This window comes from Oncorhynchus nerka, linkage group LG18, assembly GCF_034236695.1.
Source record: "Oncorhynchus nerka isolate Pitt River linkage group LG18, Oner_Uvic_2.0, whole genome shotgun sequence".
Lineage (NCBI taxonomy): Eukaryota > Metazoa > Chordata > Actinopteri > Salmoniformes > Salmonidae > Oncorhynchus > Oncorhynchus nerka.
Genome location: NC_088413.1, coordinates 31,930,180 through 31,987,903, shown reverse-complemented (window position 1 = coordinate 31,987,903; position 57,724 = coordinate 31,930,180). Strand labels below are relative to the sequence as shown.

The following is a 57,724-nucleotide window of genomic DNA, read 5'->3' as shown; positions in this document are numbered from 1 at the left end:
TCTTGAAACCTGACTGATTTGGATCAAGAAGGTCATTCTGAGAGAGATAGCGGGAGAGCTGGCCAAGGACGGCACGTTCAAGAGTTTTGGAGAGAAAAGAAAGAAGGGATACTGGTCTGTAGTTGTTGACATCGGAGGGATCGAGTGTAGGTTTTTTCAGAAGGGTGCAACTCTCGCTCTCTTGAAGACGGAAGGGACGTAGCCAGCGGTCAGGGATGAGTTGATGAGCGAGGTGAGGTAAGGGAGAAGGTCTCCGGAAATGGTCTGGAGAAGAGAGGAGGGGATAGGGTCAAGCGGGCAGGTTGTTGGGCGGCCGGCCGTCACAAGACGCGAGATTTCATCTAGAGAGAGGGGAGAAAGAGGTCAGAGCACAGGGTAGGGCAGTGTGAGCAGAACCAGCGGTGTCGTTTGACTTAGCAAACGAGGATCGGATGTCGTCGACCTTCTTTTCAAAATGGTTGACGAAGTCATCTGCAGAGAGGGGGAGGAGGGGGGGACGGATTCAGGAGGGAGGAGAAGGTGGCAAAGAGCTTCCTAGGGTTAGAGGCAGATGCTTGGAATTTAGAGTGGAAGAAAGTGGCTTTAGCAGCAGAGACAGAAGAGGAAAATGTAGAGAGGAGGGAGTGAAAGGATGCCAGGTCCGCAGGGAGGCGAGTTTTCCTCCATTTCCGCTCGGCTGCCCGGAGCCTTGTTCTGTGAGCTCGCAATGAGTCGTCGAGCCACGGAGCGGGAGGGGAGGACCGAGCCGGCCTGGAGGATAGGGGACATAGAGAGTCAAAGGATGCAGAAAGGGAGGAGAGGAGGGTTGAGGAGGCAGAATCAGGAGATAGGTTGGAGAAGGTTTGAGCAGAGGGAAGAGATGATAGGATGGAAGAGGAGAGAGTAGCGGGGGAGAGAGAGCGAAGGTTGGGACGGCGCGATACCATCCGAGTAGGGGCAGTGTGGGAAGTGTTGGATGAGAGCGAGAGGGAAAAGGATACAAGGTAGTGGTCGGAGACTTGGAGGGGAGTTGCAATGAGGTTAGTGGAAGAACAGCATCTAGTAAAGATGAGGTCGAGCGTATTGCCTGCCTTGTGAGTAGGGGGGGAAGGTGAGAGGGTGAGGTCAAAAGAGGAGAGGAGTGGAAAGAAGGAGGCAGAGAGGAATGAGTCAAAGGTAGGCATGGGGAGGTTAAAGTCGCCCAGAACTGTGAGAGGTGAGCCGTCCTCAGGAAAGGAGCTTATCAAGGCATCAAGCTCATTTATGAACTCTCCGAGGGAACCTGGAGGGCGATAAATGATAAGGATGTTAAGCTTGAAAGGGCTGGTAACTGTGACAGCATGGAATTCAAAGGAGGCGATAGACAGATGGGTAAGGGGAGAAAGAGAGAATGACCACTTGGGAGAGATGAGGATCCCGGTGCCACCACCCCGCTGACCAGAAGCTCTCGGGGTGTGCGAGAACACGTGGGCGGACGAAGAGAGAGCAGTAGGAGTAGCAGTGTTATCTGTGGTGATCCATGTTTCCGCCAGTGCCAAGAAGTCGAGGGACTGGAGGGAGGCATAGGCTGAGATGAACTCTGCCTTGTTGGCCGCAGATCGGCAGTTCCAGAGGCTACCGGAGACCTGGAACTCCACGTGGGTCGTGCGCTGGGACCATCAGATTAGGGTGGCGCGGCCACGCGGTGTGGAGCGTTTGTATGGTCTGTGCAGAGAGGAGAGAACAGGGATAGACAGACACATAGTTGACAGGCTACAGAAGAGGCTACGCTAATGCAAAGGAGATTGGAATGACAAGTGGACTACACGTCTCGAATGTTCAGAAAGTTAAGCTTACGTAGCAAGAATCTTATTGACTAAAATGATTAAAATGATACAGAACTGCTGAAGTAGGCTAGCTGGCAGTGGCTGCGTTGTTGACTTTGTAGGCTAGCTGGCAGTGGCTGCGTTGTTGACACTACACTAATCAAGTCGTTCCGTTGAGTGTGATAGTTTCTACAGTGCTGCTATTCGGGGGCTAGCTGGCTAGCTAGCAGTGTTGATTACGTTACGTTGCATTAAAAGAACGACAATAGCTGGCTAGCTAACCTAGGAAATCGCTCTAGACTACACAATTATCTTTGATACAAAGACGGCTATGTAGCTAGCTATGTAGTTAGCTACGATCAAACAAATCAAACCGTTGTACTGTAATGAAATTAAATGAAAATGTGATACTACCTGTGGAGCGAAGCGGAATGCGACCGGGTTGTTGAGTGAGGAAGTTCTATTCGGTAGACGTTGGCTAGCTGTTGGCTAGCTAGCAGTGTCTCCTACGTTAAGGACGACAGATAGCTGGCTAGCTAACCTCGGTAAATTAAGATAATCACTCTAAGACTACACACTCTAAACTACACAATTATCTTGGATACGAAGACAGCAAAGACAACTATGTAGCTAGCTAACACTACACTAATCAAGTCGTTCAGTTGAGTGTAATAGTTTTTACAGTGCTGCTATTCGGTAGACGGTGGACGTTAGCTAGCTGGCTAGCTGCTGGGCAGATAGCAGTGTAGACTACGTTAGGACGACGAAATACGATAATTACGCAATTATCTTTGATACAAAGACGGCTATGTAGCTAGCTAAGAAGAAATTGCTAAGATTAGACAAATCAAACCGTTGTGCTATAGTGAAATGTAATGAAATGTAATGAAAAGTTGTACTACCTGCGGGCCGAAGTGCGAATGCGACCGCTCGCTCCAACCCGGAAGTACTCTCGGTCCATGTCTGTTGTCCAGGCCCTGTCAGCCCCTGGCTGTAGGGACCTTCCGGTCCCAGCCTTGGTGTTCTTGCTAGCCCCTCCTGACCGAGGTGTTCAGTGTCCTGTCGTAGGAAACACCTCACCCTCTGTCCTACTTGGTCCTCAGTCTATAGCCCCAGTAGGTCCAGAGCATCATAGCCCTCAGTTCCCATATCACCTAGTGGCTTCACAGTTTCCTGCTATGCTAGGTCCCCAGTCTCCTATCCCAGTAGGCCCACGGCTCTCGGTCCCAATAGGTCTAACTCCCCCTAGGTCACAGTCTGTAGCCCGGTCAGGCCCAAGTTTCAAGTTCGGTCAGGCCCAAAGTCACTAGCTCTGGGCACTCAGTTTCTTCACGACCCAGGGTCTAGCTCTCTTCCATCTTTGAGTATTTAGCAGGTAGCCTAGTGGTTAGAGTGGTGGGCCAGTAACCGGAAGGTTGCTGGATCAAATCCCTGAGCTTACAAGGTAATAATCTGTTGTTCTGCCCCTGAGCAAGGCAGTTAACCCACTGTTCCCCAGGAGCCAAAGACATGGATGTCAGTTAAGGCAGCCCCCCGCACCTCTCTGATTCAGAGGGGTTGGGTTAAATGCGGAGGACACATTTCAGTTGAATACATTCAGTTGGACAACTGACTAGGTATCCCCTTTATCTCCCTCTCTTTCAGGTGTGCAGCTGTCTCTGGTCATGTGATCTCGAGCCGTCGCTGCTGTGGAGATCAAGCCTTCCTCAGCTCCTGTCCTGGGGGCCTCTCCTGTCGCTGATGGGGCGGCGTCGCAGTCTTCAGTCCGGCCCAACCACATTATCTGTGGCCTTCGTCTGCTCTTCCTGCTGCGGCCTGGCCCCCACCTGTCCCTTTCCCTGGGTCCGGCAGTCACCGCCTGTTGCTGCTTCGTGGCTCCAGCCACCTAAGTATCCAGCCAGCTAAGTATCCAGCCGCAGAGTTATTGTCAAGCTCTGCAGCTGCAGCCCTGCGGTCTCTAGTCCTAAGACCCTTGTCCAGCTCTGCCACTGCGACCTCCAGTCCTGGTGTCCTCAGCTGACACCATGCCGGGGGTGAAGATAACTCCTGCTCCTCACCTGGGGACCTCACTGCCGAGATCCTCCTGTTGCCTGTTTCTGGGCAGAGGGGGCGGCCGCCACCGGATCTATCGCCGCATCCTGATGGCTCCCCTCTTCCAGAACCGTCTCACAGCCTGCACTGACCCCCACCATGTCACACCCTGGTCTGGGGACCTCAGGCACCTTTGGGACAGGGCGGCCAGGTACACCAAGAGACAGGACATCTGTTGGACCAGCTGTCCATCTGGTCTACATCTCTGCCTCGCTGGATGACCACAAGTCTTCAAGTCATCTCTCTCAGTGAATGTCTGTCTACCCTTGCTGCCCTTTGTTGTTCATTTAAAATTTGTACAACACATTTGGTGGTGACTGTTAAAAATGGCCAGCTTTCTAGCACTCCCTTCTGGTTAGTTTAGTCAGGCATCTTAGTTTCCTTTTCTACAGCTTAACCCTGTTTTTCACTATTTGTAACAATATATTTCCATATTGAAGACATGCAAATGACCTGTTCAACGTCTCTAAAGAAAATAATAAAACAATGTATTTAGCAAAGATAGGATTGGCCTACATTTTGTTATTTTGTTTCTGAAGGCTTTTTAACAAACTAGATTATAAGGGACTAATGGCGCGTTCACTTCATGTCGGAAGCTCTGAAATTTCAGACTTGCTTACTCGCTGTAGAAAGATGATACCGGAGTTTTCCAAGAATCAATGGGCACATACTATTAATATATAAGTCCAAAAATGTATAAAGTAACTGCAAATTTTCTCTTTAAAGGGGCAATCTGCAGATTCTACATGCATTTTGTTCTCATAAATGAATATGTACCCATTGATTCTTGAATAATATAACTTAGAATTGCCTCATGAGCTTAGTTCAACTGTCTAACCCCATCAGAACCCAAAATATACAATTGTTTTACTCCAATATTTGTAGACAAAGTAAATGTAAACAAGAACGATATAGCCTCAACATGGTTAAAACTAGAATTTTGATATCATTGATTTTCATTTTATTTTAAATACGTCTCTTAAGAACAAATTCTTACAATGACCCCGGCCAAACCCAGACGACGCTGGGCCAATTATGCGCTGCCCTATGGGACTCCCAATCACGACCGGATGTGATACAGCCTGGATTCGAACAAGGAATTGTAGTGATGCCTCTTGCCCTGAGATGTAATGCTTTAGACCGTTGCGCCCGAGTGGCTGGTCAGCCCTTGCATCCTTAGCTTTGTCTATGAATTTGAGAGCGGCTACATTTTTCCAACCCTATCCCTAAGCTTTTTACAGAAACAGAAGATGAGACTTCCCTTATTGTTTCAAACACTGATTGGCGCTTTAATGTGTAACGTAATAAGCAGTACCTTGTTTGGATTTCAAACAGCTCGCATACGTTTTTCATTTCACCACGCCCTTTGAGCAATGACGCGAACCAATAAGATCCTTTCTCTTATGTGTAAACGGAAGTGAACATTGACCAAGAACAACTCCCACGTTAGTGTTTTATTTTTGTTACTTAGACGTTTATTAACAAACGGGAACAAAACATATTAATCTTTTAACTGAAAGCAGTTTAATTCGTGTTGGAGACAGGACTTTCTTGATAGATGTTTCCTAAGTAACGCTAGCTAGCTGCTAACATCAGCTAACAATGCCAATGGATAACTTTAACGGTTTGGGCATTCACACTCAAATAGCCTCCATTATGGAGATGCTAGCGAATGCAGCCGTTGCAGAGATATGTACACTCGTAGACAACGACTATGCAGTGTTTCGTTTGGAAATAACTCAAAGCCAGAAAGAAAACAGGGCATTGCGGAGGAAACTACAGCTACTGGACCTGAAGGTGGCACGGGAACGCGCAGAGAGGACCATTCGAGAGCGCACCCTCGCCAGTCGTACCAGTAGTGTCGCCAGTCGTACCAGTAGTGTCAAGATCCTTGATCGGTACAGAGGAATGGCAAGAGGTACATTTTGCAGAAGGCGGGGGCTGTCGCCCCGTTCTTGTCTTCATATAACTCAAGTGCCTGTTGCCCGGTTCTCCTCTGCACATGTGTTCAGATGTGTTAACCAGAATTTGGTCTTGGGTCAGTTTTTGGACAGTATGCAATAATTCCCCAGATTACTACACTACATGACCAAAAGTATGTGGACTCCTGCTTGTTGAACATCTTATTCCAAAATCATGGGCATTAATATTAGAGGTCGACCGATTGTGATTTTTCAACGCCAATACCGATTATTGGAGGCCCAAAAAAGCCGATACCGATTAATCTGCCAATTTATTTTATTTGTAATAATGACAATTACAACAATACTGAATGAACACTTATTTTAACTTAATATAATACATCAATAAAATCAATTTAGCCTCAAATAAATAATGAAACATGTCCAATTTGGTTTAAATAATGCAAAAACAAAGTGTTGGAGAAAGTAAAAGTGCAATATATGCCATGTAAGAAAACTAACGTTTAAGTTCCTTGCTCAGAACTTGAGAACATATGAAAGCTGGTGGTTCCTTTTAACACGAGTCTTCAATATTCCCAGGTAAGAAGTTTTAGGTTGTAGTAATTATAGGACTATTTCTCTCTATACCATTTGTATTTCATTAACCTTTGACTATTGGATGAACTTATAGGCACTTTAGTATTGCCAGTGTAACAGTATAGCTTCCTTCCCTCTCCTCGCTCCTCCCTGGGCTCGAACCAGGAACACATCGACAACAGCCACCCTCGAAGCAGCACCGTTACCCATGCAGAGCAAGGGAAACAACCACTCCAAGGCTCAGAGCGAGCGAGTGACATTTGAAACGCTATTAGCGTGCGCTAACTAGCCAGCCATTTCACTTCGGTTACACCAGCCTCATCTCGGGAGTTGATATGCTTGAAGTCATAAACAGCGCAATGCTTGACGCACAACGAAGAGCTGCTGGCAAAACGCACGAAAGTCCTGTTTGAATTAATGTTTGTGCGCCTGCTTCTGCCTACCACCGCTCAGTCAGATACTTAATGCTTGTATGCTCAGTCAGATTATACGCAACGCGTGACACGCTAGATAATATCTAGTAATATCATCAACCATGTGTAGTTAACTCGTGATTATGATTGATTGATTGTTTTTTATAATTTAAGTTTAACTTTTTATGGCTGCAGGGGCAGTATCGAGTAGCTTGGATGAAAAGGTGCCCATTGTAAATGGCCAGCTCCTCAGTCCCAGTTGCTAATATATGCATATTATTAGTAGTATTGGATAGAAAACACTCTGAAGTTTATAAAACTGTTTGAATTATGTCTGTGAGTATAACAGAACCTGAGAAATTCCACTTCCTGTTTGTATTTTTTTCTGGGGGTGGCAGATTCTCAACCAAGCTCTCATTGAAATTACAGCGAGATATGGATGAGTTTTCACTTCCTACGCCTTCCACTAGATGTCAATAGAACTTTGTCTGATGACTCTAATGTGAAGGAGGGTCGAATGAGACAGGAAATAGTCACCACTGCCACGAGTTGACCATGCTTTCACCATGCGCGTTCACAGAGGAAGGACCTGCGTTCCACCGGTCATCTGAAGTCATTCTAATTCTCCGGTTGGAACGTTATTCAAGATATATGTAAACAACATTCTAAAGATTGATTCAGTACATCGTTTGACATCATGTTTCTACTGACTGTTACGGCACTTTTGGACATTTCGTCACGTTATAGTGGACACGCTTTGTGACTTTGGAATTGTTTACCAAACGCGCTAACCAAAGTAGCTAATTGGACATAAATAACAGACATTTTCGAACAAATCAAGCATTTATTGTGGACCTGGGATTCCTAGGACTGCATTCTGATGAAGTTCATCAAAGGTAAGGAAACATGAATTATGTATTTTCTGTTCTGAGCTCCGTCTCAGATTATTGCATGGGTTGCTTTTTCCGTTAATTAAAAAAAATAATCTGACACAGCGGTTGCATTAAGGAGAGGTATATCTATAATTCCATGTGTATAACTTGTATTATCATCTACATTTATGAGTATTTCTGTTGAAACGATGTGGCTATGCAAAATCACTTGATGTTGTTGGAACTAGTGAATTTAATACGCCAATGTAAACTCAGATTTTTTTATATGAACTTTATCAAACAAAACATGCATGTATTGTGTAATATGAAGTCCTATGAGTGTTTTCTAATGAAGATAATTCAAGGTTAGTGTAATTTTATCTCTATTTCTGCTTTTTGCGAATGCTATATTTCGCTGGAAAATGGCTGTGCTTATTGTGGTTTGGTGGAGACCTAACATAATCATTTGTAGTGCTTTTTCTGAAAAGCATATTTGAAATCGGACACTTTGGTGGGATTAACAACAAGATTAACTTTAAAATGATATAAAACACATGTATGTTTTAGGAATTGTAATTATGACATTTCTGTGGTTTGAATTTGGCGCCCTCTATTTTCACTGGTAGTTGTCATATCGATCCAGTTAGCGGGATTGCAGTCATAACAAGTTAATGCTAGCTAGCAACTTACCTTGGTTTACTGCATTCGCATAACAGGCAGTCTCCTTGTGGAGTGCAAGGAGGCAGGTCGTTATTGCGTTGGACTAGTTAACTGTAAAGTTGCAAGATTGGTTCCCCCGAGCTGAAAAGGTGAAAATCTGTCTTTCTGCCCCTGAACGAGGCAGTTAACCCACCGTTCCTAGGCCGTCATTGAAAATAAGAATGTGTTCTTAACTGACTTGCCTAGTTAAATAAAGATTAACCTCTTCAGTCGACCCTCTACTTTTTTGAACATTCTGTTAAAAATCGCGCAACATTTCAGCGCCCTGCTACTCATGCCAGGAATATAGTATATGCATTTGCTTAGTCTGTGTGGATAGAAAACACTCAGACGTTTAAAAAACTGGTTAAATCACTGCTGTGGCTTTACCAGAACGGCATTTACATCGAAAAGCACAGGAAAAACTGATCACTGAAAATGGGAAAATATATCCATGCGCTACTTGATCCCATTGATAAAGGTGAACCACAATTAATTGACTGAGGTTGCAGTACCTACAGCTTCCACACGGTGTCTAGAGTCTTGTCATTTCCCTTCAAGTTTTTTCTTGGTCAAACACATGCAGGACACCGTATCTAATCCGGTCTAGGACCGGATATTTTCGTTGAGTTTCTAGCCGGACATTTTTCCAGACGGACAGCTAATGATCTTTACATCGCCTCCTGATGAATTTTATCGCTTATTAACGTTTACTAATACCTAAAGTTGCATTACAAACGTATTTCGAAGTGTTTTGTGAAAGTTTATCGTCGACTTTTTGAATTTTAAAAAATGACGTTACGTTTTGAAACAATGTTTTTTTCGTTTATCACACAGTCTACATATAACGATATCTAGGCTTTATATGGACCGATTTAATCGAAATAAAGACCCAAATAGTGTTTATGGGACATCTAGGAGTGCCAACAAAGAAGATGGTGAAAGGTAATGAATGTTTTCTATTTTATTGTGCGGTTTGTGTAACGCCGAAATGCTAATTATTTTGTTTACGTCCCCTGTGGGTCTTTTGGGGTGTTACATGCTATCAGATAATAGCTTCTCATGCTTTCGCCGAAAAGCATTTTAAAAATCTGACTTGTTGCCTGGATTCACAACGAGTGTAGCTTTAATTCGATACCCTGCATGTGTATTTTAATGAACTTTTGAGTTTTAACTAATACTATTAGCATTTAGCGTAGCGCATTTGCATTTCCAGAGCTCTAGTTGGGACGCAAGCGTCCCGAGTAGAAGCAACAGGTTAAATAAAGGTGTAAAAAATAAATAAAAAATCTGCAAAATCGGTGTCCAAAAATACTGATTTCCGATTGTTATGAAAACTTGAAATCTGCCCTAAATCGGCCATTACGATTTAATCGGTCGACCTCTAATTAATATGGAGTTGGTCCCCCTTTGCCTCATGAGCTTAGTTCAACTGTCTAACCCAATCAGAACCCAACATATACAATTGTTTTATTCCAATATTTGTAAACAAAGTAAATGTAAACAAACACTATATAGACTCAAAACATGGTTAAAACTAGAATTGTGATATAATGGATGGTCAGTCCTTGCATCCATAGCAAAAGTGGTTACATTTTTCCAATCCCTTCCCTCAGCTTGACATTGCCCTATGTAGGGTGCCATCTTTCAGATGGCACCCTACAGGTGTCCTGACTATCTGTGGTCACTAAAGATCCCATGGCACTTATCGTAAGAGTAGGGGTGTAGCTATACCCCAGGTCGTTGCTGTAAATGAGAATGTGTTCTCAGTCAACTTACCTGGTAAAATAAGGGTTTAATAAATAAATAATAAATAACAGCCTCCACTTTTCTGTGAAAGCTTTCCACTAGATGTTCAAACATTGCTGCTGGGACTTGCTTCCATTCAGCCACAAGAGCATTAGTGAGATAGGGTACTGAGGTTGGGCGAGTAGGCCTGGTTCACAGTCGGCGTTCCAATTCATCCCGAAGGTGTTTGATGGGGTTGAGGTCAGGGGTCTGTGCAGACCAGTCAAGTTCTTCCACACCGATCTTGACAAACCATTTCTATATGGACCGCTTTGTGCACAGTGGCATTGTCATGCTGAAACTTGAAAGGGCTTATTCCAAACTGTTGCCACAAAGTTGGAAGTACATAATCGTCTAGAATGTCATTGTTAAATCAATTTAAATGTTTTTTGTCACATGCATCAACCTTACAGTGAAATGCTTACTTACAAGCCCTTAACCAACAATGCAGTTTTAAGAAAAATAAGTGTTAAGAAAGTATTTACTAAAATATACTGAAGTTTTTTAAAATAATGTTGTTCAATTGGTAATATTCCTTTTTGTCTTCTTCTAATGCCTCTTAAGTGGAAAGTCATCTAAAAGTAATTGAAAGTAATCAGATTACGTTACTGAGTTTGGGTAATCCAAAAGTTACGTTACTGATTACAATTTCGGACAGGTAATTCATTCCCGATTACATTTAGAAAATAACCTACCCAACCCTGAATATTCTAACCAGATGCGCACAGCTTTTGGATGCAGATTGCAGAATAAAAGCAGGTCACCCAGTCGTCAGTCAGCGCCACAAAGAAACATTCATTGGTTGTTGTAACCACAGCAATATATTTTGGTGTTGTTGTACACTTACAGTGTTGTTTTGATTATTGCTTGAACAGTCACCAACATTATATTTGGTTGTGATCTTTGTACAATATCTACTTTGGATGCAGCAGTTGTTAGCCTGAATGCTGACACTCGTTCACATAGGCTGTAGCAAAGTTAGCCAAAGAGCCATTTTACTGGGCCAAGTTTAAGTGTTTTTTTTAAAGTATAATGCAGTTGATTTGAGATGATGACAGAAACGTTATATTAAGCAGGACATTCATATGAGCCTTATAATCCAAAAGTAGTTTGCAATGCATTCATAAGAAATATGTAAATAGATTTGGGGGGGGGGGGGGCGTTCTATGACAACTCCGCCGTGTTCTGCAACCAAATTGTGCATGTCGCCCTCGTGCAGCAATGTTTGCAAACACAGAAAGGGGTCTATATACCTTTGAGTAGACAACAGCTAACCTAACAACCTATTTTCCCCCAATCACTTTCTCAGGTGAAGGACATCTCACTGGAGGCCACAGGCGCTTTGAGAAGCCAGCGGGACACGATACATGGAGAGATGACCAACCAATCACTGTTGATGAGGGGAGTGGAACATTAACCCAGCACGTGATAGAGATTAGGGTAACATTGTTGCATTAATAGTTACAAGTACTTTGTAAATCAAATGTGGCTGATTTATTTCAGAAAGTCTCCACTCAGCTATTTACTTGCTTACATGCACATCTGCCATAGGGGAGCATGTGAGACTTCCCTAGGACATTGTTATCCAATTGTACTCATGTACCAGTAATAACCTCCTCTCTTCTTGTGTCAGTATGCAGATGCAGAGACTGCAGGTCCTGGGGTCAAGCTGGAAAGGTCTGAAGGAGAGCAAGCTCCACTGCACAGCAGAAACATCAAAACTGGAGTGGCTGGAGCAACCCCAGTAGCCACAGAGGACCCCACCACCGCCCCAGTGCAGCCCAGGACCCGACGCAGCATGACGGAGGTCAGTGGAACGCAGATCGCCGTCCTCAAATCAGAAACAGACACCCAAGGCTTTAACTGTAACACACAGGCCCTTACACACAGGATCTGACCACAGATCAGACTCAGAGAGACTGGGTTTGGGGAGACTGGGCTGTCCTCTTGGTATTTCACCAGAGCCAGAGGACGGTTCATTCCCATGGGGATGGTGATACGTTAGAAACTGGTGGTGGTGATCCTGCTTGTTCTTACACTACAGTGAAGGACCCTGGCAACATGCCCTTGGGTTTAGAGACACAGACTGATTTAGAGGGGACTGGAACCGGTACAGTAGTAGTGTATACTCTGAAGGGTGCCAAGATAAGAAAGGGGAGGGTCTGGTCGTAGATGAAGTGACTGTGAAGTTCCTACAACATGGAATGCAGATAATCACCTAGGTGACAGACACTCACAGGGCAGAGATTTCTTAGATTACAGGGAAAGCTTCGATAAATGTCACGAAACGCGTTGAGGGATCGCGACCCAGTGTCCACCGCAATGGATTCACTCAGCCATGTCCTTTTCGATCAGGTATTTAACTCAAACGACATGCCTAGAGCTCAGGCTCAGGGAGTCGGAGCCACATCAGGCAATCGTAAAGAAAACTGGTCTTCTGCATGTTCTGTAACAAAGGCTTCAGCTGCCCCCAGAAGGTGGAGATCCACAAGAGGGTCCATACGGGAGAAACCCTACAGCTGTACACAGTATCACATGCGCTTCTTCGAAGCTGGCACCCTGAAGAAGTATCAGAGGGTCCACACTGGGATGAAACGCTACAGCTGCCCCCACTGTGAGAAGCGGTCCTGCTACCAGCACCATCTGAGGTCCACACGGGAGAGAGGTCGTTCACCTGTACGCTAAGGGAATGGAAAATAAGTCTGGAAACACAGCAGATTGGCAAACATTCAGCAAATTGAGAAATCATGTAACTAAACTAAACAAAAAGAAGAAGAAACTATACAATGGAACAAAGATAAATTATATAAAGAATTATAATAAAAAGCTTTGGATTTCTTAAATGAAATTCTAGGCATTAAAGCTAACTCGGCTCCATCCTTCATTAAGGCTGATGGCTCATTCATAACAAAACCCTTTGATATTGCCAACTACTTTAATAACGTTTTTGTTGACAAGATTAGCATGACATGCAAACAAGAAATGCTGAGCCTTCATATTCATGCATAACACACCAAATTATGAAAGACAAGCGCTGTAGCTTTGAATCCTGCAAAGTTAGTGTGGAAGAGATTTTTTTTTTTTTTTTAAGTGTGATCTATAAATAAGGACAAAAACCACCTGGAACTGACTACCTGGATGGTAAATTACTGAGGTTTGTTGCGGAATATATTGCGACTCCTATTTTCCAGATATTCAATCTAAGCCTAGAAGACAGTGTGCCCTCAGGCCTGGAAGGAGGCAAAGGTCATTCCGCTGCCCAAAAATAGCAAAGCACCTTCGACCAAATACTATGTTATTTTACAGAAAACAAATTAACAACAGACTTTCAGCATGCTTATAGGGAAGGGCACTCAACATACTCGGCACTGACACGACTGATGACAAGAAATTGTTAAGAAGATTGTGGGAGTTGTTTTGTTAGACTTTGATCATAACATATTGCTGAAAAAACATAGGTGTTATGGATTAATATCCTCTGCCTTATGGATGGACAGTTATCAATCCAATAGAACACAGAGTGTTTTCTTTAATGGAAGCCTCTCTAATGCAAATTTGATTTAGTGTGGTGTACCGCAGGGCAGCCGGCTTGGACCTTTATTGTTTTCTGTGTTTACTTATGACCTTCCACTGACTTTGAATAAAGCATGTTTGTCCATGTACAATGACGACTCAACAGTATACACTGCTGGTGCAAAATAAATAACTGACACCCTTAACATAGAGCTCCAGTCAGTTTTAGAATTTGGTAACTAGCAGTAGTCTGGTGCTAAATATGTCAAAAACTAAAATCATAATTTCTGGTAAAAATCACTGGCTCAACCTTAAACCTCATTTGGATCTATTATTGAAAAATGTGGCAATTGAGCAAGTTGAAGAGACTAAACTGCTGCGTGTCACTCTAGATAGCAAGATATCATGGTCAAAACATAGAAACTCAATAGTTACTAAAATGGGAAGGCGTTACTCAGCTTTCTTGATACCTCAGTCAACCAGGCAGGTCCTACAGGTCCAAGTTTTGTCGCACCTAGACTACTTTCCTGTTGTGTGGTCAGGTGCGGCAAAGAAGAACATAGGCAAATTGCAGTTGGTCCAAAACAGAGCAGCAGGTTTTGCACTTAGATGTACACAGATGGCGAATATCAAAGTTGAGGAGAGATTGACTACGTCACTGTTGGTCTTTGTGCGAGATGTTGATGCGTTGAAGGTACCAAACTATCTGTTCAAGCAATTGGCACACAGTAACTTATCTGTATCACATAAGACATGCAACCGGAGGTCTCGTCAGTCTCCAGGTCCAGAACATAGGCTGGGAAACACACAGTATTAAATAGAGCCATGACTAAATTGAACTCTCTGCCACCCCATGTAACTCAAGATAATAAAAAACAGATAAAAGTACAACAGTGATTGTAAAGAGACACACAGACTTCTATTCATTTTGTATTGAATTACGTATTGTATTATGCATGTGATACGTGGTTGGGATACGACTGTGATATGTGGTCTCGCCTGACTATCTTAAGATGAATGCACTAGCTGTGGGTCACTCTGGAAGGGTGCTCTGCTGAATGACTCAATTGTAATGTAAATGTAGTGGTATGTATGTACACTGAACAAAAATATAAATGCAACATGTAAAGTGTTGGTCCCATGTTTCATGAGCTGAAATAAAATATAACATTTTCCATACGCACAAAAAGCTTATTTCTCTCAAATTTTCTGCACAAATTTGTTTACATCCCCGTTAGTGAGCATTTCTCCTTTGCCAAGATAATACATCCATCTGACAGGTGTGGCATATCAAGAATTTGATTAAACAGCATGATCATTACACAGGTGCCCCTTGTGCTAGGGACAATAAAAGGCCACTCTAAAATGTGCAGTTTTGCCACACAAACACAATGCCACAGATGTCTCAAGAGAGCATGCAATTTGCATGTTGACGGCAGGAGTGTCCACCAGAGCTTTTGCCATAGAATTTAATGTTCAATTCTCTACCATAAGCCACCTCCAACGTTGTTTTTAGAGAATTTGGCTGTACGTCCAACCGGCCTCATAACTGCAGATCACATCGTGTGGGCTGCTGTAGTGAATAGAGTTCCCCATGGTGGCGGTGGGCTTATGGTATGAGCAGGCATAAACTACGGACAACGAACACAACTGTATTTTATCAATGGCAATTGGAATGCACAAAAATACCGTAATGAGCTCTTGAGGTCCATTTTATGAAGGTATCTGTGACCAGTTGTGAAATCCATAGATTAGGGCCTAATGAATGTATTTCAATTAATTGATTTCCTTATATGAACTGTAACTCAGTAAAATCTATACAATTGTTGCATTTATAATTTTGTTCAGTATATATTTATGTATATCATGTATTTTATTTGTTGTTGTGTTTTCTGCTTGGACCCCAGGAAGAGTCACCGCTGCCTTAACAGCAGCTCATTGTGGATCCTAATAAAATACTAAATAAAAAAATAAACAGCAGTAGTGTGTCCTTTTCTGCAACAACTAAGAGCGTTGTGTGTTATAAGGCATAAGCCTAAAAAGTCTAACATATTGTGTTTGTACTGTGTAAGTTATATGATGTTCACAAATGCCTATTTTAAATGCCTATTATTACTTTCATTCAACTACTTGATGTTTTTCCCAAGATGCTTTTAACGAGAAAATGAAAGTAGTTTATCAAGTTCATGCAGAATTGTAGTTGAGACATGTATGTGGTTTTCAGATGGTGTATTCAAAACTTGTTTATGTTTAATAAACACAAAATGGGACTTTTCATTCTAAGACTCATTGAGACTCTCTTTAGTATACATCACATATGATCTCACCCTATTCTGCATACACACTACAGTAGTTTTACCTTTATAATCAATATACACTTACTAAATATACCTTACACATACCCACACACTAACAAACACCTAATGTACACCTCAAAATAGTTTAGTCAGGTTTGTCTGATGATGACTTTTGACTTGTCACAGCTGACTTATTTACCCACAACATATTTACACAGAGAGCACAAAAAAATTAGGAACACCTTCCTAATATTGAGTTTCACCCCTTTTTGTCCTAAGAACAAATCAAATCAATTTTTCTTGGTCACATACACATGGTTAGCAGATGTTATTGCGAATGTAGCGAAATGCTTGTGTTTCTAGTTCTGACAGTGCAGTAATATCTAACAAGTAATCTAATAATTCCCCAACAACTACTTAATACACAAATCTAAGTAAAGTGATGGAAAAACCTCAATTTGTAGGGGAATGGGCTCTACAAGTCATCTACAAGCATCCCACAGGGATGCTGGCCCATGTTGACTCCAATGCTTCCCACAGTTATGTCAAGTTGGCTGGATGTCAGGTGGTGGACCATTCTGTTGAGCGTGAAAAACCCAGCAGCGTTGCAGTTCTTGACACACTCAAACTGGTGCGCCTGGCACCTACTAACATACCCCTTTCAAAGGCACTTATGTCTTTTGTCTTGCCCCTTCACCCTCTGATTGGCACACATACACATTCCATGTCTCAATTATCTCAAAGCTTGAAAATAATTTCTTGAACCGGATTTTTTTTATTTTTTTATTTCTCCTCCGCTACACTGATTTGAAGTGGATTTAACAAGTGACATCAAGAAGGGATCATAGCTTTCACCTGGTCAGTCTATGTCATGGAGAGAGCAGGTGTTCCTAATGTATTGTACACTCAGTTTATATCCACCTTGATGGTTTTAACAACAACAAAGCAACAGTAAACATGTCGAGACAGGAGATCTGCTTGTTCAAAGTTTGGAATTTCAGTTGATTGCTATAGCGCCCTCTTGGGCCAATCAGTGTCATTTTGTAAATGCTAGGGCCCGGTTTCCCAAAATGGTGCTAATGATGAACTTAGCTTTAAGATGCTTTTGGGAAACTGGGACCCAGAGCTCTATGGTAAAATGTTTTATTAATCCAACTTTAGTCAAATTCGGGCCAGTGGTGTCTGAGATATTGCGTGTGACTAACGTGCGTACAGAGACAGTTCCATAGTCCCCTCTCCGATTTCATCGTGGGGGACAATGAAGTCATTCTGTAACTACAGTATAGGACTCAAACGTAGTGGGGATGGGTAAACACTCCATGTTGAAAGTGTGTTTATTATCTGTGTGTATGTACCTGAGGGAGTGTATGTCTGTGTAATCTGTATCACCTGTCTATTCCAGGAGGAGGAGAGTCCAGAGGTGCTTTTGGTGAAGGATGAGGGGTGTGAGGAGGGTCTGGGGAACATGGTCATGGAGGACAACCAGATTACACCTCCTCCTGAACCCACAGAGGAACCAGCTGAGCAGCACAAGACCACATACAGTATCACTGAGGTGAGCCCACTGTAAACTACTGTCTGCATGGTATTAGGTCAGAGCTCGGATCCACAAAGCCTCTCATTGCATGAGTGCTGGTCTAGGATCAGTTTAGCCTTTTAGATCATAATGAATAAGACTATGTAGACAGGTGGGGACATGATCCTCGATCAGTATTTCTACTCTGAGACTCTTTGTGGATACGGGTCCTGGTCTTGATTCATTTTGTATGAAGTGTGGGACCATGTCTTTGAATTATCAAACCATTAAAGAGTATCAAGTAATAAAATCAACTAACATGTTTGCATAGTACTCATAGAAATCCCTCATTGCCCAATCAGAAGCTGCTTCATAGCAGGATGCTCGTATCAGATTTCTTGATCCAACATCCTCTCACTCTGTATCTCTTACAGTCAGTAGACATGGAGGATGGGAAGCCTGATCTGCTGATAGTCAAAGAGGAGACAATAGAAGACGAACCAGAGAGCATTGACCTGCTGAGTCAACTAAAGATGGGGGAGCAAGGTAAGGGAGAAATACATATAGCCTACATACAGTAATAGATCTTCAATGGGAATACCGCCTGGCTATAATTTTTTTCATTTTCTTTATTCATCAAATTAAATCAATTCAACTTGTGTTTACATACAAAAACACACAATGTATGAACTTGACCAGATAATAGATTTTTTTTAAACTCCATATGTAGAGTTTTCTCTGCCATGTTTGTAAAGTCTATTTTCTAACCTCTTCCTGCAGGTGGTTGGCTGGAGGCTAACAGAGGAGACTGGGTAGCCATCTTGGATTCCCCCTACCAGGAAGGTGCAGCCAAAGTGCCTGGGGACAACATCACTGAGCAGGCGAGGACCAGAGGCGAAATAGTGGAAGTCAGTGGATGGGACAGCGTCCTCAACTCTGGGCTGGGGAACAACGCTGTTAACCACAACCAGAAACAGACAGTCGGACACAAAACAACTTCCGAACTTAGTCTCCATGACAACAGACTGGCTGAGACCAGGGCGAGACGTAGATTTGGAGGTGTCCCTATTCGGCTGGCGAGAACAGACACAGACTCGGCTAACGATGCTCCGTCCTGCTCCTATAGTTGTGATTCAGAGAGACTGATGGCACTTCAGGTTGACCCCCTAACAGGTGGTGCCTTCATCCTGCCTTCTATAGGATCTATCAACTGGAACATGGACCCTGCGACAACACAGACACTCCCTGGCCTTTGTCCTCCTGACACTCTCCTAATATTAAACCAGACCTCAGACAATGCCAGTGCCTCAACACCAAATGGCTATACAAGCCCATTGACAAATGAGAGTAATAGAGATGGAGTCAGTAAAGGTGGTGGCGCCAAAGAGAAGCGCTTCCCGTGTTCATTCTGTGGGAAAGCCTTCAGTTTCCCCAAACAGGTGGAGATCCACCAGAGGATGCACACGGGGGAGAAACCATTCGGCTGCCAACTGTGCCGGGCCAGTTTCTCCGACTCGTCCAACCTGAAGAGGCACCAGAGGGTCCACACAGGGGAGAAACCCCACAGCTGCCCCCAGTGTGAGAAGAGGTTCTCCCGCCAGGACCAGCTGAAGATGCACCTGAAGGTCCACACAGGAGAGAGGCCGTTCGCCTGCACGCACTGTGGAAAGAGGTTCTCAGAGAGGAGCTACCTCAGAATACACCAGCAGAAAATGCACATGGCCCATGTATAGAGTATAGGGACATGTAACGTAGTATTAGTAAGTTTGTTAATTCTGTTGGTGTTGGATGTAGAAGGAACTGGATGAGGTGAACTGAGGAAAGAATTAGTAGATGATATGGTGATGATGGTTGGTGTGATGGTGTCTGTAAAAATGCTTCACTGATAAAAAGGGACAACCTTGTCCTATTGTTTGAATTTTGGTGTTTTATAATGAGGAAATGTTTACTTGACATGAAGCTGTGTGTAATGTAATGTTAAACCTTTTCCAAAGTATTCTAAAATTAATTTGATCAAAATGGGGGTACCAGATTTACAGAAAATATCAATTGTGATCATACAAGTTGTTCAACAAATCATACAAATCAAATCTTTTTAATTACTCATTTTAAAGCAGTCTTTTTAATTACATTTTTTTAATCGTCACTTTGTCTAATAATTCACTGTGTGTTTATTTTTTTTAAATAGAATGCCAAAATATTTTTTTTAATCATTTATTTCCCTGAGACTCCACTGAAATGCTCAGTCTGATCGTGTGGAAGTTAGGAATCAAATTTGAATATGAAATTATATATTTACATACACAGTCCTGATTGGCTGATAGGAGGGGTGTAGATAACTTCCACAGGTGTGTAGGTTACTTTGTCTTGTCATCAAAACAAAGTAATCTTAATATCATTGTTGTACATTTTCCAATAGGTCACCAGAAGATGCAGGGCCAGAACAGACTTTTTGCATGGTGGACCATCCTGGCATATACCCTGTCTGCCGTGTACTGTAGATATGTGGTAGTGGTGGAGTAGGGGCCTGAGGGCACACAGTGTGTTGTGAAATCTGTGAATGTGTTGTAATATTTTTATTGTATAAACTGCCTTAATTTTGATGAACCCCAGGCAGCAACTAATGGGGATCCATAATAAACAAAACAATTCATTGCAGAATGCAATGATTATCTACAGGGCAGTCTATATGGTATAATCTTCAGTAGCATCAATAAAGCATAGAATCAATCAGATCAAGCGTTAACTGGCGATACCGGATGTTTTTGTGGTGTCGGAGGTGGAACTGCGTTGCAGCTGTCAAATCGGTGAGCAGCTGCTCTTGTGATTATGGTCACGAAGCCACACCCGCCCCCTCGATTTAGTTCAAAACAAGAAAGTGTAGACTATGTAGAAATAATTACATTCAACTTGAAAAATCATTCAACTAAATAATGAGGATCTCTATCATCCTAATCGAGGTGTAGATTACATTTTACATTCCAGTGTTCAAACTTGTAAACAAGGCTGTATATTATTTCTGTTAATGTGACTGCGTGCAGCCAATGGCAATGTCCGCTTTAGATATAATGCTAGGAGCCCCTTGTGGATTTGACAGCTCTAACACAGTTCCACCTCCGACACCACCAAAATAACTGCTATGTGAATGTCGACAACATTTTACGAAATAGACTCTGTGATGATACTGGAGATGATAACTGATTTACATTTTTCAAATGAATACACATTTTGGAATGTTTTGCTGTTGAAAGTAAATAAAGAAACCAGACTGCAATGAAAGATTGTTGTCATTCTTCATAAATGATCCTTTCAGTTATTGACATAACATAATAAACATAATAAACAGATCGTAAAAAGGGTTATGATGAAAGTCTAAATCATGGCATGTAAGTGTCTTTTCAAGTTATGTGCTCAAGCCAGACGGATTACCAGGACGTGTACTCAAAAGCATATGCGGACCAACTGACAAGTGTCTTCATTGACATTTCCAATCTCTCCCTGACCCAGTCTGTAATACCTACATGTTTCAAACAGACCACCATAGTCCCTGTGCCCAAGAAAGCGAAGGTCACCTGCCTAAATGATTACCGCCCCGTAGCACTCATGTCGGTGAGCCATGAAGTGCTTTGAAAGGCTGGTCATGGCTCACACCACCACCATCATGCCGGAAACCCTAGACCCACTCCAATTTGCATACCACCCCAACAGATCCACAGATGACTCAATCGCACTCCACACTACCCTTTCCCACCTGGACAAAAGGAATACCTATGTGAGAATGCTGTTCATTGACTACAGCTCAGCGTTCAACGACAAAGTGCCCACGAAGCTCATCACTAAGCTAAGGACCCTGGGACTAAACACCTCCCTCTGCAACTGGATCTTGGACTTCCTGACAGACCGCCCCCAGGTGGTAAGGGTAGGCAACAACACATCTGTCATGCTAATCCTCAACACTGGGGTCCCTCAGGGGTGCGTGCTTCGTCCCCTCCTGTACTCCCTGTTCACCCACGACTGCGTAGCCAAGCACGACTCCAACACCCTCACTAAGTTTGCTGATGACACTACACTGGTAGGCCAGATTACCGACAACGATGAGACAGCCTATAGGGAGGAGGTCAGAGACCTGGCAGTGTGGTGCAATGTGAGCAAGACAAAGGAGTTGATCGTGGACTATAGGAAAAGGAGGGCCGTACAGGCCCCCATTAACATTGATGGGGCTGTAGTAGAGCGGGTCGAGGGTTTCAAGTTCCTTGGTGTCCACATCACCAACAAACTATCATGGTCCAAACACACCAAGACTGTTGTGAAGAGGGCATGACAACACCTTTTCCCCCTCAGGAAACTGAAAAGATTTGGCATGGGTCCCCAGATCTTCAAAAAGTTAGACAGCTGCACCACCGATATGGCAACGGCATCTGACCGTAAAGCACTACAGAGGGAAAGCAGACCAAACCATGTTTTCCTCTAGGATTTTGCCTGTGCCTAGCTCTATTACCTTTCTTTTTATCCTAAAAAAAACTCCCTAGTCCTTGCCGATGACAAGTATACCCATAACATGATGCAGCCACCACCATGCTTGAAAATATGAAGAGTGGTAATACGTGATGTGTTATGTTGGATTTTCCCCAAACATTATGTTTTGTATTCAGGCCAAAAAGTTATTTTCTTTGCCACAGTATTATTTTTCTTGCAGTATTATTTTTCTTGCAGTATTACTTTAGTGCCTTATTAATTAATTACTTATTACTCATTTTCAAGTGAAAATACCTACAAAGAAAAGATGAGCTTCTACTTTAGTAAACTTTTTTGCAATATGTAAAAAGACATTACATTTCTCACAAAATAAGAAGGATTTTTATTGTTAGATTAATAATTCATTATTAGATTAAACAAATATATAGGCCTACTGACAAAACACTCTTGGGTAACAGATACTGTGAGATAAAGGTTCAGGGAAGACTATTGAGCCCAGGTAACGTTAGCTAGCAGCAATCATAGCATACTTGCCAGCTTTAGCTTAAGTCAAGGTTAGAAAACTAGCTAGCTAGCGTGCTAGCTAATCCCCAAAAACTCAAGAGATTGAATGGAAAGTCTAGATGTAGATGCTAACTAGCTAGCCTAGTTGGTAGGCCCAACAAAAACTCCAGCTAACGTTTTCTATCTAGTTAGCTACAGTTAGCTAGCAGCACTAGGCTAGCTGGCGAGCAAATTCTAGCTAACTACCTATGCTAAATCGTCCAGCTGAATTCATGTATCAAAAAAAAAACTAAACAAATTGCATAGAAAACTTACTTTCTATCTCCTGTGTTGACATTTTTGATCTACAACACAATTTTTCATGTCTGGATTTTGCACACTTACCTTCTTTTCAACCCCATTCTTTGCGCATTGTTACATGATGTCAGTGTCAACACATGTGGGCAAGTTCGATGTTGGCGTTATTTCAAGTGTCTTGTGCAGATGGGCAGATCTTGACATGATGCCTTATTCCTGGGTTTAAATAATTGCAGCAATGCATCCCATCCAAAAGTGAGAATATTACTCAACAGTGAAAACCTTGCAAGGTTGCATGATGGAATAAAAGTTTGTCTAGCATCACATCACCAAAACCCCATATACTACCTACCATTGCATCCTGTATGCTCTTGTTGGCTGGTCCTCGCTACATATTCATCGCCAAACCCGCTGGCTCCAGGTCATCTATAAGTCTTTGCTAGGTAAAGCCCCACCTTATCTCAGCTCACTGGTCACCTTAGCAAAACCCACCCGTAGCACGCGCTCCAGCAGGTATTTCTCACTGGTCATCCACAAAGCCAACTCCTCTTTGGCCCCCTTTCCTTCCAGTTCTCTGCTGCCAATGACTGGAACAAATTGCAAAAATCACTGAAGCTGGAGTCTTACATCTCCCTCACTAACTTTAAGCATCAGTTGTCAAAGCAGCTGACCAATCATTGCACCTGTACACAGCCGATCTGTAAATAACCCACCCAACTACCTCATCCCCATATTTTTTTCTTCTTCTCCTTTGCACCCCATTATCTCTACTTGCACGTTCATCTTCTGCACATCTATCACTCCAGTGTTAATGCTAAATTGTAATTATTTTGCCACTATGGCCTATTTATTTATTGCCCTACCTCCCTAATCTTACTACATTTGCACACACTGTATACAGATTTTTCTATTGTGTTTTTGACTGTACGTTTGTTTATCCCATGTGTAACTCTGTGTTGTTTGTGTTGCACTGCTTTGCTTTATCTTGACCAGGTCACAGTTGTAAATGAGAACTTGTTCTCAACTGGCCTACCTGGTTAAATAAAGGTGAAATAATAAATACAAATATATTTTAAAAAAGCTAAGATTCTGGAATCTTTGGTAAATGTACAACTTGCTTTTTCTATCTGAGAAATGTATTTTGAATGTAAACCAATCAGGGTTTAGGCCTGGGCAGAGCACTACTACAGCAACCACTTTAGTTGTTAATGATCTTGTCAATGCTTTAGACACTAAAATAAATGTACTTCTTTGTTTGTGGACCTGTCAAAAGCCTTTGATACTGTTGATCATGCCATTTTATTGAATAAGTTGTCATCGATAGGCCTGAGCTCTGACGCCTGTTCATGGTTTCAGAACTCAGGCCATTGTGATTGATTGGATTATTAAGTCTGAATTTATTGAAGTACATAAAGGTGTACCACAGGGATCAGTCTGATAAAAATTATAAACTTAATCTTCAGTGCATTCAGAATGTATTCAGACCCCTTGACTTTTTCCACATTTTGTTACATTACAGCCATATCTTTTACTTCTTCAATCTACACACAATACCCCATAATGACAAAGTTAAAACAGTTTTTTTAAAGACTTATTTACATAAGTATTCAGACCCTTTGCTATGAGACTCGAAATTGAGGTCATGTGCATCCTGTTCCATTGATCATCCTTGAGATGTTTCTACAACATGAATGGAGTCCACCTGTGGTAAATTCAATTGATTGGATATGATTTGGAAAGGCACACGAAATCAAATCAAATGTTATTGGTCACATACACATGTTTGGCAGATGTTATTGCATGTGTGGTGAAGTGCTTGTGCTTCTAGTTCTGACAGTGCAGCAATATCTAACAAGTAATATCTAATAATTTCACAACATATACCCAATACACACAAATCTAAGGAATGGAATTAAGAATATATAAATATATGGACAAGCAATGTCAGAGCGGCATAGACTAAGATACAGTAGAATAATATAGAATACAGTATATACATATGAGATGAGTAATGCAAGATATGTAAACATTATTAAAGTGACATTATTGAAGTGGCCAATGATTTCAAGTCTGTGTATATAGGCAGGAGCCTATCTGTGCTAGTGATGGCTATTTAACAATCTGATGGCCTTGAGATAGAAGCTATTTTTTAGTCTCTCGGTCCCAGCTTTGATGCACCTGTACTGACCTCGCCTTCTGGATGATAGCGGGGTAACAGATCTACATAAGGTCCCACAGTTGACAGTGCATGTCAGAGCAAAAACCAAGCCATGAGGTTGAAGGAATTGTTCATAGAGCTCCGAGACAGGATTGTGTCGAGGCACAGTTCTGGGGAAGGGTACCAAAACATTTCTCCAGCATTGGAGATCCTGAAGAACACAATGGCCTCCATCATTATTATATGGAAGAAGTTTGGAACCACCAAGACTTTTCCTAGAGCTGGCCACCTGGCCAAACTGAGCAATCGGCGGCAAAGGGCCTTGGTCAGGGAGGTGACCAAGAACCCAATGGTCACGCTAACAGAGCTCCAGAGTTCCTCTGTGGAGATGGGAGAATCTTCCAGAAGGACAACCATCTCTGCAGCACTCCACCAATCAGGCCTTTATGGTAGAGTGGCCAGATGGAAGCCACTCCTCAGTAAAAGGCACATGACAGCCCATTTGGAGTTTGCCAAATGGCACCGAAAGGACTCTCAGACCATTAGAAACAAGATTCTCTGGTCTGATGAAACCAAGATTGTACTCTTTGGCCTGAATGCCAAGAGTCACGTCTGGAGGAAACCTGCCACCATCCTTACGGTGAAGCATGGTGGTGGCAGCATCATGCTGCGGGGATCTTTTTCAGGGGCCTGGACTGGGAGACTAGTCAGGATTGAGGGAAAGATGAACGGAGCAAAGTACAGAGAGATCCTTGATCAAACCCTGCTCCAAAGCGCTCAGAACCTCAGACTAGGCCGAAGATTCACCTTCCAACAGGACAATGACCCGAAGCACACAGCCAAGACAACGCAGGAGTGGCTTTGGGACAAGTCCCTGAATATCCTTGAGTGGCCCAGCCAGAGCCTAGACTTGAACCTGATCGAACATCTCTGGAGAGACCTGAAATTAGCGGGGCAGCAATGCTCCCCATCCAACCTGATAGAGCTTGAGAGGATCTACAGAGAAGAATGCCAAGCTTGTAGAGTCATACCTAAGAAGACTCGAGTATTTCAGTTTTTTATACATTTTCCCAAATTTCTAATAACATGTTTTTGCTTTGTATTATGGGGTATTGTGTGTAGATTGATGAAGGGGGAAGAAAAAACATTTTAGAATAAGGCTGAAATGTAACAAAATGTGGAAAAAGTCCAGAAACAAATCGTGCCAACCTTTGAATCTGTTCTTGATTGATGTGATATTATTTTTCAAAGTGCAGCTGTTACGACTCTTATACCTTTGGATGTAATCTACCATAGCGCCCTTCATTTTGTTACAGGTTACAGTTTTGATACTCATCACTGCATCCTGTATCAAAAGTTTGCTGTTCTTAGCTAAAGACCCATAGATTTCTACATTACTCCCTTTATGTTTACAAGGCCCTACGTAAATGTCAGTTTTATCTAACTTTGTTGTTGAATTATAGGCACCTGAGTTGCCAAATCCATTTACAGGATTGGTTAACTCTTGAGGTTCCTAGGTTCTCCACAGAGCTAAGTAAATCTGCTTTTAGTTTAAATGCACCGTATTGCTGGAACAAAATTCAAAACACATTTCATCTGATGTTCTGGTGCCATTCGGGCCATTTAAAGTATTGATTGGAGATTTTGTGGAGGAATGTAACTGTTTTTCAGGGTGATTTATGATGTTTTATTTGTGCTTCCCATGCCTGTGGTTTTGTATTTTAATATATATATACATATATATATATATATATAATAATTTTGTGTGTATACTGTGTATAATCTAGTATACAAGGCACAATATTTATTCCCTGTTAAAGTAAAAGTTCAATACAATAATGCTCCTTCTACTCTGTTTATCATTTACCCTGATGCCTAGTCACCTTAACCCTATACATATTGTATGTTGACACGCACACTTACAGACACACTCCATGTATGCAGTTACCCAGGACTCCTCCGACATGTAAAAGGGTCAGTCACTATCTACCACAGTAGCAAAGTCAAAACCCCGCATATTTCTACAAATTGTCTTCTGATTTTAAACCTCACCCTAAATTAAGACCAAAAAATATGTTTGTATTCACATGAACTTTTACGATATAGACAATTTTGACTTTGTGGCTGTGGTAACTAGTGGAACCCCTTGTGAAAGGCGGAAATACGCAAAACAACGTTGAGTCTGCCGGAAACTCGCACGAAGAAGTAAACGGAAGTGAACAGTTATTACAAGTTAATTTTCACGTTATCGTTTTTATTTAGACGTGTATTGACACACTGGAACTCAAAATATGACTCCTTTAACTGTATAGCATCAAACCCCATGTCGTGTTTAATTCACGTTGGAGACGGGACTTGGTTGATAGCTGTTATCTAGGAAACGCTAGCTAGCTAGCTGCTAACGTTAGCAAAAATGGCTAACTGTATGGTTTTTCACACTCAAATAGCCTCCATCATGGAGGTGCTTGCGAATGCAGCCGTGGCAGAGATCTGTAAACTGGTAGACGACGACTATGCAGTGTTTCGTTTGGAAATAAATCAAAGCCAGAAAGAAAACAGGGCATTGCGGAGGAAACTACTAGAACTGAAGGTTGCACGGGAGCGCGCAGAGAGAACAATGCGAGAGCGCGTCCTCGCCAGTCGCCCAAGTAGTGTCAAGATCCTTGACCGATACAGAGGAATGACAAGAGGTACATTTTGCAGAAGGCAGAGGCTGTGTGCTACCTGTTGCCGTTCATATATAGTTCAGTGCCTGTCGAACCGTTCCCCTCTGCACATGTGTTCAGATATTACCCAGAATTGTGTCTTGGTCAGTTTTTGGATCGTATACAATAAATCCCCTGATTACTTAGCTATCTTGTGAGAGACACAATCCTATTCTAACCAGATTCTTGATTTACTGCATTTTCTATTATTTATTAAATTAAACAATTAGATGCATGGAACATAATCCATACTCAATAAATCGTTTTTCAAGAAGTTATGAGAAGTTTTACCTTACATCCTTACCAATTGTAGACAGTGTAAAAAGTGTACAATATAGCATTGACAGTAGCTAACCTAACCAGCTCATTTCCCCCAATCACTCTCTCAGGTGAAGGACATCTCACTGGAGGCCACAGAAGCTTTGTGAAGCCAGCAGAACACAATACATGGAGAGATGACCAAACAATCACTGTTGATGAGGGGAGTGGAACCTCAACCCAGCACATTATCATGATAGAGGTTAGTGTAATAGTGTTGCATTAAAAACAATGAGTTACTTTGTAAATCAAATGTGTCCCGTTTATTTCAGAAAATCTCCCCTCAGCTATTCACTTGCTTACATGTAACGTCCTCATTTATCGTCAGTTAAATAAAGGAAAGAGAAAAAAAATAAGTTATCTGCCATAGGGGAGCATGTGAGACTTCCTTACGACATTGTTCTCTTCTTGTTCCAGTCTACAGATCCAGAGGCTGCAGGTCCTGGGGTCAAACTGGAGAGGTCTGAAGGAGAGGAGGACCCACGGAACATCAGAGACATTCAGTCTGGAGCGCCCTCTGTAGCTACGGAGGACCCCAACACCCCAGCACAGCCCAGGACCCGACGCAGCATCACGGAGGTCAGTGGAACACCGAACGCTGTCCTCAAGTCAGAGACAGACACCAAGACTTTAACTGTAACACACAGGCTCTTACACACAGGATCTGACCACAGATCAGACCCAGAGAGATTGGGGCTGGGTAGTCTGGGCAGTCCTCTTGCTCCCAGCTCAGAGTATTTACCAGTATTTCACCAGAGCCAGAGGACAGTTAATTCCCGTGGGGATGGTGATGGTGACGCGTTAGACACTGACGGGGATGATCCGTCTTGTTCTTACACTACAGAGATGGACCCTGGCAACATACCCTTGGGTTTAGACACACAGACTGATCTGTCTAGAGGGGACTGGAACCTGCGCAGTAGTAGTGTATACTCTGAAGGGTGCCTAGATAAGAAAGAGGAGGTTATATTGGCAGATGAGGGGACTGTAAAAGTGGAGGGCAACGTTCCTCCCACGTGGAATGCAGATAGTCACCTTGGAGACGGACACTCACAGGGCAGAGATTTCTTAGATTACAGGGGAAGCTTGGAGACAAATCCAAATGTCGCCACCCACTCCCCTTTACACGTGTTCAAGGATCGCGACCCAGTGTCCACGTTGATGGCACCTTCCGATTCACGCGGCCGTGTCCTTTTCGATCAGGTATTGAACTCAAACGACAGGGCTAGAGCCCAGGCTCAGGGAGGGGGAGCCACATCAGGCAATAATAAAGAGAAACGGTTCCTCTGCATGTTCTGTAACAAAGGCTTCAGCAGCTCCCAGAAGGTGGAGAGGCACCAGAGGGTACACACAGGAGAGAAACCATTCAGCTGTACCCAGTGTGAGAAGAGGTTCTCTCGACAGGACACCCTGAAGAGGCACCAGAGGATCCACACAGGGGAGAAACCTTACAGCTGTTCACAGTGTCACATGCGCTTCGCACAGCCTGGTCAACTGAAGATGCACTTGAAGGTCCACACGGGAGAAAGGCCATTTGCCTGTATACACTGCGGGAAGAGGTTCTCAGAGAGGAGCTACCTCAGGCTACACCAGCAGAAAAAACATTCCACTCTATAACATAGAAAGTAACCATTCCACTCGATAGCTTCTGACGTTTATATCAAACCCTGCATAAAAAAATTGTCAGCTGAAAAGATCCACAGATGCATTTGGAATAACGAGAGTCACAGATTTCAGTGTTGAATATTCCTGGGTAGAATATTGCATCCAGACGTGCGATATGTAAGGCATATATAAGCCTGAAAAGTATTTTACGTAGTGTTTGTACTGTAATGTTTACAAATGTCTATTTCACTACTTCCATTCAACAATATATTTTTTCCCAAGACACTTTTTTTAGTAAGAAAGTGAATGTAGTTTTAGTTTAGATATGTGTATATGTGGTTTTCATATGGTGTATTTAACCCTTGTTTATCTTTTAATAAACACAAAATGGGACTTTTTATTCTGACTTTCATTGAGACTCCCTTTAATATACACTGAGTATACATAACATTAATAACATCTGCTCTTTCCATGACATAGACTGACCAGGTGAAAGCTGTGATCCGTTATTGATGTCACTTGTTAAATCTACTTCAATCAGTGTAGCTGAAGAGGAGGAGACAGGGTAAAGATGGACTTTTACGCCTTAAGACGATTGAGACATGGATTGTGTATGTGTGCCATTCAGAGGGTGAAGGGGCAAGACAAGATTTAAGTGACTTTGAACAGGGTATGGTAGTAGCGCACCAGTTTGTGTCAAGAACTGCAACGGTGCTGGGTTTTTTCACGCTCAACATTTTCCTGTGTGTATCAAGAATGGTCCAACACTCAAAGGACATCCAGTTAACTTGACACAACTGTGAGAAGCATTGGAGTCAACATGGGCCAGCATCCCTGTGGAACGCTTTCAACACCTGGTAAAGTCTATGGCATATTGAAGTTGTTCTGATGGCACAAAATAGGGGGATGGGGGTTGTAACTAAATATTAGGAAGGTGTTCCTAATGTTTGGTATACTCCGTGTACATCACATCTGATCTCACCCTATTCTGCATATACCCGACAGCACTTTATAACCAATATACACTTGCTAAATATATCTACACATACCCACACACTAACAAACACCTACTGTACACGTCATAGTTTAGTCACATTTGTCTGCTGATTACTTTTGACTTATCATAGCTGACATATTTATGTCCACCATGATGGGTTTAAAAATAAATAGTTGCACACTCGGCAGGTAGCCTAGTGGTGAGAGCGTTGGACTAGTAACCGAAAGGTTGCAAGATCGAATCCCCGAGCTGATAAGGTAAAATCTGTCATTTTGCCCCTGAACAAGGTAGTTAACCCACTGTTCCTAGGCCGTCATTGAAAATAAGAATTTGTTCTTAGCTGACTTGCCTAGTTAAATAAAGGTTTTTAAAAAATTACATTCAGAAATATATTAGAGGTCGACTGATTATGATTTTTCAACACCGATACCGATTATTGGAGGACCAAAAAAAGCCGAAAAGGACAACAGTCCTTTTCCGCGAATGCGCACAGCATCGATTATATATTATATATTATATGCAACGCATGACACGCTAGATACACCAGTAATATCATCAACCATGTGTAGTTATAACTAGTGATTATGATTGATTGATTTTTTTTTTTACAAGATAAGTTTAATGCTAGCGAGCAACTTACCTTGGCTTCTTGCTGCATTCGCGTAACAGGCAGGCTCCACGTGAGGCAGGTGGTTAGAGCGTTGGACTAGTTAACCGTAAGGTTGCAGGATTGAATCCCCTCGTTCTGCACCTGAACAAGGCAGTTAACCCACCGTTCCTAGGCCGTCATTGAAAATAAGAATGTGTTCTTAACTGACATGCCTCGTTAAATAAAGTTGTAATTTTCGATTCCGATTATATATATATATATATATATATATATATAAAAACTCCCAGTAATTTCTATATATATATATATATATATATATATATATATATACTGCTCAAAAAAATAAAGGGAACACTAAAATAACACATCCTAGATCTGAATGAATGAAATATTCTTAAATACTTTTTTCTTTACATAGTTGAATGTGCTGACAACAAAATCACACAAAAATTATCAATGGAAATCAAATTTATCAACCCATGGAGATCCGGATTTGGAGTCACACTCAAAATCAATGTGGAAAACCACACTACAGGCTGATCCAACTTTGATGTAATGTCCTTAAAACAAGTCAAAATGAGGATCAGTAGTGTGTGTGGCCTCCACGTGCCTGTATGACCTCCCTACAACGTCTGGGCATGCTCCTGGTGAGGTGGCGGATGGTCTCCTGAGGGATCTCCTCCCAGACCTAGACTAAAGCATCCGCCAACTCCTGGACAGTCTGTGGTGCAACGTAGCGTTAGTGGATGGAGCGAGACATGATGTGCTCAATTGGATTCAGGTCTGGGGAATGGGCAGGCCAGTCCATAGCATCAATGCCTTCCTCTTGCAGGAACTGCTGACACACTCCAGCCACATGAGGTCTAGCATTGTCTTGCAGTAGGAGGAACCCAGGGCCAACCACACCAGCATATGGTCTCACAAGGGGTCTGAGGATCTCATCTCGGTACCTAACACACGGAAAATGGCGGACGGAAGACAGGGTGGTGCGGCAGGTGCCGCTTCTCATTCGAATGCTGTAATTTTATCTAAACCATCAGGTGTACGCCAACCCCAGCTAAGTAACTCACGCAAAGAGTTAAAGCGCAATTATGTGTTTTATCTCCAGTACTCTGCCATGATTGTCAGTTATGTAGCTGCTCTACTGATAATCTCAGTGGTCCTTGCTGGGATGACACAATCAGTCTACTACCGGAGAATATCAACACCAAACACATTGGTTCACCATTCCACGGGAGCGGACAGTACACAGCATACCATAATGTTCTGAATAATGGCCAAGTCTACCTCGCTCCTTATTCTACTGAACCGCTTAGGCGTAACAAACACAAGTCCAACATTTATCGGAAACTGTTAAACTACCTGTTCACTACCCTCCTGCTCTCTGGGGATGTACAACTCAACCCTGGGCCCAATATCACCGAGCCAGTGATACGCACCGGAGTGGAGAGCGGTGGAAGGCCTCGTCCACTGGTCGTCGCCGCTGTGGAAGTGGGTGAGTGCTATGGTCCTATGGTTTCTCTCGACTCACCCGGCTCCAGGATAGATTTTGACTCTTCAAACATACCAGAGTCGCTATATGCGATCCCTGACTCTGCTTCTGGTACGCAAGCTATTTTAATTAGTTCCCCGCATCCAGTGCAGGCGGGAGGGATTGTTAATTGCGCTACCGAACTGCCCCTAATCAAAACGAAACAAAACGGCCTAAACCCAGCCGTCAGAAAACACAGAAAATGTAACTTTTTTCAATGTGTCAATCACTCTCGAGTCATCTGGGACCCACGAGCTAAGCCCAAGGGACTACTAGGGGGGCACTTGAACATTCGTAGTGTCATTCCAAAAAGTGATCAAATTCAACATCTACTCACAGACTCCAACCTTGACTTTCTCTGCCTCTCAGAGACATGGCTCCATAAACACTCTCCATATGCTGCTTTGATTGTGCCTGGCTACAATGTTTTCAGGAGAGACAGGATTGAAGGAAGAGGAGGGGGTGTGATGATTTACATTAAAGAACATATCCGATGTAAACAAATTGAGTGGTCATGTGATAATGAACTAGAATGTATCGGCCTGAACGTTACACTGTCTCCCCAAATGTCTTTTACCCTCATTGGAATGTATAGGCCACCTTCCACCAAAAGTGTGTTTTTTGATCAGTTTAATACCATGCTTAGCGAATGTGATTTTGGGAAAGAGGTCATCTTAATGGGAGATTTTAACATTAATTATGAAGACAAGTGTTGTAGGAAAACGCTCAAACGGATCACTAATACCTTTGACCTTACACAGCTAGTTAAAGGGCCAACCAGGGTGACTTGTTGCTCTAAAACACAGATTGATTTGGTGTTCAGTAATAAACCAGAGAGAGTGACTAAATCATTCAATATGGTTACTGGGCTGTCTGATCATAATCTGACACTTATAGCCAGAAAGCTGTCTAAGAGCAGGTTTAACCTCTCTACTGTTAGAAAGCCGGATCAACTCAGAATACCTAAGAGTGAATTAAACTATTTTGAAAAAGCAATTAAGGGAATAAACTGGAATGATCTCTTGTCCTATACAGACGTGGAAGCTGATAGTCAGGTTTTTCTATCCACAATCCAGACTACAATAAATGGCTTCCTAAAGAAAATCAAATCCAAACCTGGCCAAAAGAGCACTCTTCCTTGGCTAAATGGAGAAATCTGGAAATTGATGAAAGAACGAGATTATGCTCTAAAAATAGCCCTAAAATCTAAATTAGAGCATGACAGACGTAGGTTTACCATGTTGAGAAATAAGGTGATAAAAGAAATCAGACAGGCCAAGGCAAACTTTTTTATTAACATAATTGGTGAAGCAAAGGGAAATTCTAAATTGATATGGGAGAATCTAAAAAGTTAACAGGGAAAGACCATAGTAACACTGCAAAAAGACTAGAAATCATGGTGAATAACAATCTAACACAGGATGCAGTTGAAATAGCAACAGCCTTCAATTCCTACTTTATTGACTCTGTCAGGTTACTGACACAGAACCCCTCCACTGATTTCTTGGGCTCAGTGCTAGTGAATGACACTCAACCTGTCTTCATCATAAGGGAGGTTTCTGAGTCAAAGGTGAACAAGGTGATTAGCTCACTAAAGAACTCTAAAGCCAAAGATGTGTTTGGGATGGACTCTACCTTTCTTAAAAACTACAAAGAGTCACTCATTGGCCCCATTACTAAGGTCACCAACACATCTATTGGTCTCGGTGTGTTTCCAAGGGTATGGAAGTCGGCCATAATAACGGCCATCTTTAAATCAGGCGACCCTGCTGACGTGAGTAACTACAGGCCCATTAGTATACTACCTGTGGTGTCAAAGGTTGTTGAAAAGTGTGTAGCAGAACAACTGATTGCCCACCTCAACAACAGCCCCTTCACATTACACTCCATGCAGTTTGGCTTCAGAGCGAAACACTCCACAGAAACGGCCAACTGCTTTCTTCTGAAAATGTGAAGTCCAAGATGGACAAAGGGGTGCTGTTGGGGCTGTGTTTCTGGACCTAAGGAAGGCTTTTGATACTGTTAACCATGAGATTCTCATCACAAAATTGTCCAAGTTCAACTTTTCCCCTGATGCCTTGAGATGGATGAAATCATACCTTGAAGGCAGAACTCAGTGTGTCAGAGTGAGCAATGAGCTGTCGCCCACTCGTAGCTATGATGTGGGCGTGCCCCAAGGGTCAATACTGGGGCCCCTCCTGTTCAGCCTGTACATTAATGATCTGCCTTCTGTCTGTACTGGGTCTGAAGTTCAAATGTATGCAGATGATACAGTGATATATGTGCATGCAAAGAGCAAACAACAAGCTGCACAAGAACTCACTACTGTAATGGTCCAGGTTACAAAGTGGCTCAGTGACTCGTGTTTGCATCTCAATGTGAAAAAAACTGTTTGCATGTTCTTCACAAAGAGGGCAACAGATGCTACTGAGCCAGATGTCTATGTGTCAGGGGAGAAGCTCCAGGTGGTATCCGATTTTAAGTACCTTGGCATCATACTTGATTCCAACCTCTCTTTTAAAAAGCATGTGAAAAAGGTAATTCAAATAACTAAATTCAATCTAGCTAATTTCCGATTTATACGAAATTGTTTGACTACAGAGGTAGCAAAACTGTACTTCAAATCTATGATACTCCCCCACTTAACATACTGATTGACTAGTTGGGCCCAAGCTTGCTGTACAACATTAAAACCGATTCAGTCTGTCTACAAACAGGCTCTCAAAGTGCTTGATAGGAAGCCCAAAAGCCATCATCATTGTCACATCCTTAGAAAGCATGAGCTCTTGAGTTGGGAAAATCTTGTGCAATACACCGACGCATGTCTTGTATTCAAGATCCTTAATGGCCTGGCTCCCCCTCCACTCAATATTTTTGTTAAACAGAAAACCCAGACATATGGCAGCAGATCCACAAGGTCTGCCATGAGAGGTGACTGTATAGTTCCCCTAAGGAAAAGCACCTTTAGTAAATCTGCATTCTCTGTGAGAGCTTCCCATGTCTGGAATACACTGCCATCAGACACACATAACTGCATCACATATCACACTTTCACAAAATGCTTGAAGACCTGGCTAAAGGTCAATCAGATTTGTGAACATGGTCCCTAGCTGTGTGTTGCCGCTTTCCATGTTGTCTGTTGTCTGTAGCTTGTGAGGTGTGGAAACACTTTGTTGCTTTTATGAATTTTGTCTTGCTGCTTTATGTTCTATGTTGCTCTGTCTGTATGCTATGTCTTGCTTGTCCTATGTTGCTATGTCTTGCTTGTTCTATGGTGCTATTGTCTATATTGTAATTGTTTTTAATAACCTGCCCAGGGACTGCGGTTGAAAATTAGCCGGCTGGCTAAAACCGGCACTTTTACTGAAACGTTGATTAATGTGCACTGTCCCTGTAAAAAATAAAATAAAATAAACTAAACTAAACTAAACTAATGGCAGTCAGGCTACCTCTGGCGAGCACCTGGAGGGCTGTGCGGCCCCCCCAAAGAAATGCCACCCCACACCATGACTGACCCACCGCCAAACCGGTCATGCTGGAGGATGTTGCAGGCAGCAGAACGTTCTCCACGGCGTCTCCAGACTGTCACGTCTGTCACATGTGCTCAGTGTGAACCTGCTTTCATCTGTGAAGAGCACAGGGCGCCAGTGGCGAATTTGCCAATCTTGGTGTTCTCTGGCAAATGCCAAACGTCCTGCACGGTGTTGGGCTGTAAGCACAACCCCCACCTGTGGACGTCGGACCCTCATACCACCCTCATGGAGTCTGTTTCTGACCGTTTGAGCAGACACATGCACATTTGTGGCCTGCTGGATGTCATTTTGCAGGGCTCTGGAGGTAGAGGTCCTGCTGCTGGGTTGTTGCCCTACGGCCTCCTCCACGTCTCCTGATGTACTGAGCCACTTGTGTGGGTTGTAGACTCCGTCTCATGCTACCACTAGAGTGAAAACACCTCCAGCATTCAAAAGTGACCAAAACATCAGTCAGGAAGCATAGGAACTGAGAAGTGGTCTGTGGTCCCCACCTGCAGAACCACTCCTTTATTGGGGGTGTCTTGCTAATTGCCTATAATTTCCACCTGTTGTCTATTCCATTTGCACAACAGCATGTGAAATTTATTGTCAATCAGTGTTGCTTCCTAAGTGGACAGTTTGATTTCACAGAAGTGTGATTGACTTGGAGTTACATTGTGTTGTTTAAGTGTTCCCTTTATTTTTTTGAGCAGTGTGTGTGTATATATATATATATATATATATATATACATATATACATACATACAGTGGGACAAAAAAGTATTTAGTCAGCCATCAATTGTGCAAGTTATCCCACTTAAAAAGATGAGGCCTGTAATTTTCATCATAGGTACCCTTAGATTTTCTACCCACCATCCAATGGCATTTCTTAAATATGCACTATGCAGAAATCGCTCAGCCATTTCCTGGTTGTTAAAATTCTAATAGTTTAATTTCAGTTTGTGACAAAACAAGCAAGTATAGTGTAGAGAGTCATTGTACCATCTAAACCACTGTGAAATATATTTTTCAGAAGCAAAAAATATTGAATTTTCAGCTGTTTGAAGCTGGTGTACGACACGCAAAAACTAAACTTAAGAACTGAAGCATAGAAATAGCTCAAATGGAACAGAGCTGCTGCTTTTTAGACTTGTTAACGTTAGACAACATTTTCACATTTTCCACATTATGACAAAATCCACATTTTTGGTTTATCTGTTTCACACACATCCATGTGCTTGTATGAAAGAAAGTTTAGCGTAAAAAAAAAATCAAGAGCCTTATGGATTTGTCAAATAGCGGTCATGAAGGCTATTGCCATCCTCATCACTTCTAGGTGGCTGCTAAAGAGGTTGACTTGTAACCTCACATCAAGCTTTTTTGTTGAGGAATCAACTGTTCAATGTCAGTCCTTGATACTTGATTCAAAGCACATGTGACGAAGTGGAATATTATAATAATGCATAAACTATAAAACATTGTAGTGTAGACTACATAAAATATACTGATGACAGCCAAGTATCTTCCTACATTAAAGGGACATTTCTAACATTTTCAGTTGAGAGAATGCCAAAAATGTGCAAAGCTGTCATCGAGGCGAAGGGTGGCTACTTTGAAGAATATCAAATATATTTTGATTTGTTTAACACTTGTTTGGTTACTACATGATTCCATATGTGTTATTTCATAGTTTTGATGTCTTTACTATTATCCTACATTGTAGAAAATAGTACAAATAAAGAAAAACCCTGGAATGAGTAGGTGTGTCCAAACTTTTGACTGGTACTGTAAGTGTAGCCTACATACAAATATACTCTTCCTACATTAAAGGGACATATATAAAATGTTCAACTTCATATTCACCACCCCAACATCAACATAATGTGAAAACGGCGCATTTCTGTGTTTTGCAGTAAAAAAAGATAAGAGGAAGATAAGTGTTTCCAATGACATCATTGGTGTGCATCGCGTGATTATTAACCAATTATAAGTAGGCATTGCCTACTAATTGTCAACTAATTGGTTGATGTCACTAGAAACACTTATCTTCCTCTATCTTTTTTACTACAAAACATAGAAAGCGCCATTTTCACATTTGTTGATGTTGGGGTGGTGCTTGAGATGAATATGAAGTAGAAGCTGGCGGCAGGTAGCCTCGTGTTTAGAGCGTTGGGCCAGTAACCGAAAGGTTGCTAGATCGAATCCCCGAGCTGACAAGGTAAAAATCTGTAGTTCTGCCCCTGAACAAGGCAGCTAACCCACTGTTCCTAGGCTGTCATTGCAAATACGAATTTGACTGACTTGCCTGGTTAAATAACTGACTTGCCTGGTTAAATAACAAAAAAACATTTTGAAATGTCCCATTAAGACTGTTGATTCAAGCTGCAACACTGCCACCTGTAGGACGAGAACGAGAGTGCAAACTATTTCTACTGTACACTTTGGATAATCTTCCTCGAGGGAAAAAATATTAAGACTGTTGATTCAAGCTGCAACACTGCCACCTGTAGGATGAGAACGAGAGTGCAAACTATTTCTACTGTACACTTTGGATCATCTTCCTCGAGGGGAAAAAAACGTATGACAAAGCAGATTATAAAAATGCATATAAAACCTCGGCCTACATTTAGGTGTTCACATCCATGTAATCATATGCAATGTGATTATTTGGCAATAGCAGTTTGTGTGCGGGGGGTGGCGACTCGTGAGATTCGAACCCTTGCCACAATCTGCAACAATGGACTAGGCACTTTAGACAGAGAGCAATTTCACCAGTCAATGAAATACACACGATAGCCTTGTTGCTTTGCTGATCAGAATGTGCTTTTGGACTGACCTGCTTTAAGGATGCTTCCATGAACACGTCCAACTACATCTACGACTTTAATTGGCTGCAGAAGTTGTGCCAGGAAGTAATCACTGCCACCTGGTGAGGTTAGCAAAGGGCTAATGTGTGTTATCTGATGGGACCAGTTACAATTTAGCTTTCTGTCACTTGCAAGTAAAACACACATTTTAGTTGGCTTATGTGCATTTTGTGCGTGATAACCTGTTTAACTTTAAATGCCTGCTTATGTTTGCAAGTTTGGCCCCTCCATTTTGAGTGTGTTTATTATCTTGTGTGGGTATGTACCTGAGGGAGTGAATGTCTGTATCACCTCTCTCTTCCAGGAGGAGGAGGGTCCAGAGGTGCTGCTGGTGAAGGAGGAGGGGTGTGAGGAGGGTCTGGGGAACCCGGAGGGTCCCATGGTCATGGAGGACAACCAGACTACACCTCCTCCTGAATCCACAGAGGAACCAGCTGAGCAGCACAGGACCAAACACAGTCTCACTGAGGTAAACCCACTGTGAACTACTGTCTGAATGTTATTAGGTCAGGGTCTGTATCCACAAAGCCTCTCAGAGTTGGAGTGCTGATTTAGGATAAGTTTAGCCTTTTAGATCATAATGAATAAGATTATATGGAAAGATCCTAAATCAGCACTCTTACGCAGACTCTTTGTGGATACGGGCCCAGGTCTTGTTTAATTATTTGTGTCTTAAGTGTGGGACCATGCCTTTGAATTATCAAAACATTAAAGAGTGTCAAGTAATCAAATCAACTAACACACTTGCATAGTATTAATAGCAGTACCTCATTGCCCAATCAGAAGATGCTCCATATCAGAGTTCTTGATCCAACATCCTCTCGCTCTGTATCTTACAGTCAGTAGACATGGAGGATGGGAATCTTGATCTGTTGCTAGTCAAAGAGGAGACGATAGAAGATGGACCAGAGAGCATTGACCTTTTGAGTGGACTAAAGATGGGGGAGCAAGGTAAGGGAGAAATACACTGAGAGTACCAAACATTAAGAACACCTTCCTAATATTGAGTTGCACCCTCCCCACTCAGAACAGCCTCAATTCGTCAGGGCATGGACTCTACAAAGTATTGAAAGCGTTCCACAGGGATGCTGGCCCATGTTGACTCCAATGCTTCACACAGTTGTGTCAAGTTGGTTGGATGTCCTTTGTGTGGGGGGCCATTCTTGATACACACGGGAAACTGTTGAGTGTGAAAAACCTATCAGCGTTGCAGTTCTTGACACAAACCGGTGTGCCTGGCTAAGGCTGTGGTGGTCGCAAAATTTTGTCAGCTGGTGATTGTCAAGCAAATAACTGTCTGTCTCACGGTAATTGACTGTTAATTAACATAAACATATTTAGCATCTCCTGGCTACAACACATTGCCTACATCTACATTTTAAAAAGTATAATAAATCCATTTAATATAGCCTACACCATCACAATAAATCCATTCTTTATTTTAGACAGGTCTAAAGAAGCATTGATATGAAGAAAATGTAGTCTATTTCAGAATGTAAAGGACAACTGAATACAAAAAAAGAACAACTGAATACAAAAACAATAAACGTGGAACGAACTAAAAACATAGATACGGAAACAAACACCCACAAACAAACAGTGAAACCCAGGCTACCTAAGTATGATTCTCAATCAGAGACAACTAATGACACCTGCCTCTGATTGAGAACCATACTAGGCCGAAACATAGAAATCCCAAAATCATAGAAAAACAAACATAGACTGCCCACCCCAACTCACGCCCTGACCATACTAAATAATGACAAAACAACGGAAATAAAGGTCAGAACGTGACACAGAAGAACAGAATAGCTTACTCTTGAGTTGTCCTTATGTTAGGTCCTGATCTGGCAATGCCAAATGGCTGTGGGCTACACTAGTTCATTTAACAGACAAGATTTGCTTAGAATTCCGTGGCATTATTTTATAGTATGAAGAATACAATTGAACAAAGCTGAATAAAAGAGAAAGGATATTTTTGAGGGAGTGCGCACATGCGGCTATTCTGTGTTGAGTGGTTAACAAAGAAATAGGTACCCCCAAATGCTTAATTTATAGTTATTAATGTAACTTTAGTTGTGATACAAACGTTGGGCTATATGTTTTGATTTGTAATACATTGTAAGGCTGCCGGATGCGACTCTAATGATTATTTGAAAAAAAATAGCTTGAAAGGCATGAGCTCTGCTTAGTTTTTTACGCAGACTGTACACACTACATCAGTCACTCATTCACAATTTGACAAGCACTTGATAATGCCTAGAATTTTACTGCGGCAACCCCTTTGTGTGGCCGTAATGCACCCTAAAAAAATCCATGCCTTTTGTGGCCATTGTGCCCTTCTCCCTGAGTGCTGCGTGCTCCTTCAAGTGATCGGGTCTTTCTCACAGGCTACAAGTGAAGATAGACACATTGGGGACGCAACTGCGCGTGTCCTTATCCAATTCCGAGGTGCATATTGAACATATTTGAAGAACTGTCCACATTTACTTTTCGTCAGCCAACAAGATGAGTAGGCCTAACGAACAGCAAAAGCACTAGCCTTTGTCAATCTACTATCCTCCATAGTACAAAAGCCGACCTATTCTGTGCAATAAATAAATATTCCAAACATAGTCTGGGACAGTTGTGGGATGCGATAGATCCCAAATGAATACAACCACTTACATCAAAAAAACTTTTTTACGCAATGTGGCTGACGCAACAAATCAGAATGTTTAGCTTAAAATGTTAGGCAATTTTTTAAAACATTATAAGCGCAGCATTGCGCACATGGTAGTAGGCTATAAGTGTGAATGTTCCATTAGCGGAAAACACCTTTGTCAAGAGTGACCACAAATGCAATTATGCATGCTTTTATTATACATTTGATTTTTTATGGTGAAAATTATCTAACCCAAACTTGAAACTCATGCGCTGCTTATGTATGCCAGTTAGGCTATACACCCCTTGTAAAGTTATTTGGCCACTTTAGTTTTGATACAAACCTTATTAAAACATATAGACCCATGGGCTAGACCACATGAGGTGTGCTACTATGATTAGAAAAAGTTGCAAACAAAAGTCATTGTTCTTATGCTGGGCATCATTCACAAGTGATAGGCTAATATTGTCACACATCAGACTATTCCTGATGTATTCTTGTCTGTACATATACTAAATAATATATGTGTGAAATTTGTGTTGATTTAGAATGGACCATTATCATGTTTCGAAACAGGGGCAGCGGGAAAAAATACATGTCATCTATGCACTTATTGTAAGTAATGGAGGATGTTTTTCCCCGTGATTTATTTTCATTCCAGCCAGGTAGGCTATACTCCTGTTGTAAATATAAGAAATGTTCTTAATATTAGGAAAGTTGAGAAATAAATATAGTGGCCTAGCCTATAGAAAGCTGACGGGTTCCTCCTCTTTTTAAGAGGCCATCACGCAATTGCATAGCCTATTGAAATGTTGCTCAACATAAGCTCATGGACTCTCATTAATTGTTTGATTAGATTTTCGAACACATTTACATTGTCAGAGTGATTAGAAGGACAATAGAGTGCTAATTACAAGGCAGTTAGCAAGTTTGGTAAGGCACTAATGACCAGCAGCAGCAGTATCAGAGCTTGGAGAAGCCTAATTACTATGACTAAACGGTCACGCCGAATTTGACTGCCTTCATGTCTTGTGACCGCCGGTGTGGCGGTAATACAGTCACATCAACAGCACTATGCCTGCCACCTACTCCCATACCCCGTTCAAAGGCACTTAAATCTTTTGTCTTGCCCATTCACCATCTAAATGGCACACATACAGTGGGGCAAAAAAGTATTTAGTCAGCCACCAATTGTGCAAGTTCTCCCACTGAAAAAGATGAGAGAGGCCTGCAATTTTCATCATAGGTACACTTCAACTATGACAGACAAATTGAGAGAAAAAAATCCAGAAAATCACATTGTAGGATTTTTTATGAATTTATTTGCAAATTATAGTGGAAAATAAGTATTTGGTCACCTACAAACAAGAAAGATTTCTGGCTCTCACAGACCTGTAACTTCTTCTTTAAGAGGCTCCTCTGTCCTCTACTCGTTACCTGTATTAATGGCACCTGTTTGAACTTGTTATCAGTATAAAAGACACCTGTCCACAACCTCAAACAGTCACAGTCCAAACTCCACTATGGCCAAGACCAAAGAGCTGTCAAAGGACACCAGAAACTAGGTTGTAGACCTGCACCAGGCTGGGAAGACTGAATCTGCAATAGATAAGCATCTTGGTTTGAAGAAATCAACTGTGGGAGCAATTATTAGGAAATGGAAGACATACAAGACCACTGATAATCTCCCTCGATCTGGGGCTCCACGCAAGATCTCACCCCGTGGGGTCAAAATGATCACAAGACCGGTGAGCAAAAATCCCAGAACCACACGGGGGGGAACTAGTGAATGACCTGCAGAGAGCTGGGACCAAATCACCAGGGACTCAAATCCTGCAGTGCCAGACGTGTCCCCCTGCTTAAGCCAGTACACGTCCAGGCCCGTCTGTAGTTTGCTAGAGAGCATTTGGATGATCCAGAAGAAGATTCTGAGAATGCCATATGGTCAGATGAAACCAAAATATAACTTTTTGGTAAAAACTCAACTCGTCGTGTTTGGAGGACAAAGAATGCTGAGTTGCATCCAAAGAACACCATACCTACTGTGAAGCATGGGGGTGGAAACATCATGCTTTGGGGCTGTTTTTCTGCAATGGGACCAGGACGACTGATCCGTGTAAAGGAAAGAATGAATGGGGCCATGTATCGTGAGATTTTGAGTGAAAACCTCCTTCCATCAGCAAGGGCATTGAAGATGAAACATGGCTGGGTCTTTCAGTATGACAATGATCCCAAACACACCGCCGGGCAACGAAGGAGTGGCTTCGTAAGAAGCATTTCAAGGTCCTGGAGTGACCTAGCCAGTTTCCAGATCTCAACCCCATAGAAAATCTTTGGAGGGAGTTGAAAGTCTGTGTTGCCCAGCAACAGCCCCAAAACATCACTGCTCTAGAGGAGATCTGCATGGAGGAATGGGCCAAAATACCAGCAACAGTGTGTGAAAACCTTGTGAAGACTTACAGAAAACATTTGACCTCTGTCATTGCCAACAAAGGGTATAGAACAAAGTATTGAGATAAACTTTTGTTATTGACCAAATACTTATTTTCCACCATCATTTGCAAATAAATTCATAAAAAATCCTACAATGTGATTTTCTGGATTTTAAAAATATTTTGTCTATCATAGTTGAAGTGCACCTATGATAAAATACAGGCCTTTCTCATATTTTTAAGTGGGAGAACTTGCACAATTGGTGGCTGACTAAATACTTTTTTTGCCCCACTGTACATACACAAACCATATCTCAATTGTCTCAAGACTTAAAAATCCTTATTTTTTTCCTGTCCCCTCCCTTTCAGTCTGTCATCTCAATGTCAAGGAAAGAGCATGTTTTGTATACTCAGTATACATACAGCCTACATATAGTGATAGATCTTCCATTGAAATAGTGATGCACCTGGCTATAATTTTTTTTCATTCATACAATTAAATCAATACAACTTATGTTTACATACAAAAACTCAAATTATAAATGTATGAACTTGACCTGGTAACTGACAAAAAAAACGAAATATAAGTCTATATTCTAACCTCTTCTTGCAGGTGGTTGGCTGGAGGCTAACAGGGGAGACTGGGTGGCCATCTTGGATTCCCAGAACCAGACGGGTGCAACCAAGGGCCCAGGGGACATCACTGAGAAGGCCAGGACCAGAGGCGACATAGTGGAGGTCAGTGGATGGAACAGCGTCCTCAACTCTGGGCTGGGGAACAACACTGTTAACCACAACCAGAAACAGACTGTTGAACCCAAAACAATAACCAAACTTAGTCTCCATGACAATAGACTGTCTGAGACCAGGGCAAGGTGTAGATTTGGTATGCGGGGACAGGGAGGTGTCCGTATGCGAGGTGAGAGAACAACAGACACAGACTGGGCTAGCAATGCTCCGTCCTGCTCCTATAATTGTGATTCAGAGACATTGGTGGCGCCTCAGGTTAACCCCCTAATAGGTGCTTCCTTCAGCCTGCCTTCTATAGGATCTATAAACTGGAACATGGACCCTGCAACAACACAGACATTCCCTGGCCTTCATCCTCCTCACACTTTCCTAATGTTAAACCAGACTTCTGACCATGCCAGTGCCTCAATACCAAATGGCTACACAAGCCCATTGACAAATTACAGTAGCAGTAACTCTATCTGCAGATCCGGTGGCAAAGAGAAGCGCTTCCCGTGTTTGTTCTGTGGGAAAGCCTTCAGTTTCCCCAAACAGGTGGAGATCCATCAGAGGATGCACACAGGGGAGAAACCCTACAGTTGTACCCATTGTCAAATGTGCTTCGCTCAGGCTGGTCACCTAAAGAGACACCAGAGGGTCCACACAGGGGAGAAACCCTACAGCTGCCCCCGGTGTGAGAAGAGGTTCTCCCACCAGCACCAGCTGAAGATGCACCTGAAAGTCCACACGGGAGAGAGGCCGTTCGCCTGTACGCATTGTGGGAAGAGGTTCTCAGAGAGGAGCTACCTCAGGATACACCAGCAGAAAATGCACACGGGCCATGTATAGTGACATGTAATGTAGTACTAGTTAGTTTGTAGTTAAATCTGAGGAAAGAATGAGTATGATGAGGCAGAGTAGATGATATGGTGATGGTTGGTGTGAAGGTGTCTGTAAAAACTATTCACTGGTATAAAGTATTGAAAATATGTGAAAGGTAATGTTGAACCTTTTCCAAAGTTTTCTCAAGTGATTTTTATCAAAGCGATGGTACTAGATTTACAGAAAAGTGTACCATAGTGAGACAAGTTATTCAACTTGTCACGCATCGTTTTGTGCAATAAAAGTACTATACTTCACGTTATGTGAGTATATGACCATTTTGTTGAAATTAAATTCAAAATTGACTCTGTGCTGACTGACTTGGTTATTTTTGTATCATTTTAGCGACTGAGTTTCCTTTATCTCATTCTGACCAAAACATTATACTTCATTCATGACTTTGCCTGTGCTTAGCTCCGTTCCATAATTTTTTTTTATCCTGATAATTCCTGAGCAGTTTCCTTCTTCTCCGGCAACTGAGTTAGGAAGAACACCTGTATCTTTGTGGTGACTGGGTGTATAGATTATTATTTTATAGGGCAAGGCAGCTCTAACCAACATCTCCAATCTCGTCATTAGCCTATTCACATACTTTTTCCAACCTACACTGTGATTGTTTAAATGATGTATTCAATATAGACAAGACAAATACAATCATTTGTGTGTTATTAGTTTAAGCACACTGTATTTGTCTGATGTTGTGACTTAGATGAAGATCAGATTAAATTTGATAACCAATTTATGCATAAATCCAGGTCATTCCAAAGGGTTCACATACTTTTTCTTGCCACTGTATTGACTCAAGACATTTCAGGTTTTTATTTTTTATTAATTTGTAAACATTTCTAAAAACATAATTCCACTTTGACATTATAGGGTAATGTGTGTAGTCCAGTGACACAAAATTCAGGCTGTAAAGGGGTGTGCATACTTTCTGAAGGCACTGTAGATAGAGGCAATGAAGGTGTTTTTCAAGGTTATTCTGCCATATAAATACAAAGCTTTACCTTTCCACAGCAATAGTATTTTGTCAATCTTGGCTAGTTTCACATCTAAGTTCTCCTTTACAAGATCCTTCATTCTTTTGGAATGTGGATGCCAAGCATGTCCACTGGGCCATTGCTCCACAACAGGGCAAAAGATAGTTGTACTTTCTTAAGGAACCCACTCTCAAAAAGGTATATTTCTCATCATTTGGTTTCAGACCCGATAAATTAGAAAAGTAATTCAGATCTTCAATAAGAGCATCTAGTGATGATTGTTGAGGCTGAAAGGCAAATGCTGTATCATCTGCATATAAGGACATTTTGGTTGTAATACCACTGATACACATACCTATTATACTGAACAAAAATAAATGCAACAACTTCATGATTTTACTTAGTTACAGTTCATATAAGAACATCAGTCAATTGAAATAAATTCATTATGCCCGAATCTATGGATTTCACAAGACTGGGCAGGGGCACAGCCATGGGTGGGCCTGGGAGGGCATAGGCCCACCTACTGGGGAGCCAGGTGCAGCCAATCAGAATTAGTTTTTCCCCACAAAAGGGCTTTATTACAGACAGAAATACTCCTCAGTTTCATCGGCTGGTCTCCGGTGATCCCGCAGGTAAAGAAGACAGATGTGGAGATCCTGTACTGTCAAATTCTCTGAACAGACGTTGGAGGTGGCTTATGGTAGAGAAATGAACATTAGATGTATGTAGCAACCTACCTATGTAGCAACCCTAAATAAAGCCAGATTGCTCACTTTGCTTATTACTTTCTTAATTCTAAGTGCTAAACATCTTGATAGAACATGGGTATCACAGCACAAAGTGAGGAGTCTTCAGTTTGAGGTGCACAGGGCTTATATAATGGGCATTTAGATTAGATTCTTGCTACGTAAGCTTAACTTTCTGAACATTCGAGACGTGTAGTCCACTTGTCATTCCAATCTCCTCTGCATTAGCGTAGCCTCTTCTCTAGCCTGTCAACTATGTGTCTGTCTATCCCTGTTCTCTCCTCTCTGCACAGACCATACAAACGCTCCACACCGCATGGCCGCGGCCACCCTAATCTGGTGGTCCCAGCGCGCACGACCCACGTGGAGTTCCAGGTCTCCGGTAGCCTCTGGAACTGCCGATCTGCGGCCAACAAGGCAGAGTTCATCTCAGCCTATGCCTCCCTCCAGTCCCTCGACTTCTTGGCTCTGACAGAAACATGGATCACCACAGACAACACCGCTACTCCTACTGCTCTCTTCGTCCGCCCACGTGCTCTCGCACACCCCGAGAGCTTCTGGTCAGCGGGGTGGTGGCACCGGGATCCTCATCTCTCCCAAGTGGTCATTCTCTCTTTCTCCCCTTACCCATCTGTCTATCGCCTCCTTTGAATTCCATGCTGTCACAGTTACCAGCCCTTTCAAGCTTAACATCCTTATCATTTATCGCCCTCCAGGTTCCCTCGGAGAGTTCATCAATGAGCTTGATGCCTTGATAAGCTCCTTTCCTGAGGACGGCTCACCTCTCACAGTTCTGGGCGACTTTAACCTCCCCACGTCTACCTTTGACTCATTCCCTCTGCCTCCTTCTTTCCACTCCTCTCCTCTTTTGACCTCACCCTCTCACCTTCCCCCTACTCACAAGGCAGGCAATACGCTCGACCTCATCTTTACTAGATGCTGTTCCTCCACTAACCTCATTGCAACTCCCCTCCAAGTCTCCGACCACTACCTTGTATCCTTTTCCTCTCGCTCTCATCCAACACTTCCCACACTGCCCCTACTCGGATGGTATCGCGCCGTCCCAACCTTCGCTCTCTCTCCCCCGCTACTCTCTCCTCTTCCATCCTATCATCTCTTCCCTCTGCTCAAACCTTCTCCAACCTATCTCCTGATTCTGCCTCCTCAACCCTCCTCTCCTCCCTTTCTGCATCCTTTGACTCTCTATGTCCCCTATCCTCCAGGCCGGCTCGGTCCTCCCTCCCGCTCCGTGGCTCGACGACTCATTGCGAGCTCACAGAACAGGGCTCCGGGCAGCCGAGCGGAAATGGAGGAAAACTCGCCTCCCTGCGGACCTGGCATCCTTTCACTCCCTCCTCTCTACATTTTCCTCCTCTGTCTCTGCTGCTAAAGCCACTTTCTACCACTCTAAATTCCAAGCATCTGCCTCTAACCCTAGGAAGCTCTTTGCCACCTTCTCCTCCCTCTTGAATCCTCCTCCCCTCCCCCCTCCTCCCTCTCTGCAGATGACTTCGTCAACCATTTTGAAAAGAAGGTCGACGACATCCGATCCTCGTTTGCTAAGTCAAACGACACCGCTGGTTCTGCTCACACTGCCCTACCCTGTGCTCTGACCTCTTTCTCCCCTCTCTCTCCAGATGACATCTCGCGTCTTGTGACGGCCGGCCGCCCAACAACCTGCCCGCTTGACCCTATCCCCTCCTCTCTTCTCCAGACCATCTCCGGTGACCTTCTCCCTTACCTCACCTCGCTCATCAACTCATCCCTGACCGCTGGCTACGTCTCTCCCGTCTTCAAGAGAGCGAGAGTTGCACCCCTTCTGAAAAAAACCTACACTCGATCCCTCCGATGTCAACAACTACAGACCAGTATCCCTTCTTTCTTTTCTCTCCAAAACTCTTGAACGTGCCGTCCTTGGCCAGCTCTCCCGCTATCTCTCTCAGAATGACCTTCTTGATCCAAATCAGTCAGGTTTCAAGACTAGTCATTCAACTGAGACTGCTCTTCTCTGTATCACGGAGGCGCTCCGCACTGCTAAAGCTAACTCTCTCTCCTCTGCTCTCATCCTTCTAGACCTATCGGCTGCCTTCGATACTGTGAACCATCAGATCCTCCTCTCCACCCTCTCCGAGTTGGGCATCTCCGGCGCGGCCCACGCTTGATTGCGTCCTACCTGACAGGTCGCTCCTACCAGGTGGCGTGGCGAGAATCCGTCTCCTCACCACGTGCTCTCACCACTGGTGTCCCCAGGGCTCTGTTCTAGGCCCTCTCCTATTCTCGCTATACACCAAGTCACTTGCCTCTGTCATAACCTCACATGGTCTCTCCTATCATTGCTATGCAGACGACACACAATTAATCTTCTCCTTTCCCCTTCTGATGACCAGGTGGCGAATCGCATCTCTGCATGTCTGGCAGACATATCAGTGTGGATGACGGATCATCACCTCAAGCTGAACCTCGGCAAGACGGAGCTGCTCTTCCTCCCGGGGAAGGACTGCCCGTTCCATGATCTCGCCATCACGGTTGACAACTCCATTGTGTCCTCGTCCCAGAGCGCTAAGAACCTTGGCGTGATCCTGGACAACACCCTGTCGTTCTCAAATAACATCAAGGCGGTGGCCCGTTCCTGTAGGTTCATGCTCTACAACATCCGCAGAGTACGACCCTGCCTCACACAGGAAGCGGCGCAGGTCCTAATCCAGGCACTTGTCATCTCCCGTCTGGATTACTGCAACTCGCTGTTGGCTGGGCTCCCTGCCTGTGCCATTAAACCCCTACAACTCATCCAGAACGCCGCAGCCCGTCTGGTGTTCAACCTTCCCAAGTTCTCTCACGTCACCCCGCTCCTCCGCTCTCTCCACTGGCTTCCAGTTGAAGCTCGCATCCGCTACAAGACCATGGTGCTTGCCTACGGAGCTGTGAGGGGAACGGCACCTCAGTACCTCCAGGCTCTGATCAGGCCCTACACCCAAACAAGGGCACTGCGTTCATCCACCTCTGGCCTGCTCGCCTCCCTACCACTGAGGAAGTACAGTTCCCGCTCAGCCCAGTCAAAACTGTTCGCTGCTCTGGCCCCCCAATGGTGGAACAAACTCCCTCACGACGCCAGGACAGCGGAGGCAATCACCACCTTCCGGAGACACCTGAAACTCCACCTCTTTAAGGAATACCTAGGATAGGATAAAGTAATCCTTCTCACCCCCTTAAAAGACCTAGAGGCACTATTGTAAAGTGGCTGTTCCACTGGATGTCATAAGGTGAAAGCACCAATTTGTAAGTCGCTCTGGATAAGAGCGTCTGCTAAATGACTTAAATGTAAATGTAAATTTGCTTCCTGCTTCAATAGTAATGTAATCAGTCCCTCTCTTTGGGATGTTGATCATTCCCCCTGTTCAAATGAAAAATGTAAGCAGGTGAGCAAAGGTTCTTAGTGTTCTGTAAAAATACCCTGTACCCCTCAATTGGCATTGGAGATTTACCAGTTTGGAATGACTTAATTGCCATTACTAGCTCATCGTCAGCAATCAACCCCTCACAGGATGCTATTTGTATTTCTGTTAAGCTGCAATATGTAACTTTTTGGGTGACCGGACCAAATTCACATAGAAAGCCAAGGTCTATCCTTTTCATCTCAGTATAGCTTGCCGTTAATATAGAGCTTGTCAACAACAATATAAGCACCAAGCCAAGTCTATCTTCCTTAAAGCTGCAATATGTCATATTTTGGGAGACCCAATCAAATTCATATAGAAATGTGCGTTATAGATCTGTCAATCTCAGTGAACGCAAGTCTAAGAAGCGGTAGATCTGTTCTATGTGTGAATTTCTTAAGTTTAGTTTTTGCATCTTTTACTTTTGGTTTTGTACAACAGCTTCAGACAGTTGAAAATATATTTCACATTGGTTTAGATAGTACAATGATTCTCTACACTGATTTCTTGTTTTGTCACATAAACTGAAATTAGGCAAACTATTAGAATTTTTGCAACCAGTGCTTCATATTGCATATTTAAGCATTGGGTAGGATGTTTTCCACCTGTTATTTCTTTCTTTAGGAAACTGGTCATTAAGCCCAAAGTTTGTACTTTGTAATAGTCTACCCTTGGATTTAACTGGTACTTTTTATATTTCTCCGATGACCGAATTTGGCCATGATGGGGCAATTTTCAATACCTCATCTGCTAGGATATATGGTTTTGTTTGTATATTTCCATCATTACTCTCAGAAAGACCTGTGAAAACCAGGTTCTCTCTCATTGAATGGGACTGTAGGTCTAATAAATCCCCCTAGAGTCTATTGATACACCAGTGCGTCAATATAAGTAACACTTAAAAATTCACATCAAAATCTTTCAGTTTAAGCTAGAGAAATCTGTTTTGTGGCATAGGCTGAGTCTCAATCCATCACATCCGCATCTGCGGTGGAAGGTGGCCAAGCTACAGTGGTGTTTGTCAGAACATGGGACATCCCGAAAATTGGTATTCTCATGAAAACGTCTGTAGTGTCTGAACGGTTTGGCCTACAAAGCGAATATGGAAAGATGAGACTATCACGAAAACTATCCGTTTTGCTCTTACGATCCCCACAAGTGTCACGGGACTCGTCTGAATGTAACTGGTATCAGTTTTTTTTAATTAACGGAAGTATGGAGGTAGTTTTATGTCTACCACAAAAAAAGGGTTAAATATGTGTAAAAGAAAAGCACAAATAAAACAAAGCACACTTGAAAACCTTTTGATTCCTTTTGATTTATTATTTCCATTTATGAATGTGTTATTCAATGCGTTTTCATGGGATCTGGTACTAAAGGCCAAAGTCTAGATTTGATCAAATATATACAGTACCAGTCAAAAGTTGACACACCTACTCATTTAAGGGTTTTTCTTTATTTTTAATATTTTCTACATTGTAGAATAATAGTGAAGACATCAAAACTATGAAATAACACACATGGAATCATGTAGTAACAAAAAAAGTGTTAAACAAATCAAAATATATTTTATATTTGCGATTCTTCAAAGTAGCCACCCTTTTACTTGATGACAGCTTTGCACACTTGGCATTCTCTCAACCAGCTTCATGAGGTAATCACCTGGAATGCATTTCAATTAACAGGTGTGCCTTGTTAAAAGTTCATTTGTGAAATTAATTTCCTTCTTAATGCATTTGAGCCAATCAGTTGTGTTGTGACAAGTTATGGGTAGTATACAGAAGATAGCCCTATTTGGTTAAAGACCAAGTCCATATTATGGCAAGAACAGCTCAAATAAGCAAAGAGAAACGACAGTCCATCATTAGTTTAGGACATGAAGGTCAGTCAACTTTGAAAGTTTCTTCAAGTGCAGTTGCAAAACCATCAAGCTCTATAATGAAACTGGTTCATGAGGACAGCCACAGGAATGGAAGACCCAGAGTTCTCTGCTGCAGAGGATAAGTTCATTAGAGATACCAGCATCAGAAATTGCAGCCCAAATAAATGCTTCACAGAGTTCAAGTAACAGTCACATCTCAACATCAACTGTTCAGAGGAGACTGCATGAAATCAGGCCTTCGTGGTCAAATTCCTGCAAAGAAACCACTACTAAAGGACACCAATAAGAAGAAGAGACTTGCTTGGGCCAAGAAACATGATCAATGGAAATTAGACCAGTGGAAATCTGTCAGTTGGTCTGATAAGTCCAAATTTGAGATTTTTGGTTCCAACCACCGTGTCTTTGTGAGACGCAGAGTAGATGAATGGATGATCTCCGCATGTGTGGTTCCCACCGTGAAGTGTTGGAGGTGTCTGTGATTTGTTTAGAATTCAAAGCAGACTTAACCAGCATGGCTACTACAGCATTCTGCAGTGATACACCACTCCATCTGGTTTGCGCTTCATGGGACTATCTTTTGTTTTTCAACAGGACAATGATCCAACACACCTATAGGCTGTGTAAGGGCTATTTGACCAAGAAGTAGAATGATGGAATGCTGCATCAGATTACCTAGCCTCCATAATCACCCAACCTCAACCCAATTGAGATGGTATTGGATGAGTTGAACCTGAGAGTGAAAGAAAAGCAGCCAACAAGTGCTCAGTATATGAAAAGCATTCCAGGTGAAGCTGGTTGAGAGAATGCCAAGAGTGTGCAAAGCTGTCATCAAGGCAAAGGTTGGCTACTTTGAAGAATCTAAAATATATTTTGATTTGTTTAACACTTTTTTGGTTACTACATGATTCCATATGTGTTATTTCATAGTTTTGATGATTTCATTATTATTTTACAATGTAGAAAATAGCACAAAAAATATATATATATATTTGAATGAGTAGGTGTGTCCAAACTTGACTGGTACTGTGTATCTATTTTTAGACCTACAAATTCAAAATCAAATAGCTAAATAATCCACGGTATGACCATCTTAGAACAATAATAACCCCCCAGTCTTAAACTCTAGAGAAATAACATTTATTTGAGCATTTTGTCACTTGATAATGAATTAACAGTAGTTGTGAATGTTTTGACATTACCTTTGAGCTGTAGGTTGTCTTTGATCAGGTATTTTAATTGGAGCTGGCTGAATTCCAGACTGGCTGCTAGGTCACTGAGATATTTGTGCACACATTTTTGTTGTTGTACATTTACCGCTTATTCTCCCCAATTTTGTGATATCCAATTGGTAGTTAGTCTTGTCCCATCGCTGCAACTCTCCTACAGACTCGGGAGAGGCGAAGGTCGAGAGCCATGTTTAACAGTATAGCTTCCGTCCGTCCCCTCGCCCCTACCCGGACGCGAACCGGGGACCCTCTGCACACATCCACAGTCACCCTCGAAGCATCGTTACCGATCGCTCCACAAAAACCGCGGCCCTTGCAGAGCAAGGGGAACCACTACTTCCAGGTCTCAAAGCAAGTGACGTCACCGATTGACGCACCACCGCTAACTAGCTAGCCATTTCACATCCGTAACACGTGTGTCCACCGAAGCACGACCCTGCCAAGCCGAACTGCTTCCTGACACACTGCTCACTTATCCCGGAAGCCAGCCGCACCAATGTGTCGGAGGAAACACTGTCCATTTGCACACAACTTCTAGCGTTGATCATTTCTTGTCGACGGACTGTAGTACATTCCAAATCAAATGTCCATAGATTTGTTTCTGCATCTTTTCGCTCCTTGGGGAGCTTGTTCTAATGGTTAATGTTTTATAATCATAGAAAGAGAAATGGTTGTGCGCAGCTCAAATGTTCATAGTGACAAAAGTTCTGCGGGTGCCGCTGATGAAGGCTGCCGGTGAAACGCATCCATTTGTTCTGGCCTTTGTTGCTAAACATGACATTTGAGCTGAGCACGTGTGTACAGCAAATTGTTTCTCATATAAACCTTTATATGCTCTTCTGTACAATTTGTGTTTACAGTCTGCAGTCCATGAAGAGCTGCAGATATCAGGTGTTGCTGGCGGGAGAGACTGGACCTCTGAGGCGGCTGGACACAAACCCTGGCCTCAGATCAGGACAGTGGATCAGGAGCTGTCATGCTTCCTTCCCAAGTCAGAACCAGCACCCAACCGTGAGGGACAGAGACTCCACCACCACACAGAGCACAACCAGTGGACAGGGGGACTGAACAATCTCAGTCCTGGTGGTCATCAGAGAGGCCGAGGCTCCAGTCAGGGATCCAGTCTGCAGCCCAGACCCTTCTCTTCACAGTCTCAGTGCAGGGAAGGAGCAGGACCTGGGGATGATAGAGACAGACCCTCCTGTTCCTATGATACAAACACCAATGCAGGTCACCCTGGGTCTAGCCTTCCTCAGTTACCTCATGGTTACCCCACCAATACAGACAGGGTAAGGATGGGCGTTCACCACAAGATTTACCTTGCTTATAACACAGCACACAATCCAAACAACACCCAAACAATGACAAGAGGTCAAGGAGGGAGCTCAAAGACTAACCACCTGAGGGCGGTGGCTCCTGCTTCTACCTCCTCTGGTGTCATTGGGTCACAACGTGGGAGGCTGAGCATTAGGACAGACGCAGACAAGCCGTATGCCTGCCCCACGTGTGGGAAGCGCTTTACTGAGGCGACCTATGTGAAGAAGCACCAGACCGTTCACACCAAGGAGAGGCCCTTCAAGTGCAAACTATGTCACAAGAGCTTCTCCTTCCTGACTAACCTTACCAGACATAGGAGTGTCCACAAAGGAGAGAAATTGTAGCAGTGTGGCTTGAGTTTTACACAGGGGATATCTGGGAACCATTCTTTAGCTTACATGACCAAAAGTATGTGGACACCTGCTCGTCGAACATCTCATTCCAAAATCATGGGCGTTAATATTGGTATCCCCTTTGCTGCTATAACAGCCTCCACTCTTCTGGGAAGGCTTTCCACTACATGTTGGAACATTGCTCCTGGGACTTCCTTCCATTCAACCACAAAATAATTAGTGAGATCGGGCAATGATGTTGGGCAATTAGGCCTGGCTCGCAATCGGCATTCCAATTAATCCCAAAGGTGTAAGATGGAGTTGAGGTCAGGGCTCTGTACAGGCCAGTCAAGTTCTTCCACACCGATCTCAACAAACCATTTGTGTATGGACCTCACTTTGTGCACAGGGGCGTTGTCATGCTGAAACAGGAAAGGGCCTTCCCCAAACTGTTGTCACAAACTTGAATGCACAGAATCGTCTAGAATATCATTGCATGCTGTAGCGTTAAGACTGCCAGATTGTGACGCGTGATTCATCACACCAGAGAATGCGTTTCCTCTGCTCCAGAGTCCAATGGCGGGCAGCTTTACACCATTCCAGCCAACCTTTGGCATTGCACATGGTGCTCTTAGGCTTGTGTGCGGCTGCTTGGCCATAGAAACCCATTTCATGAAGCTCCCGATGAACAGTTCTTGTGCTGATGTTGCTTCCAGAGGCAGCTTGGAACTGGGTAGTGAGTGTTGCTACCAACGATTTGTACACGCTACGCGCTTCAGCAGTCCAGTTCTGTGATCTTGTGCAGCCTACCACTTTGCGGCTGAGGCATTGTTCCTACTAGACGTTTCCACTTCAAAATAACAGCATTTACAGTTGACCGGGGCAGCTATAGCAGGGCAGAAATTTGACAAACTGACTTGTTGGAAAGGTGGCGTCCTGTGACTGTGCCACATTGAAAGTCACTGAGCTCTTCAGTAAGGTCATTCCAGCAGAAAATGTAATACTAGTTAGTTTGTATATGAATATGTAGTACCAGTTAGTTTGTAGTTAATTCTGTTGGTTTTGGATGTAGTAGTGAACTGGATGAAGTGAACCGAGGAAATAATGAGTATGATGAGGCAGGGTAGATGATATGGTGATGGTTTGTGTGAAGGTGTCTGTAAAAACTCTTCACTGGTATAAAGTGTTGAAAATATGTGAAAGGTAATGTTGAACCTTTTCCAAAGTTGTTTCAAATGAATTGTATCAAAGCGAGGGTACTAGATTCACAGAAAAGTGTACCACAGTGAGACAAGTTATTCTACTTGTCACGTATCATTTTGTGCAATAATAGTACTGTACTTCATGTTATGTGAGTGTATGACCATTTTGTTGAAATTAAATTCAATATTGACTCTGTGCTGACTGACTTGGTTATTTTTATATAATTTTAAGGACTGAGTTTCCTTTATCTCACTCTGACCAAAACATTATACTTCATTCATGAATCAACACATATGGAAGACCTTTTTTTATTATTAACTCCAATGGCTCCATATTGTTAGGTACTTGAATCACAGTGTTAGAGATGGACTAGACTTAATTAAAAAAAAAAAATGTTTTACCCACCTCCACCTTCCCACATTTAGGGGAACTAAACTATTTTTTATTATGCAACTATTTATTATTCTAAATATATATTATTTTTTTTCAAGGAGCCGTCCTTTTTCTTTTGTTTTTTTTTCTTTCCTTGTATTTGTTTCAATCAATAGGCATGTAATATCATTGACAGATGTTACAAATAACCAACTCACAATAGGGAAGTGGAAGCTAAAGGTTCATGGTCACCCAGACTACCAGCCACATCTCCCCCAGACCACCCAACCCTCTTCAGTCCACTACCTCGGTGTGGTGGACACACAAAAGCAAAGAAGCAATGACCTTAAACTAGAAAAGGACATGCACAGGAATCACATACAAAAATACAAAACAACCACAATAAATACAACTCAACAAACAAAAAAACTAAACAAATAGAATTGTCATATTACTGGCAATCAGGAGCACCTTTCTTTTGTATATGAAAT

The 57,724-nt window shown here is 42.7% G+C and overlaps 2 protein-coding genes across 4 annotated transcripts; both read left to right on the top strand.

Moving 5' to 3' along the window:
- Window positions 1-5,211: 5,211 nt before the first annotated feature.
- Window positions 5,212-20,204, top strand: LOC115145714 (zinc finger protein 777-like). Of its 2 annotated transcripts, none has more exons than XM_029687237.2 (6): window positions 5,212-5,793; window positions 11,455-11,585; window positions 11,779-11,952; window positions 17,358-17,510; window positions 17,906-18,017; window positions 18,252-20,204. In XM_029687237.2, exons 1-6 carry the CDS (start codon window positions 5,478-5,480, stop codon window positions 19,202-19,204), a joined length of 1,839 nt encoding a protein of 612 aa, XP_029543097.1. In that variant the 5' UTR covers window positions 5,212-5,477; the 3' UTR covers window positions 19,205-20,204. The 2 variants fall into 2 exon arrangements, with proteins under 2 accessions (XP_029543097.1, XP_064860072.1); XM_065004000.1 differs by lacking the exon at window positions 5,212-5,793 and adding an exon at window positions 5,808-7,682.
- Window positions 20,205-27,087: 6,883 nt separating this feature from the next.
- On the top strand, window positions 27,088-57,056 carry LOC115145686 (zinc finger and SCAN domain-containing protein 10-like). Of its 2 annotated transcripts, XM_065004001.1 has the most exons (7): window positions 27,088-27,596; window positions 28,001-28,131; window positions 28,347-28,508; window positions 39,356-39,520; window positions 39,891-40,002; window positions 44,741-44,865; window positions 54,870-57,056. In XM_065004001.1, the coding sequence occupies exons 1-7, from the start codon at window positions 27,320-27,322 to the stop codon at window positions 55,668-55,670; spliced, it is 1,773 nt and encodes a 590-aa protein (XP_064860073.1). In that variant the 5' UTR covers window positions 27,088-27,319; the 3' UTR covers window positions 55,671-57,056. The 2 variants fall into 2 exon arrangements, with proteins under 2 accessions (XP_064860073.1, XP_029543071.2); XM_029687211.2 differs by lacking the exon at window positions 54,870-57,056 and having other exon boundaries at window positions 44,741-46,048.
- Window positions 57,057-57,724: the final 668 nt, after the last annotated feature.

Bases quoted from the DNA above. Each gene is read 5' to 3' on its own strand.
- LOC115145714 (XM_029687237.2), top strand. From the start codon at position 5,478: ATGCCAATGGATAACTTTAACGGTTTGGGCATTCACACTCAAATAGCC. The intron at 11,953-17,357 runs GTCAGTGGAACG...TGTCTATTCCAG, and splicing joins CCCGACGCAGCATGACGGAG to GAGGAGGAGAGTCCAGAGGT. The intron at 17,511-17,905 runs GTGAGCCCACTG...TATCTCTTACAG, and splicing joins CCACATACAGTATCACTGAG to TCAGTAGACATGGAGGATGG.
- LOC115145686 (XM_029687211.2), top strand. From the start codon at position 27,320: ATGGCTAACTGTATGGTTTTTCACACTCAAATAGCCTCCATCATGGAG. The intron at 28,132-28,346 runs GTTAGTGTAATA...TTCTTGTTCCAG, and splicing joins AGCACATTATCATGATAGAG to TCTACAGATCCAGAGGCTGC. The intron at 39,521-39,890 runs GTAAACCCACTG...TGTATCTTACAG, and splicing joins CCAAACACAGTCTCACTGAG to TCAGTAGACATGGAGGATGG.